Below are 59909 nucleotides of genomic sequence, written 5' to 3'. Positions count from 1 at the left end.
AATTTTCTCCATATTTTTAATTTATTTATCAGTTTCAATTTTTATGAATTTATTTTTAAACATATTTATAGGAATAATTAATCATTGTAAATATAATAATTAATTATTTCTAATTTTCTATAATTACAAAAAATATATAATTAAATATATTAGTTATTTTAATTTTTATTATATATGTAAGACTATAAATTAAAATAAAGTAATAAAAATATAATACTTTAAAGAGTGAAAAAGATTGTAAAGCCTCTATTCTTTGTAATCAAAGCCCAAAGATCTATTTATTATATGTATTACAAATATTTATTATATTTTATCTATTTATTTTTATATATATTTATAGTAATAATTCATAATTTTAAAATATCAATACAAAATAATTGATACATAATTTTTTTCACATGTTTTAAATAGTGGGTACATATTTTTTATTTTAATAATTAATATTAATTTTAAAAAGTAATTATATAATTTAAAATAAATATTTTATTAAATAATTTTTAAAAGTTGAAAAATAAAATAATATTTATTTAATATTACAAATAAAAAAATTAAATATGATGTACCTTAATAAATAATATCAGAATTTGTGCAAAATCTAGAAGAAAAAATGCCATTATCTTGTAAATGTAATGTATATTTTTATATAAAATAGATAGAAGAGTGAAAAAGATAGGAGAACTTATATTTTATAAAAGAGAGAATAGGAAATAAATAAATTTCTTTCAACCAACAATTCTATTTATTTTTCTCTTTAGAATTTGTTTTTAGACAAATTAAAAAGTCATTATTCTTGGCATCTCTAATAGTTTTTTTGTAGTACTAAAACTTAAATTAATTAGTTAATTGTTCTTACTATGGAGATGTCATCCTTTAAGTGGGATTTGAAGATGAGGACCAAAAGAGTTGACAGAATAACAGATGTTAATGGTGTTGCTGCTGATACCCAAAATAGTTTTGGTTTCTTAATGCTCTGTAAAATTATAAATGACCGAGATGTCTAATTAGGAAGGGATTAATGGTTAAGACTTATAATTTTCCTAGTAATTAGTAAAAGGCTAAGAAACTTAAACCCATAAGAATGGTTTCCCAAGACCACTGCATGTAAAAAAAATAAATAATTAATTTAAGATATTATATAGTTTGATTTACCTCTTTAGTGTGGTGAAAAACAGAGGACATAACAGGGACAATTTGTATTTGGTTAGTGAAATGGACAAATACCAAGCAAACCTTAAAAGTTGTTGAAGAGTAACAATCATTGCAGCTCCAACCATGAAACCTATTAGTGTCAATTATATAATTTTTTTTTAAAGAATAATGATAAGGAGAGCTATGTAATAAACATGGTTTTCATACCAAAAAAAAATCACTAACTTTTTAGATATGAAGGGAGTTGCTACATCCATCGTGGCTCTTCTATCAATACTCACTTTTTAAATTATTTTTGTTTTTTAATTTTTTTTTATTAATATATTTTGTAATTATTGTTTTTACCTAAATTGATTTTTCTTAATTATTTTATTATAAACTCAGTAAACAAAATTATAAACAAACACGTTTAAACTAAATATTTTCTCTACATCTCTCCTAATAATTAAATTTATAATTTTAATTTTTTTTATTTTTTTATCGCATTACTTACAAATATTTTATATTCATTTATTTTATTTATTCTCTTTCATTTATTTAATATCTTTCTAATTATTTTATTTATTTCGTCTCATCTAGGACTTCGGTCCTAAGGCCTCTTTGCTTCCAATTTTCATAGTTTGAAATTATTTTTATAATTTTGGGAAACCAAATCATTTTCTAAAAATTCTGAAAAATTAGAAAATTCATTTTTAATATTTTTGGGATATTTTCACAAAAATCTTTCAACAAAGGCTCTCGTTTGATGTTTATTTCTAAACCTTAATGACTTTAAAAATGATTGATATTCTTTAGGTATTTCTACCCTAGTTATCATCCGCAACATGTATCAGCATTTAAATATTATTGTTTCAATATTTTAAATAACCCTAAAATCTAGAAACATGACTAGGACCGGAAGAATAACTAGTTAAAACTCAAAACGTTATACAACCGATTTTCAAGAAGCCAAATTTATAGATAGTGACCGTTTTAAAACGGGTATGGATGACATAGCGCGAACGCCATTTCCCGTGTATCACAAAACTTCGTACCAAACGAAACACTAGGGAAAAATACATTTGTACACGTATACATTTTTATTGATTTTTCAAAAATTAATTTGTGACTCTGTTTTCAAATAAATAATATTTTCTTAAATTAATTATGTTTAATTAATTTAAATCGAATTTCATAAAAAAAATCAAATCGTTATTTGCTTATAGCAAATTCATATTAAAATTAATTATTTTTACCTAATTGATTTTAAAACTGTCCTGTACTATTAAAATCTTTAAAAAAAATATTTTATTTAAAAAAAGATGTCTGAAAACGCAAATCAATATTGAAATCATCCAAACTCGAGCCAATCCAGGTCCTTGCGCATGTGCCCTAACCATGCACGCAATGCCTATTGCAAGATTCCCGGGATTATAATGTTTTTTTTTTAATAAAGTTAATTTGAATAATTATTAATTTATATAACTATTTTTTTTGTTAAGTGACCCGACATAAGAAAAATAATAATATTTATTTATAGAAAAATGTTCGTTATGATAATAATATAAAAAAAAAGTTGGTCTTACGTTAAATAAAACAAGCCTAATTTAAATCAAGTTAAATTATTTTAAATTTTAAATAAGAATATAACTTTTTAAAACAAAAACAATACACTTTTAGTTATTTTTAAATATCATATTATTCAAACTAATATGTAAAATATTCAAAATATATTAAATTATATATAACAAACACAATTTATATATATCCACTCAAAATAAAAAAAAATCATGATTTGATTTAAAGTTGTATTTTTAATGAAACTTATGAAAAGTTATATGTATAAAAAGATGAGAAACAAAACAAAAAAAAAATAGAAAAGAGTAAACGAATAGAGGTTAGCATGTAAAAAGTTAATGAAAAAATAAATACTGGAATGAATTTTATTCGTCCAATTTCGAGGGATTGGATAATTTCAAAGGACAATGTATTTCGTTTTAACATCCATAACTTTATCGCTGGTTTGTGTTGTCCTTGTCCCGTTTTCCTGTTATCCTTCAATTCTTAGTAGTAATAAGTCAAAACTATTGAATCTCGTGTGAATTTTATTTGGGCGAGTGTTTTACTCTGTCAACTATATATGTATATGATTAATTATCATTTAGTTTGTCTTTTTTAACGTTTTTTTATCAACTCTTGATTAATAATAATTTTAACTTTCGTTTAAAATTTTTGATTTTACTAGTTTGTTCGATTTTTTATACTTTAACTTTCATTGTTTAACCACTAAAATTAACTCATATTTGAAGTGCCCCTCAACAAAATTATATGATCAATGAAATTTCTCCTATAAAAATTTTAGTTTTTGTAAATTGTTTATTGGTAAGGAGTGTTATTTTGTATTATTTATTTATTGAATTTTGTAAATATACCAAATGTTTAGTTATCTAACATGCTTTGAATATTTATAATTAATGTGTAGGAGATTGATATCTTGGTGGGCCATGGCCTTTGATAATGGCTCTTCCGAACCACACACCTTTTTTGAATATGGATTGAACGTACTCTTTTATCCTAGGAGTGTACTCACATTATTTAGATGGATGATTCTCTTTGGATTCAGCCCACTGCCCACCTATTCCGCTCTCTCTCCCAAACTTTTTGAATAATTGTATTTATTGTAAAATTTATTTAATTTTATAAAACTAATATATATATATATATAATTAAAATAAAAATTAACTTAAATATTATAAATTAAAATAAAATTTATTCAATCAAATTAGAATAGAAGGCAGGTAAAAATTCTTAAATAAAAAAGTCAAATAAAATATATATTTTATTTTAATAAGTTTGGCTAAGTTTAAATTTATCTTCTGGAATGTTTTTTTTAATGTCTATATAATATATTTTATTTAAATATATAATGTATTGTTTTAATAAAATATGTAATTATTTTAATAAACTTTATAATAAGTAATCCTTCAATTTTTTATTTGAAATGATTTAAGAACTTTCTACCTAATCCAATTAAATCAACTTATTCTAAATAAAAAAAAGCTCAAATTTAATTTTAAATTTTCTAATAATCGAATTTTTATTCTTGAGATTTAGTTCAGAACAACAAAGCCAAAAAGCTTCATAATCACTTCCAAATGATAATACGAATTTTTAACATCATTTCCATGGCTAATAAGACATGTTTACCTGAACTCAATATTTTAAAAATAAACTTCAAATTTTAGTTTTGAAAATGGATAAAATGTGCAGCCAATAACGATTTATTGATTGATTTTGGTTCTTATGAATCCAATGAAGCTATTGGTAAATCTAGGTTTCAAATCAGAACCTTAAAACAATTAAATCTTTCCAACTAAAAAAAATTAGTTTCATCAGACCTTTGTCTAGGTTATTACCGGTTAAATGAACATTCTAGAATTTTACATACTTAACAAGTTCTTAAACATAGAATTTTACATACCGGTTAAAAATTAGTTTCATCGTACCTTTGATTTATTGATTTATGTGGAATATTCTTAACAAGTTCGGTAATCATTAAAATTTTACATACTTAATTTATAAATTTTAAAATAATTATTTTCAATAAATAAAATTAAAATAATTAAAACTAAATCCAACATGATTAAAATAATTAATTAGGTTAATTATTATGATAATTAAATCCTAATTAATTAAAGATAATGGTCAAAATAAATAAATAAAATAATTTAAGATAAATATTATACTTATTTTATCTCAAATTAATTTTAAAAAAATTAAAAGGGATTAAAATAAATAATTTAGGATAAATATTATATCCATTTTATCCTAAATAAATTATTTATTAAACCCCAAAAATATACAAAAATTAAAATAAATTGGCAAAATAAATGTCATATTTATTAAAAATATTTTGTATATTTTATAGATAAAAAAAAGCCAAATGGATGAAAGAAAAATCAATTATATACAAACCATTAGGCGAAAAATGAAGCGTGATCTACTACAGTCGAAATCCAAAGTCCGAAGAATTCATTGTAACATATCTCGTAATCGTTGGATAAGCGCTGAATTTTTATCCAACGCCTAGAGGCCATCCGCGTAGCCCACTGCAATGGAAGAAGAAAGCTCATGTATCATAGGATCAATAAATAAACGCCTCTAACAACGTTAGTTGGGCGCGGATCGCACATCACCAACGGAGCGCTAACGGAACTCCCAACGTCCGCGCTTAGGATCAAATCGACACTGTTTCATCCTTTCCTCAGCGCTCAAACGCAGAAGAACTCAACGACATCGTTCTTGTCTAGTTTGACTTCTTCCTCGCGATAGCGAACTAGATAAGAACAGTTTTATCTTTGATTTTTCAAAGATGAAACTTTTTGTTTCTCCACCTTTTGACTTCGTTCAAAATGTGAAATGATCTCCCTACTCCGGTGATCATTTCCCTACGCATAGGTGCATCATCACGACCTATGCGGACAACTCGCTAGAGAACAACTAAAATGCCATCAATGAATGTTTGACTTGATCTAGTCCACTTGTTTGATGAACGACCTTAGGAGGCTATGCAATAAATCTACTCTCAGGCCCTCAATCAATATATGAAAACAATTAACCACTAAAGCTTCAAGCTTTTTCTAAAATTTTGGAATTTTTGTAAAAGGCCTTAAGGATTTTATTCAAACGTTCAAGAAGCTATTCTAAGAGCTAATGAGTGTTCTCCAATTCCAAGTAAACTTCCAATCACACCATAATTTGATATACCAGTTTGAATTGAAATTTTTATATTCTAATTTTGACAATTTCGTATATTATCTAGTTATTAAATTTCTTGATTGGAAAATGATCTTAAGATCATTTATAAGCTTTTATTGAAGCAATACTCAATCAATCAACCTAAATCAGAAACCCTAAGTTTGAATTTGAAATATTTTTAAATCGAATTTTCTGTTCTCGAGTTATTGCCCAAGAACGGAAACCCAGAGAGTATCAAAATATGTTTCTAATGATGTTAAGAATTTATTTGGACCAATTCCAATTCATCCCGATCATGTTTGATCAAAAACTATTTTTTTATAAAAAAATAAAAAATTACAGATCTTGAATTGGTCAAAACAAATAACCAGTGTTCATGATTTGATTTCATTCAACCATATGAAGCATAAGGAAGCTATTAACAAGCTCCTTACACTTCATTAAAGTCCAAAACCAAAAACAGGTTTTTGTACCAAAATTATTTGGTTTAAATGGAACTTGTTATCATCATTAAAGTCCAAAACCAAAAATAGGTTTTTGTACCAAAATTATTTGGTTTAAATGGAACTTCTTATCAATTGAATGATACATCAGGAAGATGTTATAAATGATCCTAGGAACTATTGGAAGCTTCCCATGCCCATGGATTAAAGGATCTGAGCCTCAAATTAAAACATCAAAACCGAAAGTTTTGATGTTCTTGAGGACCGAGAACCTAGCCTAGGTTTATCCAGGACTGAGTGTTCTGCGTACTTAGGACCGATAAAAGTTAGCTCAAGGCTAACTCAGGACCGAGTGTTCTTCGCATTAAGAGCTGACAAAAGTTAGCCCAAGATTAACCCATGACCGAGTGTTCTTTGCACTTAGGACCGATAAAAGTTAGCCTAATGCTAACATTTGATAGAGTGTTCTTCGCACTTAAAACCAACAAAAGTTAGCCCAAGTCTAACCCAAGACCGAGTGTTCTTCACACTTAGGACAAACAAAATTTAGCCTAAGACTAACCCTCGACCGAAAAACATCCGAACCCAACTGAGGATTCCCGCACCTCGACTAAGGTTACCCGCACCCGACCGAGGGATTTTCGCACCTCGACCGAGGATTCCCGCACCCAACCGAGGGATTTCTACATCCCGACCGAGGAACATCTACACCCGACCGAGGGACTTCAACACCCCGACCGACAATCCCCAAATCTCGATCGAGGGGATTTTGACCTAGGATGGAGGGTTTTAACCCCGACCGATGAAAATCGCACCTAAGACCACGAGCACTAGTCTTATAGTCTGATTAGTTCCATTTTTGGAATTTCAAATTTATTTTTGTAATTTTAGAACCCTATACCATTTTCAAAAAATCTAAAAAAATTAGAAAATGATTTAAAATATTTTTAAAATATTTCACAAATATATTTTGATAAGGGTTTGTTAAGGATTTATTTTCAAACTCTAATGCCTTTAAACATCATCATCAACTACAAGTACCAGCATTTAAATATTATTGTTTCAATATTAAATACACAAAAACATGTGCATATATAAGACTAAAAGAATAATTTGTTAAAATAAAATGTTATATAACAAATTTTTAAAAGACAATATTTTATAAAGTATAAACCTTTTTAACATGTACGGAGGATGTAGCGCGAAAGTTTTTTTCCCCGATTATCACCAAACCATGAACCAAATTTAAACATTGGTTAAAAATATGTTTGTATACATATACTTTTTTATTAATTTTAAACTGAAAATTCAATTGCCGACTATTTATCAAATAAATAGTCTTTTAAATTGATTATTTAAAATTAATTTAAGTAAAAAAAATTATTCAAATTTTTATTTGATTATTTTAAATATAAAAGATTAATTGAAATTTGATAAAAAAAAAAATTAATTATTATTATAATTAATATTAAAAGTCATGACATATTTTTTAAATCTTTTAAAATATTCTTTTATTTTAAAAAGATTCTTTTAACACGCAAATTGAGGTTGAAATTTCTCGAATCTCAGGTTTTTACTAGAGAAAAGGGTTTTCCGAAGGTTACAAGTTCCAAATGGGGAGACGAATCTCCCTATACCCTCAAAATCGCAAACAATTCCTTCTAGTCAAAAGTTTTGGTCTTGAGTGAAGGTTGAAGATGACTTCAACTAGGCCAAAACTCGGCCCCTCGCGTTCGAGTCATCCTTGTCTCGCCCGATCAATCCACATATACTCAACCCAATTTGAATAGAGACTGGACTGCATTAACTCCTTCCCAAATTGCATCTAATTCGGCCCAACACAATGTCGAATCGGCTTTCACGAATCGATGGTCACCCGGCGACCAATCCAATAAACTTAGAGGCCTATTTGATAACTTTTAATTTTAAATGTTTTTTTTTATATTTAATGGCTCCAAATAATTTTAAAATAATTTGAAAAAAAAAAAAGTAGAAAAGGACTGTTAAATATATTTAGAATCTTTATAAAAGAATAATTTTTAAAGGCCCGTTTGGATTTATTTTTAAATCTAAACGGTTTAAATTGATATTTTTTGGTAATGTTTCTTATAATTTTCGACATTAATATCAATTATTAACGTTTATTTAATATTTTAAAATACTAAATTTAAATATATGTCTAAATTGTTAAAAATAATTGAATAAATAAAATGTAAAAATTGAATTTTTCTAAATAAAGTTTAAATTTTGTTTAAAACAAATTGTTTTTAACGGGTATGGAAATATATGTCGTGAAAACTCTTTTCCGAGTATTAACAAACATGAAATCCATAAAAAAATATCTAATATAATAACTTGACGACTCTTTAAATTAAGAGGTTGGTTATTAATTTAATTAATAAATTAAATTTCATTATATCATATTTATCATTCAATTCTTAGTCTCTTTTGAGATTCGAAAAGAGAAAAGTTATGAATTTTGATGGCTAATCTAAAATTAATTATCAAATAATATTTAACCCAAACTCAAAAAAGTCAATGCCTATCCCAATAGTCTTCTTTTCAAATGCTTACAATTCTCTTGGCGACTCTACTAAATAAATAAATTGTTTAATTTGAAAAAAAATTGGCTATAAAGAAGATATGTTCTTACGATTTAAAACACTGATAATAGATACATCAGAAAGACATACCACTTAAATGATACTTAGGTTTCATCCTAATAAATGCTTAGACAAATACAAAGGGAACATAATAACCCTATTGTCTTCAAAAGTATACAAAATAAATCACGTGATGCTGTCCATATTTCTTTTAATTTAATGAATAGTTTGGCGATAATGAATAACAACTTCTTACAAATCAAGCGATGATGCAAGAGGTTTGACATATAAGGTAAGGAATCGATCATTCTCTTTGGCAATGAGTTGTCATTCGGGGTATATGCATTGTGAAGATGAGTAAAAATTATCAGTTAATTTGATACTTCCTAGTTTATTATCTTATGATTCACCATAGCAACAAAATCATGAATACATTATCCAGGCTCATTGTATGACATGCCCAAGAAACATTATAGTTTATTTATATAGTTTATTTATTTTGAAGAAGTTTTAAAAAAATGATAAGAGAAAAAGTGATATCTATTAATAACACTCTCTAGATTCATTAGAACTCTAATGTTTATTTTATTTGCTTTGAAATTTGGCATAATTATTCTTATGAAAGTCCATAAGCAAGGACGTATTTTATTTTCATTCATTGTTTTGTAAACCCAATTTAATAAATATAACTCGTCATGACAATCGATAAAGTCTTTTTTTTTTCAAGAAAAATTTCAAAAAATGCATATATAACCTAAAGTTATAGTATCTTCCTTCCTCGAGACCCAATATGAAACTGGACAAAAATCTGGAACACCTTTTTGGCATCAATTGGGTTCCTAATATCCACGACGTCATTTTCTTCTCAAAAGATGCATAGTTTCGTATAGTATTGGGTTACCGTTCTTTGATTCTTTTTTTTTAAAAGTCCCTTGTTGACTATGTAGCACGGATACAGCATGAATACGTTTTTGGATACGTTTTGGGTACATTTTTAAAAATAAAAATTTTAGGATCAATGTAAAGTAATTTTTTAAGAAGAGTGATGAGAGAAAATAACATGACATCACATTAATGGTTAGAAAAGGAAAAAATGTGAGAAAAAATATAAGAGAGAAAAATTATTTTATTTTTTCAGCCAATTGGATTGGGCCATGTCTTTCATTTCTCATTCACTCTTCTAAAACATTGCATATCTTTATTTATTTTAATATTAAATTTTTATAAATATTATATATATATATATATATATTTATTTTTATAATTTTTTTTAATAATTTATGTATCTTAGAATGTATCGTTTTCTATATTTTCAAAATTTGTCGTATCGCCGTATTCTTATCGTATTTGGTACGATAATCGTATCCGACAACATAACTTATTGAAGATTGAGAATGTTAGGTTAATCCTAATCTGAGAGTAGGTTCTCTTAGCGTTGTCCCATATATCTTTCAAAAAGAATTCCTTATGTTCCCCTCACCAGGAGGGACAAAACATTCATATTTAAATATATATATATATATATATAAATTTTGACTATTTTCCCCTCCATGTGAGGGGAACATAGGGAATCCTGTAACATAAAATCCATTATGTGTTTCATACCCGATGACATAAATCTTAGCCATCTTGAGAGTCGCGGAGTTAAAAATCCACAACATGATTAGACTATTGTTGAAAAAAATATAAATAGGTTGTCCAACAGATTATTGAGCTCGTAGATTCCCGAGAATGACGATTAACTAACTCCATGGTTTTCTGAAACGAATCTTAAAAACAACATAATAATAACATTATAAATGATACAAATCGGATGATTACAATCATTGAAGATTCGACGATTTCTTTCAAACCAGATAATCATCTAAACTAGATAGTTACCCAAACATGTAGGCCATCCATATTAGCTGTCTCGATCCAAACTTCTCAATAACTACTTAATTGCTTAAGGACTCGGGCATCACTTATTGAATTGTAGTAAGATTTCACAAAAGATTTTAATTATGAGTTACTTAAAATAATATAAAAGTATGTGAGTCATCAATTTCACCTCCTTATAACATATGTGACTTACAATAATATATTTTTATAATGTACATATCATTTGTAATAATTATAATATCATTTGTAATAATTATAATATGAATATCATTTCATCCAAATAAAGAGATATTAGATAGAATTTTTGACTCATTAATTTTTACTTTTATTTCAGGTTTATGTAATATATTTTATTTTTACGAAAGGAGCTTTTAAGCCCAACAAACAAGGCTTTAAATGAGTTAAAGTAGAGAGAGGCACTTATATAGATTATATAATGTATTTTATTTTAATTTATAATATTTAAATTATTATTTTTATTTTAATTATTTATGTATATATATATATGTATATGTATATGTATATGTATATGTATATGTATATGTATATGTATATATATATGTATATGTGTATATATATATGTATATATGTATATGTATATATATATGTATATGTATATATATATATATATATGTATATATATATATATATATATGTATATATATATATATGTATATGTATATATATGTATATGTATATATATATATGTATATGTATATATATATGTATATGTATATATGTATGTATATATGTATATGTATTTATGTATTTATGTATATATGTATATGTATTTATGTATTTATGTATATATGTATATGTATTTATGTATATATGTATATGTATTTATGTATATGTATATGTATATATATGTATATATGTATATATATATGTATATATGTATATATATATGTATATATGTATATATGTATATATATATGTATATATGTATATATGTATATATATGTATATATGTATATATATATATATGTATATATGTATATATATATATATATATGTATATATGTATATATATATATATATATGTATATATGTATATATATATATATATGTATATATATATATATGTATATATATATATATATATGTATATATATATATATATATATATATATATATATATATATATATATATATATATATATATATATATATATATATATATATATATATATATGAGGAGTGATAGAGAGAGGAAATTTGGTGAGGGAATGACTTGGCATTACCTTCGTTAATTGGAAAATGTAAAAGTGGAAGGAAAGAGAGAAAAGAGAGAAATTATTTGATTTTTTCAGCGAATAAGATTATGCCAAGTCATTCTTTTACCAAATTTCCTCACCTAATCATTTCTCTATATATATGTATATGTATATAGTGTATTTATAAAATTAAATAATTTAAAGAAAGAACTTGGATAATTTAAGAATTAGAAATGTGAATATAAAAATATTATCCCACCAAATTAGTCTAGTGGTAAGAGTTGACTTAAGAGATTAGAAAGTCACGGGTCAGTTTTAACTGAAGCGTTTTGAATGGAAGCAGGATGTTCGATTCTAACTAAAAACGTTTTGAATGGAAGTGGGGTTCATGACTTTGGAGTGCTATGTGCTTATGTTAGTTCTCTTTAATTCGAAAAAAATAATGAATGAATAAAAATATTGACTTCTCGGATTATCTATATTTAAAATTCTTAATAATTTAAAATAATATTTACATTTTGTTAAAATTTAATTTTTATAAAATTAAAATTAGTTTAAAGAAAGATTATAAGCATTTGATTAGAAAGGAACCTCTTACTGAATTTTGATAAATAAAATTTCCTTTTATTTTTCTTTTAATATCTCATTCAGATAAAATAAATGAAGTAGTGAAATACTTTCAACAAATATATGAATAACCAAATTTACATAAATGAGAAGCTGTTCTAAAAGTAGTGAAATAATTAAAAGAAACTCATTCATTGATATTATTTTATGCTTTTAAAAATAATAAAAACATTGAGTGTTTTTGTAGATTTTGATTGGATAAATTTATTAAACGGTAATAAATTACTAAATGGATATTGTGTTAAGCTGGAGATTCTTTGATATATTGTAAAACGAAAAAATAGAATATCATTTCAAGATAAGTGCAGAAATTAAATACAAAGTAGGGTACTGCATTTTTTAATTAAAATGGATACATTACATTTTTTAAGATCTTGGAGAAAATAATTCTCTCAATATGTAGTGTGATAATCAATCTGTTATACACATCATAAAAAATCCATTGTTTCAAGAAAAAACAAACATTGAGATTGTTTTTCATCTTGTGCGAGTTGAATTCAAGAAAGATTTTGTAATTCCTAAACTACACACCATCTTTTATTTGTGATAGTAGCATAAAATACCCTAAAATTGATTATAGAGAAATGTGACTTGAAAAAAAGAATAACTTGTAGCATGCATATAACACACTAGTAATAAGGGTGCATGTTCAAGTTGATGAAAGATAGGCAGATAATAAGGAGTGTATTTTGATAAAATAACAAGAAAATTTATATGAGAGTTCTTATTCTTGATAAAAAAAAGTAAAGTGAATGATCAAGGTTATACTTGTGTGTAACCATTATAAGTATAATGGATGCAATCAATCAAACTCCTTGTTGTTGCGAGGTTTGAATGGCCAACAATATTCATCCAACGATGCCCGAATTCCTGGTGATTTTGATGGATCAAAGTCAATGAATATTCATTGTCAATATCATTCCTAACTCGAACTCTAGTTACTAGTTCTTGGTATACAACTTGGGACAAAAACACAAATATTGACAACTAAAAATGCATTATATAATAGTGCGATTTCATATAAATTTGGAAGATAGTTTAAGTCAAATATAATAGAGATTATATCAAATGGAAACTCCTATTATTTTACATTTGTGATCACAAATTGGTGTCCATGTGATGTTAAAATTTATAGATTTTTCACTACTCCTATCTTGAAAACATTTTCAATAATGATATAATCTCACTATACAATAATATTAGTTTTTCTATATCATATAAAAAATGCAACGCAAGTAATTCTGAAATTTAAAAACATCTGTACTTACTTACAAAGTTATTCACATTGTGAACATGAGATTAAATAGTATTCATTTATAGAAGACTTCCCACAAAATTTACAAATGGAATAGGGGCATAATTAATTTTCTTCTAGAACAACTTGCTTAAATTCACAAGAAATTCACTATAAGTAAAACATGTTTTTTAAAGTATTAATAGACAAAAATAACCTTCTATTAAGTTGCCTTTGCACGAACACAACTTAATTAGGTGATAAGTAGAAACACAATTAACACAACACTAACAAATCCCCTTCATTTGTGCAGATAACACATGCCTCATTGTACTATCAATTGTTAATGATAGGTTGGAAAATGGTCGGTTCTGGCCTCCACAAACCCAAAGACGTAAAGATATGTATTTAGTTATAAGAATTGATTTAATATTGAAAGTATTATATTGAAGAAGTCATTGAGATGGAGGAAATTATAGACAATTAGTAAGAAACAATCAATTAGATCATCCCGATCATTAATTCTTTTGTAGATCGCATAGTTGAAAAATAATAGACGAGTTTTGAAGATAAAAAGTGTATCATATATAATATTTCAGAACTTGAACATCATATCAACTAAGAATCGCAATGATAACTCGATAATGGTGACAAATTGCATTGTAAAATTTGTTGAGTAATAAAGAATATTTGAGGAAGGTACAATTATATAATGTTGGTTGCATCAGATCTATTTACGTTTATATCCCAAATTATTGTAATGTGAAAATAAACCTTAGTTAGAAAATAAACTTGATATATAATCCATATATATTCATCTACTTTGTCAATCCTCGACTAGTTCCAACTAGTTTCATCAATTATGTCTTCGTGTCTTTAAAGATTTCTCATCTTCAACACTTCGATTTTAAACCAATCTTTCAATTGTATTCCAATTTAACTTTTTCGAAAACATGATACACTTAGATGGGTTTCACATTGCGAACATGAGATCAAATATTCTTTGTTTGTAGGCTTTCCCACAATACTTGCAAATGCAACAGGGGCATAACCAATTTCCTTCTAGAACATCCTGCTTAAAATTTACAAGTAATTCACAAGTAAACATGTGTTGTAATGTATTAATGACAAAAGAAAAAATATTACATTTTAATAAGTTACATTTACACCAACACAACCTAGGTGATAAGTAGAAGCACAATTGGCACAACGTACGTAACCGATCCCCTCCATTTGCATAGATAACACATGCAACATTTAATTCATACTCATCAATTGCTTTGTTTCTTTGCTGTATTTCTCTGTGCTCAAGACATTTAATTCATTTTTGTGTTATATACCAAACATCTTTCATGGAGTCCAACCATGAAATTCCAAGCTCATTAAAATGTTTACAGATGGTTGAGTTTGGCCTTCACAACTAGTGTGTGCTTGGAATTCTCTTACTGTTAGTATTTGAGAGGAACAATGGCATAAGGTGCCATGACTTTTGATTGTTCCCTTTTGTAGGGCTGGGTTGTTATTTTTTATATATTGAACAATTGTGTTCTCTTGAATTATTTTGTGATAAATCAACTAAGAAAGTATTGTAAAATTATCATTTTCTTTTAGAAACTCACAATGAAAAAAACCAGTGACTAGAAAAACAAAATTCGACTAACGAAAAACTTTCACTGAGTTAGTACTAACTCTACAATGATCACACCACCATGTTAGTGTTGTTTTTTGGCACAATTAGAATCCCACATCGGAAGATAATGAGAGTGAAAGAAGTTTTTTAGTATATAAAAGAAACTATATTCACAATTAGCATAAATCCCACATCGGAAGATGATGGGAGTTTGTGAAGTTTCTTAGTGTATAAAAGAAACTCTCCCCTCTTTGGTTTATTGCACCTAAATTTGTATCTCTTCCTTATTAATTGATAGCCTTAGTGCTCGGAGACGTAGGCAACATTTTGGCCGAACTCCGTTATCAAATTCTGTTAGTGTTCTTTTCAAGGTTTTTCCCAACAGTTAGCACAGTGGTAAGAGTTGGCTTAAGAGACCAAAAAGGTCACTAGTTCGATTCAATTTGGAAGCGCTTTGAGTTTAATCGGGGACCATGATTGTGGATGTCATGTTATTTCTTCTTTAAATTCAAAAAAAAACTCTACAAGGGACACCGACACGGTTGCCAATATTATAAGTTAACAAACTCTCACTAATATCGACAATTATTTGTTCACTACTTTAATAAGGAGAATGAGTTTAAAGATATTCTAAATCAGTAATAATATGATCTGATTCACTCAAATCGGCATACATATATAGTGGGGTCGGAGATGACCATTATTGATGTCATCAATTGCTATATGAGGATTAATAGACATAAATTTTTAATCAAATCGATGAAGTGCACACAATATTACATAATTGACATTGTATATGAGCAAGACAAATTATTAGAGGTATCTAATTTCGATTTCTGAAATTTTGACGATTTCAAGATAAATTATTTTATACATTTTAAAACTCATTATTGAACCTATTATTTTTCAGTCTATTAGCACCTAACCCATCAATGCCATCCACAAAAAGGGTTTTCCCATTAGTCCATACACACCCATTATAAGAGGAATTGTGAGAATTCCTGAAGGAGGATGAGAAACATTGTGACTACCTTTTAGAGTTTCATTTGTGACTATTTTCGTTGATAATAATATTTGCAGATTTTTTTGAGTCGTCAGATGAGAAAGTTTGAGATGTTGTTCTTGATTTAAAAGATGTTCGGTGAGATCTTCAATGCTCACCGATTCAACTCGTGTTGTTATAACCACAACAATAAAATCATATTCGGGGCTGAGACCACTGAGAATGTAAGTGAGGAGATCAAATGAGAGATTTTTTCACCGATAGATGTAAATGAATCGGCAATGGATTTCATAGATTGTAGATAAGCCGTCATGATTTTATTTTATTTTAAGTTTGAATAAGAAGCCATAACTGAACTAACCTCACCCTAGGTTGAGTTGAAAATGTTTTTTCTAGGGTTGACTAGAGACGGAATGAAGTTTTACAAGAATCACCAACAACTTGAGAAAGTATAAGTTTAGTGAGAGTGGAGATAAGTCAACTTATGATGTGTTAGTCATGTTCCTTGTTAGTCATGTTCCTCCTGTAATTCGAATACATGATTCACTATCATGGCTGCAACCGAAGTTCTTATTATTGGAGCAAGTAGAGTTGGGCTTGGGGGCAAGATTAATGGTTCCTTTGAGATAAGAAAAAAGATGATTATCTTTCAATAATAAATAATTTGAGATCACCAAAGTACAAAGTTTTGTTGATTCAATATCACATAAATAGACTGGACGAAAGAAAAAATTAATAAAGAGAAAATTTTGTTCCCAACCATTACTAGGATCGAAAAAGAAGCTATTCAGAAGCTCTAATACTAAACAAAGAAGATAAAATGATAGACAAAGAGAATATTAGAATAAAAATATTTGTATATTTTTATTGATAGACAATAAGTCTATATATACATAAAATGAGATAACGAAAAGTTTAAGAATATAAAAAGCCATGGAAATATGAAAACTTAAGAATATAAAATATTTAAAATATAAAATATAAAATAATCCACTTGTATAATTTAATTGTTTTGTTTAATACATCTTCTTATTTTATTTATTCTTTATTCTTGCAACTGAATTCTTAGTCTTGAGAATTTTAGGATATGAAATATCCCTTAACGCAAGAAAATTAGTATCAAATAATTGTGGAAACAGAAGCAAACAACTCAAGAACACAAACACGTGATTTATAGTGGTTCGGTCAAAACAAACATACATTCACTTTGTAAGAAAAAACTTCTAACCTTACTATTAAGAATGATACACAAGTATTACAATGATTCTCTCACACTTAAAGTTCACACACTACTAAAAAAAATGATACTCTCAAAACAAAGTTTTAACTTTGTGAAGTGTCTAGTTGTACATTTAAATAAGTCTCAATTAGACCAACATCAATATCTTGTCAAAAACTTTGCAATAGTCTCTAAAATATTGTCACCATATATTTTTATTGTATTACTATGACAAAATATTTATTTTTATTTTGTGTTAATCATATTTTATTGTATTTAAGATTATACACACAAAAAAAATATAGTTTTTTTAATTTATTTAATATTCTCTTTCTTTGTAATAAAGATGGTGTATCATTCCTTCTCAACAATTAAAATGTTAATTATTTGATGTATCTTGGTATATGTGGCATGTAATATAAATAATATTATATATAAAGTTAATTTATTTTATGATTATATTTTAGAATGAATTAATTTAAATATGATAACTAGTTCATTTATTCGCAATCGTCACTCGAAATTATATTCACATTGAGTCCATCATAATTTTTCTCGATTCTGCTATGTCAATTTCTAGTCGTTTCGATCTTACTATGGATCTCAAATCTCTATCTCTCCTTCATCTTAACTGTTTTATGTTAATCGTGTCTATGCTATAGAATTACATTATTGGTGGTCATAATCTATTACAATTAGTCTAATTCATTCTCCTCATCTCAACCGTTAAATATGTAGCAGGTCAAATTTCTTTTTAATTTGTCAACTCTCATGGCAAAGAAGAAGATTATATATGGAAACTCTTTCTAAAAACTTTGGAGTCAAAATTTGTGTGACTACGAGTTTATTTTCATGTTATTCATTATCATAAGAGTTGGTGTTTATAATGTTTTTGATGTTTTCTTAATGATATTTTAATAATCTGTTATAAATCATATTACAATTTATGTTGAATTATAATCATCACCACTATATATATATGAATAATGAAATAAATTGTATTCTTTCAAAATGAAGAAATTATAACAACAAAATGATACGATTTAAAAAAATATATAATATATATGAAGCATGACAACAACAAAAGTTAATAATCTTATATACTAAAATCATAATTAATTATTAAAGAATCAATATTACAAGTAAAGACACGACACGACAAAACATAACAATAAGAAAAACACCAAAACCCTATAATCAACTCACAATAATAACCAATAAGAAAATGAATGAATATGAATAATGATAACGAAAAAGTTAATAATCTTATAAACGACAAACAATAATCATTAGTGAATCACCCCATAACCCCAAATCAAGATAATAATATTCAACAAAGAAGATATAAAAAATGTCCACATACTTTATTCTCAACAAACAATTATACCAATAATTATACGTGGATTAGTATCAAATATTAAAAAACCCTTGAACAACAATCAACAAAGGTGGTGGAAAGTTTCCTTTCAAGAAAATAAGTTTTTTTTTTCTTCGAGAAGATATGCATGCTTATCTCTCATGCACAACTAGACATCTATTTCATTTTTTTTTTTTTGGTAAAACATCTATTTCATTTTATTGTCCCGTGATCAGTTAATAATATATTTGGTAAGTCAAAAATTCAATTAGAATAATTTGTATGACTATTAAATTCAACAATTTGCATCTTATATAAAATATTCTAATCATATCAAATAAAAAATTATAAAAAAAATAAAAAGTCTTTCTCCTAAGTTATTTAGACAATCTAAAGAAGATTTAGAAAATAAGAGTAATCCTACTTTTTCACTCGAAATAGATTATATAATCTTTGTATAATTCAATTTTTTAAAATAATGTTGGTTATTATACCTAATAAAAGAATTTATAAAACCAATAAAAAGAAAAATTAAGATTTAATATTTGAAATATTTTAAGCACTTATTTTTCAAATTAATATATACTCAAAATTGTAATAACCCAAAGGAATTAATTTCAACTAGAATTAATTAATTTTATAGATAAATATTATAGTAATTGTTAAAGAGTTTAGGGTGATATTGATTGAAGTATTTTGATATATGAAAAGGTGTATTATTGTCAACTACATGCATTATCTATATCAAATTAATAAATGTCTTTCTTTTTAAAAGTAAATGTCTTTCCTACCTGTAAAATTATAATATTATTTTCTTATCTTTCTTCATTTAAATGGGGTCAAACTTACCTTTTCTTTTATCTTTATTTTATTAGTTACAAAGATAATAACAATATATAAAGAGAACAGTGATTTTATCAAAACGTTTAAAATAAGAAAGAAGAATAGAAAAAAAAAAGATGAATTCAAACTCGATCGAAGGAGATGTTTCAGAATCTTTAAATAGCGGGAGAGAGTCTGACTTATTTCCGCACCGACCTCAATTTCGTCACACTCCATATCAGATTCAAATGCTTGAAATGTATGAATATTTATATCTCATATAACATAGTCTTTTAATTTATTTATTCAAAAAGAAACATATAATAATATTTTCTCTCCTAAATATGGTTAAACTTTTTTTAAAAGAGAACAAATTTGTCCTAAATTGAATTTATTTTGCTAGATCTAGAGCTCTCAATCTTTTATTTTAATAAAAACATTTTTTTAAGATTATCTATGATAGATCTTAGATTTATATATGTCTATACAATTTATATATTTATTTTTACAATTCATTTTAGAATCCTGAGACTTTTACGAGAATACGACAAATTCATCTTTATTGTTTTTTCCAAGTAAATGTATTTAATGAATACTTATTTTTCATGAGTTTTAAATGAAGGTATTTCAACCAATGTCCACATCCAAACGAATTGGATCGTTGCCGAATCGGGCAAGACCTTGGCCTGACACCAAATCAAGTGAGATTTTGGTATCAGAATAAGAGGACTAATCTCAAGGTACAATGAAATCAATTTTAAGTTATTATATATTTCACTAAATAGTAATAAATAGTAATTGGATCTTTTTCATTTTAGGAATAATGTTAATTGGTAGTTGGCACATCAATAAATTGTCACACTTTCTTCTATTTAATTTTCATAACTTCTATTAAAATCACAAAAAGAAAATATAAAAGTTCAAAACTTTAGATTGGCTGAGTTGAATCCAACATCAAACTTCTTCTCATTGTCTGTTTTGCAATAATAAGTAAATATTTTTATGCAGGGAAAAAATGAAAAGGAAGAAGGATATACTCTCCGAGAGGAGAACGACATATTAAAAGTTGAGAGTCATTCTTTGAAAGAATTGATTGATGTGTACACGTGCAATGCATGTAAGGTTTTTACTCCGGCTGAACTCGAGAAACTTGCCAGTGTAAGACAACTTCAAGCCCAAAACTTGCAATTGAGGCATCAGGTTGTGTTCAATTATTTATTTTCATTTACTATATCGTGTACCTTATTTGTTATAAAACCCTAACTTAGATTTTTCAAATGTATTCGTTTATGTAAATTTACAATTGGGCGGCTGAATCAGTACTATGATGAATGTAATTCTACTATGGCCATGGGAATACCTGTCCAGCTAATCCAAGACTTCCTACCACCAATGCAAGTTCCTTCGTTCAATCAATCCAATGGAGGATTTTTAGGAGAATCATCAATGGAACCAATCAATCCCAATTTCAATAGTATGAATACAGTTATGAATCCACAACAAGATTCTGAGACGTGGAGCATGATGCAAACAATTGGGTTGGCTAGGGAGGAAGTAGTGAACCTATTGAATGTAAACGAGCCATATTGGCTAAAAGATATGACTGATGGAAGGTACAACATTCATAGGGATACATATAACGCCAAATTCTTGAACACAAGTGTCCGAGAAAATCGCCATCAAAATGGATTCCATACTCGCATTGAATCGTCGAAAGATGAAGCAATCTTGACAATGAGTGCTTCGAGAGTGGCTGAAATGCTAATGGATTCGGTTAGCCCTATATATATATATATTTTTTTTCTTTATTTAAATCTTATAAAACTTCTATGTTTTACTCTTAGCTTATCTTTTGTTTTTTTTTCACAGAAAATGAGGGTAGACTATATTTTCCCTACTATCATAACAGAAGCTTTCACAATCAAAGAATATGGAAATCAAACCTCGCCTCGCCAAGTCGGGAGTATAAAACTGGTATAAATATCGGTTATTAATGAAAAAATCACAATATTGAAAAGAAATTGGCTAAAATGGATGTGTTTGCTTGCTTGCAGGTTTTTGAGCAGATGCATTTACTTACCCCATTTGTTACTCCAAGAGATTATTGCTTTGTTCGTTTTTGTGAAAAGGTCACTGAAGGAATGTGGCTAATAGTGGAGGTCTCTCATGACTTTAACGACAGTAGTTTACAACTGAATTCCCCCTCTCGTGCATGGAGGCTTCCTTCTGGCTGTCTAATCAAGGATGTTTCTCATGGAGTCTCTCAGGTAATTAATGTTGTTTAATTAATGAATGAATCCCAAACAAGATTATTTGAAAATTAAATGGTTCCCTTTAAATGTTGTTGGTAGGTGACATGGGTGGAACATGTAGAAGTTGAAGACAATGTCCCAATTCATCTGCTTTATAAAGATGTGATTTTTCGTGGATTGGCCTTCAGTGCAGATAGATGGGTTCAAACACTATCAACGTCCTGCCATAGAATGAATTGTCATGATAATATCTTGCAAAACCAATTTGATAGCCCCCTGCAGAAGATGGGAGGTAATATATTATCTCTATCACTTTTCTTTCTTTTTTGAAAAGAAAATAGAAAGAAATATGTTTACATGATATATCTGCATCTTTAGTGCTAGGCGCTATGACGCAAGAAGATAGGAAATGTATAATGAATATAACCAACAAGATGAGGAAGAGATTTTGCGGCAACATGAACATGATAGACAATCTTGAAATGGTTCGACTGAATGACAAGAGGTTTATCTCTCTTCATGCCGAGATCAACAAAATGTTATCCCATCCAGTGGCCTGATTGTGAACGTTGCTACCTCATTTTGGCTTGACGCTCCATGTCAAGTGGTTATCGATTTCTTAAAAAATGTTAACCTAAGAGCTCAGGTATTGGTCATGATTAGCTGTGTTTTGTTTCTACTTTGTAATTGAAATTTAAATCTGGTTATTATCATTAGTGGGATGCTGTTTGCAATGGAGGAGCCGCGGAAGAGATTGTTTGCATTAGGTTTGGAGATCAACTAGATAATTCTATCTCTATTATCAAGGTAAATGAATATGAGACTAATTAATTACTTTATATTTTCTTTGAATATGAGATGGACTAAACATTGATATTATATTATATATTACAGCCTCATATTGAATCCACAAATAATCTGCTTGTGATCCAAGAGACTCTAGTGGATCCTCTTGGTGCAGTTATAGCTTATGCTCCTATCGATCGTGAAGATTTTATTGAGGAATTATATGGTTCTTGGTCAAAGCCTTTGCTTGTATCTGGTTTTATTATTTCTAAAGACGGAAACCCTGAATGCATGCGGATCAATCATGGAGGAGCTTCGACTTCTAGAAATGTTGCGCCAGCTTTTCCCAATGGTTCTCTCATTACGACAGCTTTCCAAGTTATGTCTTATTCTAAGGACATAAATATGGAATTCATGAACATTGTCACTTCTATTATTTCCACAACCGTGGACCGCATCAAATTAGCTTTCAATTGCCCTAATCCTTCTGTGTGATCCCTGAGGGTGTGCTTTTATATTTATCTATTTTATATTATGTTTTTATAAACTTCTACATTGAGAACATGGATGTTTCATTTTCTATTTTTATTATTATACAAATTTGAACTTAAATACTTTAAGCATTTTACTTGATGAATTTATTTCATAATATATGCATATTTTAATCACTAGAATAGGATGCGTATTAATTGGGTTGAGTAACTCATTATAGCAAAATAGTATAGTCTAGCTCACATTAATGTCCTAGTCATGTTTCACTCTTCAAAACCACAGCAAGAACCGTCTTTTATTTCCTTTTTTCTCTATCTTAAATCCATCTTCTCTTTCTATTTATTCATAGTTGGTTGCTCAGAACTCCCTCCGTGAGTATTTAATCCGAAATTCAATCATATTATAATCCAAAATATTAATTCAAATTGAATATTTTGGATTAAATTTAAATCGGATCGGATTAAGTTAGGATCGAATTAAATTATGATTGGATCACGATTATCCAAATTATCTAAATAAATATATTTTTCAATTTATTTTTTTCTTTAAATTAAATTTCACTTCACTTATTTCTATGTAGTTTAGTCAACCAGATTTTTTTTAGCATTTGATGGACTAATGCGAACCGAATCCAAATTACAAAATTGAATTAACTATTTCGGTTATAATTAAATTCGGATTAAGTTTAATTTGAATTAGATTTGAATAATTCAATTTATTTAAAATAATTTAAATTAAAATTATAGTTTTTTCTTCCTACCTAAGATTTTTCTCTCCTCTAACCAATTTTTTTCACTTCAACTTATTTGTTTCTTCATATATATATATATATATGTTAGGATCGGGGACGCCCTTGGAGGACCGGGGTGTTTCCGGTTTCAGGAAGGGTGACCGCTTACACAACACACACAACACTTTGGTGATAGTCCGGTTAGAGACTATAACCGTTCTCAGCACTACACAAACTGTCACAGACTCTTGAACCAGGTTCAAGGGCGGAAATGTCTGTTTCAGGTTGAAGCAACGTATGCGACTTTAGATGATGTTTTTAGAAGGAGTCGGTTTTATGGATATGAGTGACCGGTTTTCGGAGTACGATTAATTTGGTTTGAGGTTAGGCTAAGTAAGTAAGTAATGAAAGCAAAAGAAAGACACGAGACAAGGATTTTTTTATGGATGTTCGGAGCAAACCCTCCTACGTCACCCCTTCTTCTCAGGTTATGAGAAGGATCTCCACTAACTTTTATAGTTACAACAACACTGCCGGTCGAGCCCAACTTCGCTACTCGCCGGTTACACCAACTCACACTTTGATGTAATACAACAACTCAACACAACACGATACAGAAAGCTTCCGGTTTTAGACACACCGGTTTTGGAATGTAGAAGTTTATCTCTCTAACTTAATGCTTTGATGATTTGTTTTTCGTAATCTGTAATTTCACAACTGCGTTCGTAACTTGCATTAAATGAAGACGTTTCGTCTTCCTTTTATAGCTGTGAAGAGCCAACGGTCACTTTTCTTCTCTCTCCTCCGGGTTGGTTGATCATTATCACGCCGGTGCAGAGAGGTAGCTTGCACGCTTCATCTTCCTCAACACCTGGCAGTCATGCATGCAGCTCTAAGCAGAAGATGACATAGTCGGTTTTCAGATTTGGACACGTGTTGGACATCCACCTCGGGTTGTCAACTTCGGATCAATAAAGCATCATTGCTTTCCTCGCATGCTTCCGATCGGATCTGATCTTCTTTTATTCTTTCAAGACACGTTTCTTTCGTCATGGTACGTCACTCTTGAAGTTTGAATCTTCCGGTTTTGTGTCTTGTGCAGTATGATCCGGCTGGTATGTAAGTTTTTGTCTTTGCGGACCGGTCGCTTGAGAAAGTAAAAACCGGTTCCTCTGATCTTTAACTTGATCACTTGAAGCTGGTTTCTTTGAAGTATAGCAGCAACCGGTTTTGATACGCCAACCGGTTCATACGGTTTTGATCTGTATCTGCACATGAAAATTAACAGTTGTTTAGTTCGTCTGGCCGGTTCCAAAAATTAACTTACTTAATTTTTCTATCAATTTCTCCCTTTTTGATTATTTAGAATAAATATTCAAAACTTGTAATGAGTGGCCGGTTCCAAAAATTAACTTACTTAATTTTTCTATCAATTTCTCCCTTCTTGATTATTTAGAATAAATATTCAAAACTTATAATGAGTGGCCGGTTCCAAAAATTAACTTACTTAATTTTTCTATCAATTTCTCCCCTTTTGATTATTTAGAATAAATATTCAAAACTTGTAATGAGTGGCCGGTTCCAAAAATTAACTTACTTAATTTTTCTATCAATTTCTCCCTTTTTGATTATTTAGAATAAATATTCAAAACTTGTAATGAGTGGCCGGTTCCAAAAATTAACTTACTTAATTTTTCTATCAATATAGTATGTATATGTATATACGTATACATATGTATGTATATGTATACGTATATATATTTATACATATGTATAGATACCTATATGTACATAGGTACATACCTATATCTACGTATATACATAGTATATATACATATGTATATATATAATATATATATTAATGTTTGAATTAAAAAAAATTAATTAAATTATAGCTCTATTATCTTTTATATATATATATATATAATATACTTAATTTACTTTTTCATTTTTTAATTAAATGCAAATAAAATAAATAAATAAATTATAAAAAATATTATTATAGAATAATTTGAAGTTCACATTACAAATATATAAATATTTTTTAGTTTGGATTGTCCAAACAATATTCAATTTAATCAATATCCAATCCTTATTAATTAATAAATGTTTAATTAAGAATTGAATAAATTTAGTTTGGATTTAATATGGATTGAATAAAACGGATCGGTTTTACATGTTTACTCACCCCTACTTCTCCCTCTGATACAACACATTTGACCTCTATTTCTTAAGATATTTCGAAGATACCCAAACTCCAGTTCCCTACCTGAAGTGCGTTTCATGATTTTAGAAATATTGATTCACATTCTTATATACTCAAAGCAACTTCACTTTTTTCTCATAGATTTCATTGCAGTTTTGGTTCCGTGAGTAAAAAAACCGAAAAATGATTCATTCTCTTGCCCATTTTACACAATTCTCTACTCTTTTCGTCCAAACTACCTCTTTACCGTTTTACAATTTCTCTTCCCACTTTTTTATTCCCAACAACTATAACAATGCATCAAGACAGTGTTCAAAATTGATTTAGAATATTATAATTATGATATGTTCATGGTACAAAATCTTGGTACACAAGTATATTAAATAAAAGGAAACTATATCTTTTGATTTATAATCTTGATATAAAAAATAAGATTAACATAAAAAATATTAAATATTTTATATTAGATATTTTATTGTGGTCATACAAATAGGAAAATATGGTGACAATATTTTGGAGGCTCTTAAAGAATTTTGGACAAAATATTGATGTTGACATAGTTGTGACTTATTTAAAGATGGAACCAAACACTTTATAAAGCCAATTTTTGTCTTGAGAGCACCGTTTTCCTATAAGTTGTGTGTGAATTTTGATTGAGATTGAATCATTATAACACTCTTTTAACATTCTTTATAATAAAAATTATAACTCTCTTATGTTTCGAAAGTGGATGTAGGCATGTTTTGGTCAAACCACTATAAATCTTGTGTTTGTGTTATTTATATTTATTTCGTTTCTGCAATTTTTTGGTGTTGTTGTTCTTAGATTATGAGATACTTCATCTCATGATATCCCAACAAGTGGTACTAAAGAGAGACTCTTTGAGAAAAGAGAAAGCTTAAGATCTTGGAGTATTCTTTAAAGATTATTGACAAGTTTTAGGGAGGTTTCCAAATTTGTCGAGCTGCAATTTTTGTTGGTATGAATGATTATCAAGTTTGAGGTAAAGAAGTACGAGGTACTTGATGTCCATGAAATAAATCAAGATGACATATTGTAGATAAGAATACAAAGATGAAAACATATTTATAAGAGGTAAACAATTTCATGAGAAAGAAGGTAAAACAATAAGAGTTTTAAGTCTATCTTAAAGACTAAGAAAAATGTGAAGTACTTTCGGTGTTAAGAGGAAGGATGCTTCAAAAGAGACCGTCTAAATCTAAAATAACATACTAGAAAAGGTTATTAAGCCAATGTTGAGAAGGGATGTGAATTTATAGGGGTGTTTTCTATCATAACTAATTTTTCCAAAGGTGAGTGTATAATGGATTCATGGTGTTCTTTCCACATGACACTTTATAAGGAGTGGCTCCATGGGTACTAGAAGGAGAATGGTGGAATGGTGGAATGGTGTTGATAGACAACAATCATGAATGTAATGTTGAAGGAATTGGAGTCGTCCATATCAAATGGATGAAAGTGTTACCCTTGTTCTTCATGAGGTAAGATATATCCCTAAACTAAAGAAGAATTTGATTTTTCTTGGCAAGTTGGATCAACAAGGTTATGCTTGGAAGGTAAGAGATGACCAATTACTAGTGAGCAAAGTTACTTTAGTTTTTATGGAATGAGTAAAGAAAATAATGTGTATTCTCTATAAGGTAACTCACAAGTTTGTTTAGCTATTATCTCTGAGGTCACTAAATCATCAAGATTTTGGCTTCTAAGGATTGACTAAAAGGCTTCAAGTATTAGGTAAGAACCAAGTTTTTGGTTCAAGACCTTTAATTGATTGTAATGTAAAGTATTTCATTCTATTAATCAATTACTTCTTGAGAAGATCATGGGCAATAAATCACAAGAGTGGAGAAATTCAAAAGTTCAAAGATTATAATAGTTTAATGGATAATCAAGTGATTAAGAGGTTTAATAAGGTGATGAACTACATTGGTTATGAGTACGTAAACTTGGAGTTCAAATAACTAGGCAGGGCTCTCGGAATTGCAATATATTTCTCAGTTAAGGGGAAGCTTCAACAAATGGTGGGGAGGAAATTTCCAAAGTTAGCTACTTGATCAATAGAAGCTCATTAATTGCTCTTAGCTTGAATACAACAATTGAGGTATAAATTGGTTCATCTATTTCATATTCTCATCCAAAAAACTTTTGATTGTGTTGCATATGTGCATGTGAATAAAGGAAAGCTAAAACTAATGACAAAGAAATATTTCTTTATTGGATTTCTAGATGATCTACAATGGTATAGAGTTTGGTTGGAATAAAGTGGAGATAATGTTATGCTAGGTCGAGATGTGAAGGTTGACAAAGTTGCAACACACACAATGTAGACACAAGTAGTAGTGATTCAAGATGAATCACAACTCGAGGTGGAGATATGTCATCAAAAAGGAACACCACCAAGGGAGAATAAACATATGATTATTGAGATTTCTTCTAATATTGGGGAAGAGGATGACCTTGGTGAAAAGGTGTCATTGGCCATGGATGGAGGAAAAAATGTTACACAATAAGTGTTATAAAAAAATGTGTTTACTGATGAAAACATTGTCGACACGTTGACAAGGTAATCTTTCGGACTATTTGGAAGATTGGATTAAGTTAATAAGTGATTAAGGATTGACAAATTGCTAGTTAACACAAAATATTAATGAAATATCAAAAAGTGGAAGACTAGTAAAAAACACTTACAAACTTAGATGTTGACATCTTGAGAGCAACTCTCAAACGAACCAATAAAAAATCACTACATTATCTTATAATGTGATAAGATAAATAAGTCCTTGAGTGAGATTCCTAGTCATAAAACATGACTAGATTGGAGACTTGATTAATTCAATGGTGAGGATTTGATTACTTCTTTTGTTTTATCTTAATTGTCCATGAATTATGGATCATAGTTTAAATGAATGAGAATATTGATTTGTCCTCTTATTAAGAAGAGGATTGAGACCTTGAATAAGATTCCTAGTTATGAAAAAGGGGCTAGATGAGAGGATCGGTCAATTCGAAGGCGAATGTGATCATTAAATTGTCATATATTGCGAGAAGATGAAAGAGACCTTGAATACAATTTTTAGTAATAAAAAAGGGGCTAGATGAGAAACTCGGTCAATTCAAATTCAAATGAGATCATTGAATTGTTATCTAATTTGAGAAGATGAATGAGACCTTGAATGAGATTCTTAGTAATGAAAAAAAGGGTAGATGAGAGGTTCAGTTAATTCGAAAGTAACAAGATCAATAAATTGTCATCTAATGTGTTAAGTTGAATGAGACCTTAAATGATATTCCTATTAATAAAAAATGGATATTTTATTTTACAAGAACTATAGATATTTTATTCTTATAAAATGACGGGCTAAATGAGAGGGCCGATCAATTGAATGAAAGGATATTCGTAATTTTTTTCGAATAAACTATGGATAATCATTTGAAGCACACAGTGAAAACAATTAAAGAGATTTGGTAAATCTTGAAATGATATTCTTTAATTGCTAGTTGTTATGATATTTTTCAAAAATTAGTAGATTGCAAGTTAATTTGTTCAATGAGAAATATGATGTTTAAGTTGGTTGAGTGTGCAAAGTTCAAGGAAAGGTGGGTGATAAATGTTTTGCTAGATCTTAATCTTGAGTAAATAGATGTCAAGAGATACCTAATTATTTGGTACGAAGTAAACGATAAAAGTTCATCTTAGGTATTCTCGTCTTTTGATCAGTATTTTATTTTGAGCATGTAGACGATGAAAGTTCGTCTTGGGTGTCTTCAATTTTTAATAGATATGTGATTTTTAAAAAAATTAACAGTGTATGTTTTCTTGGAATCTTTACATCGGTGCCTTAAGCAATGACATTAAATGTTTGATACTTATTGATGAATCATTCATTTACAAGAACTAAGTATGACAATAATGTCTATTTAAAGGAGGTTTGTGCATCTTCCATTATTTATTTGTTATTATTTGATAATGACATGGCGAATGCTTGTATGGATATAAATGATATCATGGAATTAAAACATTATTGGGAAAGGAGTTTGAGATAAAAATTTTGGGTCATTCCTAAAAGTTTTAGGGTATGATATTCAATGGAATATGGAGATGAGATAAATTCACATTTTTCAAAGTGGATACATTGAGAAATTGTTTCCAAATTCCTTGTGGATCGCGCTAAGGGTGTTGGTGCTCATTTTGATATCTCATTTTAAAGTTTCTAGTGGAAACTTTTCAAAAATAAAAGAGAAAGAAAAGTATATTAAAAGTTCTCCTTATGCCAATGCCAATTTGAGTATATTGTATGAAATGGTTTATTTGTACAATGGGAGAACTAAGCACATAGATGTTGGGTTGTACTATGAGAGAGGCATAGTCAATGAAGAGAAATTGTTATCAATAGACAACAATGTTGTTGATATGCTGACAATTCTTTGATTTGGGAGTTGTGGAGACTTTTCTTGTTGGAAGAGTGGAATACAAGTGGAGATAGTTTGTAAATCAAGGTGGAGTGTTGATAATGGATTTATAATATTGAAATTATGGTATGTTCATGGTACACAATCTTAGTTCAAGGAAAGAGTATATTAAATAAAATTAAACTATATATTTTTGTTGTGTATAATCTTGATAGAAGGAAATAAGATTAACACAAAAATAAATTATATATTTTATAATGGTAATATAACTAAGAAAATATAGTTAAAATATTTTGGAGGCTCTTGGAGAGTTTTAGACAATATATTGATGTTGTCGTAGTTGTGACTTATTTAAAGGGAAAGAAGAATGGTTTATCAAAATCTATGAAAATTAAAACTAGAGAATAGTTTTACCTAAAAATGTCTTGTTTGAGAATATCAATGCAGATGTCAAAGACGGTGTCTTGTATATTACTTTACCAAAATCACCTCAACTATCCAAAATGATTGAGGTTAATGTTAAATAATTCTATTAAAAAGACTTTGTTTTAATATAGATGGATTTGTCATATATATATATATATACAATCATCTTGTTGAGGTGTTCATTGTCATTAGGTCAGGTTTTATCTTCTAAGTAAACGGGTCAGGCTTTTCTGTTATGAAAACGGGTTAGGGTATAAATAATTTTTTTTTGGTATTTTTCTCTTAACATAGGAAGTCTGAAAGAGAATGAACAGATCTAAGGTTTTCTGATTCCTTCTTTGTTCTTTGGCTGATCCAAAGAGAGAGGTTGAGAGTGAGATTTTGATTGTGGAGTATTCCAATCATTCATAGTGTAATCATTTATTTCATTAGAGAGCAGGGTTTGATTTCTAAGAAGATTCGTAGTTTTGTTATTGTAAAACTCAACAGTGGTATTAGAGTAGTATTGATTGGTTACCTGTTTTAATATTGGAGCAGAGTGCATTACTGGTTACCCGATGAAATTCAAAGAGGAGATCAACTAGTTTCTTTGTTGGGGTTTTCGTCAGTTGTGAAGACAATAATAATGGGGAAATCTAGACCTAATATGGTGAGTCTGAATGGTACCAACTACAGGAAATGTAAACTGATGATTAGTGATCTATTAGTTTCAAATGATTTGAATGAAGCAAATGAAAATGAGGGTGTTAGACCTGAGAGTATAAAAGAGGCTGACTGGAAAAAACAGATAAAAAAGCATGTAGCTTTATTCGTTCCTAGGTTAGTGTAAATGTTGTGATCTATGTTGAGAACGAGACTAGGTCGTATGGTGTGTGGAGAAAACTTGAAGCTCTCTACACTGGGAGGTCAGTAGGGAATAAAGCAGCACTGGTACGAACACTAGTGAATCTGAAGTACATTGATAATAAATCAATTTGCTGAGCACTTGACTGAATTTTAAAATATTTTGAATTAACTGAGTAGTATAAAGATAAACTTTAATGATGAGGTGCAAGAACTTTTAGTCTTTAGATCTTTGCCTAAAAGTTGGGAGACACTTATTATCACTCTCAACAACTCAACACCAAATGGTAAAGTCAACATAAAATTTGTCACCAGTTCCTTACTTGATGAGGAGAATCAAAAGGGGGATGAACCCTCTAAGTCTGATATGTTGGTGACTGATAGAAGAAGATCAAAGGATAATAGAAGTGGTTCGAGTATGGGTAAATCTAAAAGTAAGTCTAGAGCTCCGAAGAAGGATGATGCTTGCCATTAATGTGGCAAAATGGTTCATTGGAAAAATGAGTACTGGAAATTTAAAAATGATAAAGCAAAGGGTACGGTGAAGCCCAGAGAAAAGAAAGACCGGAGTGCATATACATCTACTTGTGCTTTAGATGGTGAACTAACATATGCTTATAAATGTCAAGACTCCTGTCTTAGCACGTCTTCAAATGAAACAACATGGATTGTTGACACAAGTTCATTATTACCTATTACTTCACACAAATGTTACTTCTAGTCCTATAAAGTTGGTGATTACGGTGATGTTCACATGGGAAACAATGGTGTGTCCAAGATAGTTGGTCTTGGTGATATTAGAATCGAGATAAATATGGGATATTTCCTGATTTTAAGAGATGTAAGACATGTTCCTAACTTGAGAATGAATTTAATTTCTGTAGGTAAGCTCAATGATGGAGGCTACCATAATATTTTCAAATGTGGAACATGAAAGATATGAAAGGGCTCCTTGGTTGTTGCACGAGGTAAGAAATGTTGTTCTTTATACAAGACAAATTTGAAAATTGTTTATGATGTAGCATATTCTGTTGTGATGGAGTCATCCTGTGAGTTATGGTACAAGAGACTATGTCACATTAGTGAAAAGGGATGAATGTTTTGATCAAGAGGAATGAGATGTCGAATCTCAAGGATGCTCATCTTGAAAGGTGTGAGTATTACTTGATGGGTAACCAGAACATAGTCTCTTTAACTAAGTTGATAGTAGAATTGAAAAAGAATGTTATTGAACTGGTCCATACAAATATCTATGGTCCTATGAAGATTAAATCCATAAGTGATGCTTCTTAATTTGTAACCTTCATAGATTATGTATCTAGGAAGGTTTGAGCCTATGCTATAAACCCAAGAATGATGTTGCAACAAGATTCAAGGTCTTTCACAAGTTGGTTGAAAGAGAGACAAGCATAAAATGATGAGGGTGCGGTCAAATAATGGGGATAGTACATATGCTCATTTGATGATTATTGTAAAGATCAGGGTATTCGACATGAATAGACTGTGCCCAAGACTCCACAACAAAATGGAGTGACCGAGAGGATGAACAGAACAATGTTGGAACGAATGAGGAGTATGTTCTCACATGTCAGGTTGGCTAAACATTTCTAGGCTGAAGCCATGAGCACTATAGTGTATGTAATCAACCATTCTCCCTCCAAGTCATTGCATAATAAGTGTGCATAAAGCATCTGGTAAGGTAAAGATGTTAATAATAACTATTTACGTGTTTTTAGTTGTAGAGTCTTTGTGCATGTTCCAAAAGATGAGTGGTCAAAAATAGATGCAAAAACGAGATAATGCATATTTTTGGGTTATGGTCATAAAAGTTGCGGATACAAGTGTTATGACCTAGTGGACAAAAAGGTTTTGATAAGTCAAGATGTAGTATTCCTTGAAGATTGGACTATTGAGAATTTTGAATCATACGTGATCTTCTTGGTCTTGAGATGACTCATGATGTTGAGAAGACAAGGTCAGATGTAGCTTCAGACTCGGATAGTGATGATGATGTTTCTTAGGGTCAATCTATAGGCCATGGAAATGATACAGAAGCTGATCTTGGTGATAATATCGAGGCTGAATTTGAAGTTCAACAAGAAGATGGAAATCAAAAAAATCAATAAATAGAGGTACTTAGAAGGTCTACTAGGAAGAAACGATCAAGTTCTAATTATCCAACTATATAATATGACCTTTTAACTAATTGTGGGGATCTTGTATACTATAAGGAGGCTCACAAGGAAGAATGGCTAGCTGCCATGGATGAAGAGATGAAGTCATTGCTAAAAATGACACATATGAACTGGTAGAAAGACCAAAGAACAAAAAGGTATTATAAAATAAATGAGTGTACAAGATCAAGCAAGAGGGTGATGATAGAAAGTTAAGATACAAGGCTAGGCTGGTTGTCAAAGGTTTTGGCCAGAGGCATGGAATCGATTATGATGAGATCTTCTCAACGATAATGAAGATGAATTCTATCTAGGTGATGTTAAGTCTAACTATTTGTATGGATCTTGAGGTTGAACAGCTTGATGTCAAGATTGCACTTCTCCACGATGATTTGGATGAAGATGTTTATATGGAGAACACTGAAGGTTACAATAAGAATTGTGAGGAAAGAAAGGTGTGCAAACTTGTCAAAAGTCGGTACGGTTTGAAGCAAACACCAAGACAATGATATCTTAAGTTTGAGTCATTCATGATCATCCATGGGTACATGAAGACGTCTACAGATCACCGTGTCTTTGTGCAAAAGTTTGTTTCTAATGATTTTATTATACTTCTTCTATATGTTGATGACATGATAATTGTAGGGAGTGACAATCTCAAGATTGCCAAATTGAAAAAGGATTTGACCAAGTCTTTTGAGATGAAAGACTTGGGTCCAACAAGAAAATTTTTTGGAATACATTTCATTCGTGATCGGGTGAAAAAAAGGCTATGGTTGTCTCAAGAGAGATATATTGAGAAGATTCTAAAAAGGTTTTGTATGGACAAGGCAAAGCTAGTTGCTTTTCCATTGGCTATACACTTGAAAATAAACAAGACAATGTCTCTTAAGAATGAAGATGAAATACAAGAAATGTGCAAGGTTCCATATATTTCAGCAATAGGTAGTGTGATGTATGCAATGGTCTACACAAGACTGAATATAAATCATGCGGTTGGAGTAGTTAGTCGTTTCTTTTCAAATCTCAGTAAGATACATTAGGAAACGGTTAAGTGGCTAATGAGATATCTTCGAGGGACCTCCGAATATGCTTTGTGTTATGAACTGGATCACCACATATTGAAGGGTTTTCTGATTCAGATATGAGTGGTGAAATTTTGACCTAAAAACGGTTTTGAGAAATTGATCTTTGCAGAGATCGATTGATCGTGATTATGGTTAGGGCTTTTATTCCCTACAATTATGAGTTGATTGCAACTTATAGATCACGATTTCATTATCTGTATCAAAAGACACAAGACCTACTATTCTTGACCAATTCGAGAACACTTGGTTCCCAACAACCGAGTCATATAGAATCGGGACCGAGAACATGACCGAGAATAAGGATCGATGTTCTTCAGTTAGGACCAAGATCGTGGACCAGTGTTCTTGAGAAATGACTGAGGAATCCGGTTGAGGTTTCTAACCTCAGACCGAGAGGTCTGACCTTGGACCGAGCCTCCTAGGTCCACGACCAAGAAACCTAGACCTAAAACTGAGCCTCCTAGACTTAGGACTGAACAACCCAGGTTCATTACGAGCCTCTAGAACCCCAAGACCGAGCCCTTCGGTCCATCGACCGAATAGTCCGACTTCGAGACCAAGCCTCCCGAACCCAGGACCGAGCCCTCCAGATCCATGGACTCCGGTCCTAAGGCCTATTTGGTTCCACTTTTCAAAATCCAAAATTATTTTTGTAATTTTGAAACTTCAATCCATTTTTAAATAATCCCGAAAGGGTTTTTTACTTAGTTTTATATTAACGCAATAACATGTTCTCTCTTTTAAATAAATTTGTATAATTATTTACGTAATCTAAACATATTCTTGTTTAGGACACCAGACTACTAATTAAAATTAATAAATGTTATATATAAATCTAATAGCCAGACACTGTTTTAATAAAATAAAACCGTTATTTGAAGGGCGCGGAGGACATAGTGCGAAAGTCTTTTCTCGAGTGTAACAAAAAACGAACTCCTTATAGAGACTCTGGTATAAAATACGTTTATACAAGTACTTTTTTTTGATGATTTTCTTAAAAATCATTTGGCAACTCTATTTTCAAATAAATATTATTTTAAATTAGTTATATTTTATTAATTTAAACCGACTTTTAACCAAATTGTTATTTGGTCCTTAGATTATTAAAATTTTAATAAAATTAATTATTTTTACATTATTAATTTTAAAAGCTTTCAGATATTTTCAAAATTTTTTAAAATAATGTGTTCTTTTAAAAGACACCGAATACGCAAACAAATGTTGAAACGCTTCGAACATCAAGCCACTCTGCGATTTCCCGTATTATCACATGTCATCTAAACACATGCTAAGCTACGGAAAAGAAATATCTTGTGGATTACAATGTAATTCTTTTATTTCAAATATATTTACTTATCTATTTCAATTTTTAATAAAAATAATATATATATGATTTTTAGGTTTTAGTTTGATTCAAATCAAGAATTTATTAATTTATTTTATAAAATATTTTATAATATTGAACAAAATAATATTTGAAATACAACTTTATTTAAATTCAAATAATTTTAAGTGAACAATTTTTTTGTTTATATAATTTTTTTATAAATTTATTTTGACAAAATAAATAATTTATTTATGACCTATTGTTGAAAAGAAAGAAAAATATATATATATTAAAGGTAAATAGGTGGGAGACTAATTCACCAAATTTGTAATATTATATAGTCATATACGTTTGTATGAACTTTTTATAATTTATAGGATTAAATGAGCCAGTAAATATTTCAAGGGACATTAGCTTTCCAAAAACAAATATAATATTATTAGTTATATAATTCATTAATAAATATATATTATAAATAAGTAATATACGATTCTCTCAATCATATTAATATTTTTTAAATTTTAATTTTCAATAGGATTTTATATTTAAACTTATAAATAAATTTTTATATTATTAAATATTATTATTTAATAATGGTTGGAGATTATTCACTTATATATGTAGTATAAATTAAATTGTTAACAATTATTAATTTATTTATTTTTAATTTGAATAAAATATTAAATACTTTAAATTAGTCTAATATGTTGGAAGTATTAAGTTATTAATATTTAATTAACTAAATATGTTAACGGTGAAATTTTTTTTATTTTTTATTATTTTAAATTAATGTTATTTTATTAATATATTTTTTTAATGATATTTATTAATTTAACACTTTAAAAATATATTATTTATTATAATTATAAATATATATTATTATATAATTAAATTTAAATTATTATCATATATTTATTATTTAATGTATTAATAATAATTTAAATTATAAAATATTTTAAAAATAAGTAAGTAAATTAATAAAAATTATAGGTGAAAGAATTATTATGAGTCACATTTTTATTCATATAATTTATTTTTTTATATTATTTTTTTATTTTAATTTATATTATTTAATTTAATATTTTATTTTTTATTTTAATTTAGTATATTTAATTCTAATTATATATATTACATTTATAAAATTAAATAATTTATTAATTAAATGAGAATCTAAATAAATTTAGAAAGGTGGGGTAGTTTAAGAATGTTGAATAACTTTGGTAAAAAAAAATAGAGATCCTAGTAAATTTAATGGATTTGTAGTTGACATATTTATAAATATATTATTATATTATAATTTCATAGAAAGGTAAAAGTGAGTAGAAATTATAAATATATATTATTATATTATTAAATTTAAAATTATTATTATATATTTATTATTTAATGTATTAATAATAATTGAAATTAATATAAAATAATTAAAAAAATTTAAAATAAATAAGAAAAATAATAAAAAATAATAATATCGAAGAAAATTATTAAAAGACTCACCATTTTAAATAATTTATTATTTTATATTGTTTAAGTTAATGTTTTAATATATTGTCAAGAATATTGAATATAGATCCTCAATTGAAAACACAAACAATCCTTCATCACATATATCACTCAAAATACTTATCATGTTCTTATTCATCTTCATCATTCCAGTCAAACTGAGGCAAACATGAATATCATTTAAAGCATCCCATTCACATTCAACAAATTCAAGCCTTTAAAACATGTTTTCATGATATCATTTTCAACTATTCACCAAGATATGAAAGCATGTGATCATTCAAAATAGTCTAGCATTGGTATCATTCAAAGTGAATTATCAATTCAATTAGTCATTTTTTTCCAATTTGAATCATCAAGCATTCTCCCTTAAAAATCTTTAAAAATAAAATCAATTTAATAAATTTAGAAAGAATTTATAAATATTAATTCGAAAAGAGGAAGAGTGGTTAATTAAATATTTACCTTCAGCAATTGTTTCTCTCTCTCGATAAACTTAACGATTCTCCATTAAACGTCATCTTCAACACAACAATATGCCCAAAGCTTTAGAAATTTTATAAACCCTTTCTCTTCATCAACTCTTTATAGTGCAAGTTCTTAATAGAATAATTAGGCTTATGAACATCTGAAGATAAGATGTAGATATCCCTAGCATCCATGAAGTATTGGGTTCGAGAGCCCGTTCCGCGACAAGTTCTATCCTCCTTGTTAAATTGGTTGAATGTGTTTGCAAATTATGTTCTTAACCCGATATTAGTTGCAATCTGAATGAGAAACTTAACCAAATCCCTCTCTCTCACAAGGTGCTACCCTAGTCATTCAGTTTATCCGTAGATTAATTATTCGTTCCAATTACATATGAATGTATTGGGTGCTTTCTTGCCAGCATTCCTTCCTCTTATAATTCGATCTAGAATTACCCACTAAGGTTGAAAAGAATTTGGACAATGTCGAACTAACACTATCACAATGTAAATGGTCTCTCTCAAATGTAGAGAGGCCAAAACCTACTACCTTCTAGCGTGACAAGACATGCACTTTAATCAGCTTGCATATATATTTTTATTATGATATCTCCGCTCATTATGTATACAAATACTAGTGTTGAGAATATGGTATTTTTATGGTACACAATCTTGATATAAAGAAAGATTATATTCAACCAAAGAAAACTATACATTTTGGTTAAGTATAATCTTGATATTAGGAAATAAGATTAAGACAAAAAGAAATTTGATATTTTGTTATGAAAATACAATTAGGAAAATATGGTAAGAATATTTTGAAAGCTCTATGAGAGTTTGAAAAGATATTGATATTGATCTAATTGTGGCTTATTTAAAGGTACAGTTGGACACTTTAGAAAGCCAAGTATTTTCCTTGGGTGTATCGCCTCCTTGTGAGTTGTGTGTTAGCTCTAATTGTGAGAGAATCATTGTAACACTCCTCTAACATTTTTGATAATATAGTTGAGAGTCTCTTTTGCTTTGAAAGTGGATATAGGTTTGTTTTGGCAGAACAACTATAAATCTTGTGTCTGTGTTCTTAAGTGGTTATATTCCATTTCCACAATTGTTCATTGTTGTTGTTATTTTGCATTAAAGGATACTTCATCTCCCGATATCCCAACAAGTGATATCAGAACAAGGTTTTTCGAGAGGAGAGGAAGTTGAAGAGCTTGAAGGATCATTGAAGGTTTCTTGACAAATTTTATGGAGGTTTCCGAAAATGTCAAAGTTATAGTTCTTGTTGGTATGATTGTCTGCCAAGTTTAAGGTGGAAGAAGTACGAGGTACTTGATGTCCCAGGAAAAATAGTGAATTGTAGACAAGAAGAAAATGAGGAAGACATATCTGTAAGAGGTAAACAACATCATGAGAATGAAGAAAATGTAGTAAGAAATCTAAGTCTATGTTGAAAACTACAGAAAATGTGAAGTGATTCCGATGTTAAGATGAAGGATACTTTAGAAGAAATTTCCTACAACTAAAGAAGCATACTAGAAAATGTTGGGTTTAGAAGGCAAGAAATGGTTCATTGCTAGTGAGCACAATTACTTTAGTTGTTATGGAAGCAGTAAAGAAAACAATGTGTATTCACTACAAGGTAACTCACAAGTATGTTTAACTATTATCTCCGAGATCAATAAATATACATCAAGGTTTTTACATTTGAGGTTTGTCCTCAAAGACTTGCAAGATTTGAGTAAGAAAGGAGTTCTTGGTGCAAGAAATTTAACTCATTTTAATGTAAGGTATTTTATTTTATTCATTAATGAGCTTTTGAGGAGGTCATGGGCAATGAAGCACACGAGTGGAGCAAATTCAAAAGTTCAAATATTAGAAGATTTTGGAGGAGAATCAAGTATATAAGACAAATAAGAAGACGAGTACTTGCAATGATTATGAGTACATAAATTTGGAGTTCAAAGAATTAGGCAAAGCTGCCGAAATTGTAAAACACTTCTTGGTTAAGTAAACGCCTCTACAAAATGGTAGGGAATAAATTTCCAAAGTTAACTACTAGATCAATAGAAGTTCATCAATTTCTCTTTGTTTGAAGACACCAATTGAGGTATAGAATGGTTCATTTAATTCATATGCTTATTCAAAATTCTATGATTGTGTTGCATATGTGAATGTGAATGAAGGGAAACCGAAACCAAAGGTAAACAAAATTATCTTATTGGATTTCCAATAATGTCAAAGGTTATAGAGTTTGGCTAGAAAAATGTAGAGATAAGGTTATGCTAAATTGAGATGTGAAGTTTGACAAAACTAGAGCACATGGAGACACAAGTAGTGATTAAGAGGAATCACAACTCTATGTGGAGATATGTAATAATGAGACTATTGAGATTTCTTCTAATGATGGGGAGGAGGATGACATTGGTAAGAGGTATCATTAGCCATGAATGGAGGGAAAAATGGTACACAACAAGTGTTATCAAAATGTGTTTACTAATCATAACATTGTCGACATGTTGATAAGGCAATCCTTCGGGCTAAATTGCAAGATTGCATTGAGTTGGCAAGTGATTAAGTATTACTATATTGCTAGTTAACACACAATACGAATGAAAGACCAAGAAGAGTTAGACTAATGAAAGAAACTTATAAGTTTAGGTGGAGATATCTTGAAATCAACTCTCAAAAAAATCAAGAAAAATAATTATATTATCTTCTAATGTTAGAGGATGAATAAGACTTTGAGTGAGATTTCTAGTCATAAAAATGGGCTAGATGAGAGGCTCGATCAATTCAAAATTGGTGATTTGGGTACTTCTTTTGTTCTATCTTTTATTGTCATGGATTATAGTTAAGTTGAATGGGCTAGATGAGAGGCTCATCAATTCGAATGTGAATGAGAACATTGAATTGTCATCTAATACGAGAAGATGAATTAGACCTTGAATGTAATTTCTAGTCATAAAAAAAGGCTAGATGAGAGGCTCGATCAATTCAAATGGAAGAACATTCACGATTGCTTACGAAGAACTATGAAGCATGGTGAAAAGAATTGAAGATAGTTAGAAAATGTTGAAAAGATAATCTTGAATTACTATTGTTTTGACATTATTCAAAATTAGTAGTCTTGCAATTTGTTTAAGGAGAATTGTGCGGTTTAAGATGCTTGAGTGTGCAAAGTTGAAGGTAAGATGGGTGACAATTATTTTTCTAGATCTTGAGCTTGAATAAAATGATGTTAATATCACCCAAAATAAAGCAAGTTTTAAAATTTAGACGAGTCATTCCAACATATCACAAAGGAAGTGGATTCAAAGGTTTTCTCATTGAGATTTAAAAGAACTAAAATTGACAAGTTTTGAAACTTTTATGTGATAATTCATCGAAATTTAAAATAGAATTCAAAATGGATAAGAAATTAATGATTTAAGGATACAAAATGTGACAACTTTGACCTTTAACATCTATTTTCCAAGAATATTTTGGTCTTAATCTATGTGATTAATGCCATTATTTATTGCAATAGGTATGATTCTACATTTCTTAGAATTGCAACAATGGTAAAGGGAATTATAATTTCCCAATTATCTTATAGGAAAAAATAGTAACAAATAGATGGTAAAAGAAACAATTGAGTTGCTATTCATTTTTTGGTTCTACAAGAGCCAACTAAAAATTATTTGATTAATAATTAAAAACAAATGAGGAAATATTCTATTAAATGTAATTATTTGATTATTAATTTGTAAGCATGCATTTTCCCATGAATGCATATAGTCATATTAGTAATAGAGTGGATTTGAGTAAAGATTGGATTAGGTTGGCAATTTCACTACTCATGCTAGATCTAAGATAAGTTTTATTTCTTACTAACATGAACAAATAATTTAGAGCATTAGAAAAAATTATATATAAATTTATATATAACCTTTATTGGATTTATGCCCAAAGTAGTATCATACAATTAAAATAATATGTATGCATAAGAATCAATCCCACCCCAATTTCACCTTATGCCAAAAAAGTCTATATATATTACATTTTGAAACCAAACTATAGTTATTCAACAACACAATGTAGAGATGAATCTCAATTATCTATAACTAACATCATATAATAGAAGATAAAAGAAAATGATAACTATAAACTCATTTTTGCACGCTTACAAGTATTCATAAGCTCCACCGAGGTTTTTGCATCGCATTTCATCAACCAACCTATATCTATTGATTCATCTTTGTTTCTAATTTCAGGTCTATAATCTTCGGATAAGGTAAATTTTGTTCAACTTGGAAAAAAAACACCAATGAGGGATACCCTTGCCTCATGCATATGAGAAACATTTTCAATTACAATCCTTGCTCTTCCAAATAATGTGATAAGTGAACTTTTACTTTCGGGAGACAATTTAATCTGTAGCTTCTGAGTAAGTTTCTAGTTCTCTTCTATCCTTGAGTAATAAATACTCATTTAAAGGATATCTAATAAAAGATTGGTGCTCCATTTTAGATATTTCAAAGGTTGTTCAACTATCATCGATGTATTTCTTCCTCAATGTGTTTAGTTGCCTTGTCGTCGTTAACACCATTACCATATCCTTAATTAGTGTCTCACTCATTATTAAAATTCATGTCAAGTGGAGTTGCACCCAGGGACGAACCCAGAATTTCGAATTGGGGTGGACTTGAAAAAAAAATTAGGTTGGGCTTAAAATAATAACGAATTTTTTTTGAAAAAAACAAGTATATAAAAGTAAAGTTTTACCATTTTTTTAATAGTTAGATAAAAAAAACAATGAATTATATTAATTTTTTTTAAGAAATTAAGGGTAATATCATATTTCTACCGTAAAAAAAAAATAAATAAAAAATATTTCGGGGTGGGCTGAGTCCCTACATAGATTCGTCCCTAGTTTCACCTAAACTTACGGGATTTCAGTAGAGGAACTAGTTTTTTCAACCTTGTCATTATCACCTGTAATGGTCTTTTAGAAATACAACATCTCTACTTATCACAATCTTTTTCATCATCGAATCCCATAACTTGTACCCAAACTCTTTGTGACCATACCCCATGAAGACAAATCATTTTTCTTTATTGTCAAACTTTAATCTTTCATCTTTTTGGGATATGAACGAACACACTACTATCAAAGACTCTCAAATTCTTGTAGGAGACATTTTTTCCTATCCAAATCATCTTCAAAACGTTATTATTCAATGATGATGCATGAGAATTCAATATTTTCTAATAGTCATCACTCATCGTGTATGTCTTTTTCATTGCTTGTAGAGGCCTAAATAAACTCTACACATCAAGGTATCAAGCATTTTGAATTTCCACACCGAAAAAAATGTCGTTGTTAGCTTAATCATCCCCAATTGAACTTTTCTCCTTCATTTGGCACACAAAAATTTGATCAATCCAACCAAATGAGTTGATAACAATTATAAGATTATGATTTCTCTATATATATTATAGGATTATGATTTCTCTCTATATATATATATGAGCTGGACCCAACAATTTTAACATTTACAAATTAAATTATTAAGAATTCATTATGAAAAAGAAAGAATCACGGATATAATTGATAAAATTATTAAAAAGTGTAGATAAAGAAAGAAAAACAATTTCAAAATACTAAAATGGAGACACTATGCCCGATTCTAAGAAATAGTAGAGGTTGCTGGTAACCTGTGTTAGAATTATTTATAATATTTGAGTACATATATTATTTAATAATTATATATTAGTTATTATCGTAATAAATATTAAAGTTCAATCAAAGTGATCTATTAAAGTATAAATGTAATGAGATTATTTAGACATTTATAATAAATATGTCGATAAATATTAAAGTTCAATCAAAGTGATCTATTAAAGTATAAATGTAATGAGATTTTTAGACATTTATAATAAATATGAGGACATATTTGTGTAAAAATATAAATATCATTTACTATTTTGTTGATTGATCGAAAAATAATTGGCATATTAGGGCTAGGCAGGGACTGATGTACCCACCCTTAATTTTCTTTTTTTAATATATTCTTTTCAGTTTTCTTTTCCTTTCAAATGCAAGTATATATATATTTAGAAATTTCTAGTCATTATCTTCACTTTTGTTTTCAATTTTTTTTTCTTTTGAATGCAAATGTATATATATATCCTTTTCAATTTTATTTTTCTTTCAAATGCAAGTATATATATAATTAAAAATTATTCCTAGGCATTAGCTTCACTTTTCTTTCTAATTTTCTTTTCCTTTCAAATGCAACTATATATATATAATTCTAAAATATTTTTAACAATTATTTCCTTCTCACAATTTCATGTTTATTTCACTAATTTATATTCTCGTACTTTTCTATTATCTAATTATTTTCATTTAAATTTTAATATTTATTTTCTATTTCTCAAAAGAGGTAGAATTTAATCTTCTTTAAATTATTTTTTCTAATTTTCTTCCCTAATTTCTATCTCTTAAATGATGTATTTGTTAACTTAATCATATATATAAATGATATATTTGTTAACTTAATCATGTATATGATATTTATAATTGATTTTATTATGTTTGATTGAATATTATAACTTTGAAAATTTATCATGTTAGACACACTTTTTTTTCATCTATTTTTTTTATAATTGAACTCTAATTGTTCGATAAAATGTTTACTTAGTTTTAACATTACATTTTACCGCTATAATAGAGCAAATATTTTCAGCAATGAAAGAGGTGAAAACAAAATTTCGCAATAAAATGGGAGGGTGATTTTTTAGTCGATTGTTTGACACTCTATATTGAATTAAATTTATATTTTATTATAAATGAATTATATGTTTTTAAAATCCGGTATAACTCAACTTATTTAAATATTATATAATATAATGTACTTGACTAAATTTAAGCCCACCCAGTGTTAATTCCTGGGTCCGCCCCTAGGCTAGGTCCCCAAGCTATATAAATAGCGTGGATTGAAAGACTTAATCTCGCTCACATTAGTCATTTCGATCTAGATCTAGAATTAGGAAATTCAAAATCGAAAGAATCTTCGAAAAATTACGAAAAATAATTTAATGAACCGTTATTCATTAAAGATTCAGGTATATTTCTGCAACTAAAATTTATCTTAATTTATTGACATTTAGTATTAAGATTATTGATTTAAAGAATTTATTTGCTCTGCTTCAACATTGGAACTCGAAATTGACCTCTAACCCTCTTCATGTGGGGATTTTAATATTTTATGGAATTGTATTTGTTATTATATTTTATTTTACATGTTTCATGCATTATTATTAATTATGAAAATATAGTCATAACTTAAATTTGACTTTGGTAATTATATTTATGTTTACCTTGACTTATGTGGCATTAATGTTTACTTAGGAATAAGGAAAATAGTTTTATCCTTGCAAAGAATTATAACAGATTTTTGTGAGAGAACAATTTTTTGTGAGAGTTTCTTTTCCTTCATTGGTTACAATTATGGTCAAAATAAATAATCATAAATAAATGAGAGCGCATATATAGAACTTGGGGTGTAATTAAGTGCTTCAATTTAGTTGTTTAAAAATATTCATCCAATCCATTTGCATCGGTGTTTCAAGATTTTTAAATTGGCGGTTAAACGACAATTCAATTTGGATGGGTAAAAGGTTGACTAGTTTAGTCGATTTTCCAGTTTGAATAGTTGTAGCTTTGAAGTTAGCTCTACCAAACTAAGAAAAATCTTATATATATGATGTTTAATAATGTGTTGAGATGATATTATTTTATGATGGTGTATGAAAATGAAATATAAATTATTTTAACAACAAAATATAAGACTATAAAAGTATAAATCCACATAAATGTTCATTAATACTGTTATTATTCATAACAAATGTGCCACATTATTGGAAAGGAATTTGTGACCATTCATTTTTTAGCATTTGATATTACAAAAGCAATATGTGTGCAAAATAAATTACACATCAACCTCGCTAACAAGAATAGAAGTGATGTAATCTTTAGCTTTGGTTTTAGAATTTGTGTATCCATCTTCTTCCTTATACATCATGTCCATGTAACGAGCCATATTCATCACCCGACTAAGTATATTCATTGGGACCTTTGTTGGACGAATACACTCAAAGTTGATATCTTTCCAAGCATCAGTTATTTGTTTCCGCAGATTAATTGTCGCCAGCTCCTCCAACACGTCGTGTTGGTTCATATAGCACTCTACTGCAGATGCAACATGCTCTCTTTGTTGTTCAAACTGTAAACATTTAGCAAATATAAGTTAAACTTATTTTCTAAAATGAAAAACAATTCAACTATTGATATAATAATTATTTCCAAACTTAAATCCTAATATCTATAATATATATTGTTGTCTACCTTGAAACCAGCAACATCATCAACTAGTCTAACAATGACACTTGTAGCTTGGATGATGAGTGGGTCACTAAGCATCCATTCAAAACCTTCTTTGGTAGCTAAATTAGAGTGCATTCCTAACAAGAAAGCGATGGACATAACTTTGACAGCAGAAGTTATCTTTGCCACATTCATATATTCCTCTAGGGTGGGAATATAACTTTTGTGAAGCCATGTTGCTTCGTCCATATAGCCGTTGGCCAAAACCTTTATCTGTTATATATAGAGAGTCTATCCATTATCATTCATACAAATTGTTTTTACAATAATATAAGAAATAAACAAGGAAAATACATTTCCTTATATGGAAATGATGAAATGAATGATATATAAGATACTGTTAAAGTTTGCAAAACTCGATTTCAACACTTGCAGAAATTGTACCAAAGAAATTATTTGATTCAATTATGTTTAGTGTGGAGCACATAATAAAGAATTCATTATAAGTTGTAGTATTAGTATTTCTGTTAAAGGGTTGTTTGACATTATACACACCAATATTGATAAAAACATACCCATTAAATCAAATCATAAATACACAACTTTTTTTCACCCATCCGGCCATCCCTACCCATAAAAAAACATTAAGCATGCTAGCCAATACTCTTTAACATATTAATATCTTTTTTTGTGAAAATAAAAGTAGTGTGATGAGAGAACTTCCCAAGAATACTTGTTTCAATTACATCAAATGATAAACTTCAGTTCATTTTATTAATAACTCAATAAAGATTACCGAGTGTTTGATATGTTTGACGCCATGCAAGATACCTCGATGGACACTCTCCTTCTCCAACCATTTATAAAAATCATCAAGTATTTGGTAAAAATATTTCATGTATTCCGGTAATTGATATAAGTAATTTGACAATCCATCGAATTCATTTCTCTCCCAACTGAAAAGATGTGTTAGCTCATTATAAACAAATGTCATCTAATATTTCATGTAATGATGCTGAATAATATATACCTATTCATTGTGTTGGTGAAGAGCACGAGTTCTTCCCAAGTACCATAAGCATCATATATATCATCCATAACAGATAAAAGGGTAATTACCATAGTTATTATTGTCCTTCCATATGCATATTGAGGCTCAAAATAAATTCCGATACTCCATAAGTAACATTCCACCAATCTGTCCCTTGCGAAGGGGAATTTATTTGTTAAGTCTAAATCTTTCCACCATCTACAAAATAAAAGTTAATTAGTTAAGAGCACATTTATTATATTTGTTAATAATGACACAAGTATCATGTATTCGAACCTAGTGAGTTCACCAAGCTCTCTTTGGTGCAATTTCTGCAAGATGTTGAAATCGAGTTTTGCAAACTTTAACAGTGTCTTATCATGCATTTCATCATTTTCGTATAAGGAAATGTATTTCCTCGCCTCTATCCTTATCAATCCCTTATGGAATGACTGGTTGAGAGCATGTTTTACTTGTTCAACAAGACATGATTTGGTTATGAGATCATTATGCAACATAGCCTCAAATTGACTTGTGGTAAAGATTAGGGCTTTCTCCAACAAGTCTTCACCTCGTAGTCTGAAATGTGTCGCCTCATACAAGCTTAACATCCCCTTTATATCACTTGTTATGGTGGTATTGAATTCACCTTTGTGATTAATGAATTTCTTGAATATATCCTCTATGATAAAATTAATCAGATGAAAATAAACACTAAACTTTTATATAGAAAGAATAAATAAGAAAAATGTTGAAAGCAAAAATCACCTGAAATTTTATATCCATGTTCTCTAAGTAACCGAAAACGTAGAGAACATGTATGGAGATCACTGTCTACATAATCACGACATGAAATCAAATCCAAGTATTGAATTACATCTTTGATCTCGTTTTCAAATTGGTATCCTATTCCTAACCGTTGGATAGCATCAATTAAGTTTAACTTATCTGAATTCGTCACACCATTTGAGAATATAAACTTTTTCTTTAATTTTTCTCTAAGGTCACGATGAATCGTGTGCTCCATTCCAACCACGGTTTCATTTCCTACACAATAAAATATTTTGCAAGAGAAAGGAAAATTATGTTCCTTGTTTATTTCTTATGAATCCATTTGAAAATATGCATATATATATATATATATATATATTAAATTTAAAATAGTTGAATTTCAATGTAGGTGATACTTTTTTTTCATAAAATCTAGTTTGGTGATACTGCAATTCATCTTTAGACAAATCTTATAGTATTCTTAGACATTATTTATTTTCATGTGCGGCATTGTTTGTATTTGAATTATTTAAATAATTTTATCTTATATATACTATAAAAAGTTGGATTATTGGGTGAAAATATTTAAATAGTATTAATATTTAGAAAACAAAATATAAAATATATTTTAATTAATAAATTGATTAATTAATGGATAAGTATAAGGTCTCTAGATCATTTAAATAATTCTTAAATATTTATTTAGTATGAATTTATTTCAAAATAAATATTTTTAAATAATGTATTTTTATAATATTAAATAGTATTTAACCCAAATAAATTAACTAAACTGACCAAAACTCTTATTTACATCATTCTTTAATTTAAATGTGTCTTTTATAAAAGAAAATCTGAGATATAATAATTAGTTAGAGCTAGTTAATCTCGGATTATTTTTGTTTATTTTATGGATTTTACCCAATTTTTTATAAGTTTTATTCCAATCTTATTACTCTGTTCTAACCAATAAATTACTCATCGTTTGAATTATCAAATTACTAATTTCATCACTCAAAATTTTAAAATAACCTATTTTTTATCGAACAATTATTATTTATTTATTTATTAAATCCTAATAAAAACCCAAATTGTGACCTGCCCTCATAGATAAAAGAAAGCAATTGATAGAAGATAAATGAAATTGTTTGTTACCGATATTGTTGAAGCATATTTAAGAAAATAATCTCCCCAAACTGATGCATGAAAGTTTGCAATTGGACGATCAATTAGAACAACTTTAGACGTCATCTTTTCCTTCTCTAAATCAATTTAGTGTCTATCTACTTTCAAGCCTAATTACGTATATATATATATATATATATATATATATATATATATATATATATATATATATATATATATATATATATATATATATATATATATATATATATATATATATATATATATATATATATATAGGCCTCATTAGGCCAAAATACAAATTGATCTCTGAATTTGCATTCGATATTCATTCAAACCCATATTAATTTCAGTCATTTAACTTCATTTTTATTAATTTAATTATTTTTTATGATTTGATTCAATTTCAGTTTTCTTAATTATTAATTTTTTATTTTCAATTTTAAATTTTTTTCCATATTTTTAATTTATTTATCAGTTTCAATTTTTATGAATTTATTTTTATACATATTTATATGAATAATTAATCATTGTAAATATAATAATTGATTATTTCTAATTTTCTATAATTACAAAAAATATAAAATTAAATATATTAGTTATTTTAAATTTTATTATATATTTAAGACTATAAATTAAAATAAAGTAATAAAAATATAATACTTTCAAACTCAGGTTTTATTTGTAAAGCCTCTATTCCTTGTTGAAAAGAGGGTCAGGTTTGTCCGCATCAAGTTTAAGGATGATATTATGTACCAGCGCTCACCCCTACAGTAGAAGATAAGGTCATAAGTAGCATCTTTAGTTTAAGAATTTGAGTTAAGACTCCCTTAGTGGCCCTATACATTGACCGGCTTGGCCCTGTTATTGGAAAGGGGGTCTCTGCCTCTGCCTCTGCCAACGGAATTTCACGAACTCAGTGACTTGTATAATTATCTCGCATTCACCCTTCAAATAAAGGAATTCTTTATCGTAAAGGATGAAACCATTAGAAATGCACTTCCTTTTTGGATGAAACATTTTTTTTAGTGGGAATACTCCTTGTCTCCAACTCACTATAGGCTCGAAAAATAAAGAGAAGAGACATTTTCGTTGCGGTAATGAAAGCCCAAAGATCTATTTATTATATATATTACAAATATTTATTATATTTTATCTATTTATTTATATTTTATCTATTTATAGTAATAATTCATAATTTTAAAATATCAATACAAAATAATTGATACATAATTTTTTGACATGTTTTAAATAGTGGGTACATATTTTTATTTTAATAATTAATATTAATTTTGAAAAGTAATTATATAATTTAAAATAAATATTTTATTAAATAATTTTTAAAGGTTGAAAAATAAAATAATATTTATTTAATATTACAAATAACAAAATTAAATATGATGTGCCTTAATAAATAATATCAGAATTTGTGCAAAATCTAGAAGAAAAAATGCCATTATCTTGTAAATGTAATGTATATTTTTATATAAAAAAAGTTAAAAGAGTGAAAAAGATAGGAGAACTTATATTTTATATAAGAGAGAATTTCTACCAATTCTATTTATTTTTCTCTTTAGAATTTGTTTTTAGACAAATTAAAAAGTCATTATTCTTGGCATCTCTAATAGTTTTTTTTGTAGTACTAAAATTTAAATTAATCAGTTAATTGTTCTTACTATAGAGATGTCATCCTTTAAGTGGGATTTGAAGATGAGGACCAAAAGAGTTGACAGAATAACAGATGTTAATGCTCAAAATAGTTTTGGTTTCTTAATGCTCTGTAAAATTATAAATGACCGAGATCTCTAATTAGGAAGGGATTAATGGTTAAGACTTATAATTTTCCTAGTAATTAGTAAAAGGCTAAGAAACTTAAACCCATAAGACATGTAAAAAAAAACTAGTTAATTTAAGATATTATAATATAGTTTGATTTACCTCTTTAGTGTGGTGAAAAACAGAGGACATCCCCTCTTCTAGCCTAGTGGCAATAAGAGGTGGATATCCCCCAGGCCTCCGTGAGATCATGGGTTCGAGCCCGTCAGGCGGCAAGTTCTGCGCCTGGTTAATTGGTTAAGTATGTTAGCGGGCTATGTACTTAACCCGCGGGGATTAGTCGCACTCCATAGGAGCAGCGGAACTCAGCATTCTAAAAGAAAAAAAAAACAGAGGAGGGACAATTTGTATTTGGTTAGTGAAATGGACAAATACCAAACCTTAAAAGCTGTTGAAGGGTAACAATCATGGCAGCTCCAGCCTTGAAACCTATTAGTGTCGCCTATCAAAGGAAATCAATTATATGATTTTTTTTTAAAGAATAATGATAAGGAGAGCTATGTACTAAACATGGTTTTCATAAATAAAAAAATTCACTAACTTTTTAGATATGAAAGGAGTTGCTACCTACATCGTGGCTCTTCTATCAATACTCATTTTTTAATTTATTTTTGTTATTTAATATTTTTTTATTAATATAATTTTGTAATTATTGATTTTACCTAAATTGATTCAATTTCAGTTTTCTTAATTATTTTATTATAAACTCAGTAAAGAAAATTATAAGCTAGCATGCTTAAACTAAATATTCTCACTACCTCTTTCCTAATAATTAAATTTATAATTTCAAAATTTTTTATTTTTTTTATCGCATTACTTACAAATATTTTATATTCATTTATTTTTATTTTTTTCATATTTTTTTAATTATTTTATTTATTTTCTTTCATTTATTAAATCTTTCTAATTATTTTATTTATTCTGTCTCATCTATTTAATCTCTTTCTAATTATTTAATCCCGACCCACAAAAATGAACCTTAGCCTTAGGACTTCGGTTCCAATTTTCATAGTCTAAAATTATTTTTATAATTTTGAGAAACCAAATCATTTTCTAAAAATCTTGAAAAATTAGAAAATTCATTTTTAATATTTTTGGGATATTTCCACAAAAATCTTTCAACAAATGCTCGTTTGATGTTTATTTCTAAACCCTAATGACTTTAAAAATGATTGATATTTTTTAGGTATTTCCACCCTAGTTATCATCTGCAACATGTATCAGCATTTAAATATTGTTGTTTCAATATTTTAAATAACGCTAAAATCTAAAAACATGACTAGGACCGGAAGAATAACTAGTTAAAACTCAAAACGTTATACAACCGATTTTCAAAAAGCCAAATTTATAGATAGAGACCGTTTTAAAACGGGTATGGAGGACATAGCGCGAACGCCATTTCCCGTGTATCACAAAACTTCGTACCAAACGAAACTCTAGGGCAAAATACATTTCTACACGTATACATTTTTATTGATTTTTCTAAAATCAATTTGCGACTCTATTTTCAAATAAATAATATTTTCTTAAATTAATTATGTTTAGTTAATTTAAATCGAATTTCATGAAAAAAAAATCAAATCGTTATTTGTTTATAGCAAATTCATATTAAAATTAATTATTTTTACCTAATTGATTTTAAAACTGTCATGTACTATTAAAATCTTTTAAAAAATATATTTTATTTAAAAAAAGATGTTTGAAAACGCAAATCAATATTGAAATCATCAAAAACTCGAGCCAATCCAGGTCCGCATGCGCAGGTGCGCTAACCATGCACGCAATGCCTATTGCAAGATTCCCGGGATTATAGTGTTTTTTTAATAAAGTTAATTTGAATAATTATTAATTTATATAACTATATATTTTGTTAAGTGACCAGACATAAGAAAAATAATAATATTTATTTATAGAAAAATGTTCGTTATGATAATAATATAAAAAAAAAGTTGGTCTTACTTTAAATAAAACAAGCCTAATTTAAATCAAGTTAAATTATTTTAAATTTTAAATAAGAATATAACTTTTTAAAACAAAAACAACACTTTTAGTTATTTTTAAATATCATATTATTCAAACTAACATGTAAAATATTCAAAATATATAAAATTATATACAACAAACACAATTTATATATATCCACTCAAATAAAAAAAATCATGATTTAATTTAAAGTTGTATTTTTAATGAAACTTATGAAAAGTTATATGTATAAAAAGATGAGAAACAAAAAAAAAAATAGAAAAGAGTAAACGAATAAAGGTCAGCATGTAAAAGTTAATGGAAAAATACATACTAGAATGAATTTTATTCGTCCAATTTGGAGGGATTGGATAAATTCAAAGGACAATGTATTTCGTTTTAACAACCATAACTTTATCGCTGGTTTGTGTTGTCTTTGTCCCGTTTCCTTGTTGTCCGTCAATTCTTAGTAGTAATAAGTCAAAACTATTGAATCTCGTGTGAATTTTGTTTACAGTTATCCTCCGGTTATTTTTATTTGGGCGAGTGTTTTACTCTGTCAACTATATATGTATATGATCAATTATCATTTAGTTTGTCTTTTTCGAACGTTTTTTTATCAACTCTTGATTAATAATAATTTTAACTTTCATTCAAAAATTTTGATTTTACTAGTTTGTTCAATTTTTTATACTTTAACATTTATTGTTTAACCACTCAAATTAACTCATATTTGAGTGTCTCTCAACAAAATTATATGATCAATGAATTTTCTACGATAAAAATTTTAGTTTTTGTAAATTGTTTATTGGTAAGGAGTGTTATTTTGTATTATTTATTTATCATTTATATATATATATATATATATATATATATATATATATTTATTGAATTTTGTAAATATACCAAATGTTTAGTTATCTAACATGCTTTGAATATTTATAATTAATTTGTAGGAGATTGATATCACAACATGTTGGTGTAGAGGACCATGGGCCATGGCCATTGATAATGGCTCTTCCGAACCACACACCTTTTTTGAATGGATTAACCTACTCTTTTGTCCTAAGAGTGTACTCACATTATTAGAGGAGTGTACTCACATTATTTAGATGGATGATTCTCTTTGGATTTAGCCCACCTATTCCTCTCTCCCTCCCAAACTACTAAATTAAAAATTAATTAAAATACTATATATTAAAATAAAAGACATTAAATAAAATTAAAATAAAATATTATATGATATAAATCAAAATGATTTTATATTCAAAATAGATAATAGTATTTATGGTAAAATTTATAAAATTTATAATTTATTTAATTTTTAAATATAATATATATAATTAAAATAAAAAATTAACTTAAATATTATAAATTAAATTAAAAAATTTTCAATAAAATTATAATAGAATGTAGGGAAAACTTATTAAATAAAAAAAAGTCAAATAAAATATATTTTTTATTTTAATAAGTTAATTTAATTTATTTTATTTTAATTTTTATACAATATATTTTATTTAAATATATAATGTATTGTTTTGATAAAATATATATTTATTTTAATAAACTTAATGACACGCTTAGATTTATTTTGTAATACATTCTATTTTAATTAGTATTTAATATATTTTAATTTAATATTTAATATAATATTTTTTGTTTTAGTGTATTTTATTTTAATACAAATATTTAAGTTAACTTTTATTTAATTATGTATAAATATATATTATATTTATAAAAATAAATAATTTATGAATTTAATAAGTTTAAAATATAGTTTTTGAATGATTTATTTTAAATATTAATAACCTTGATTTCTATTGTAATATATTTAATTTGATTTAATATATAATGTATAATTTTTAAATTAATTTTTAATTTATTTTAACTGCTTAGAGATAATATGGGACAGTGAAAGAAAAAGTTAGATAGATGGAGAAAATGAATGAAAAAAAGTGGGTAAGAACTCCCTTCTCTTCAGATTTTTCTTTCAATTTTTTACATTTTATCTTATAATGTAAAATACATTATATTCTAAAATAGTTTCTATATTCGTAAATGTGAAAGAAGTACACATATAAGATATTATAAAATTTTAAATTATATAGACATTAAAATTCAACTCTCCCAATTTATAAAATTTAAAATAATTATTTTTAATAAATATTATATTCATAAATTTACAATAATTAAAATAAAAGCTATAATAAAATAATTGTTTGGGATAAAATTTTGAATTCACTAATCACATATTATTTTAAAAAGTTAGGCCGAAATAAATTAAATAATTATTTAAAATAAAAGGTGTAACCATTAATTTCAAAAGAGTTAAATAAAACCCCAAATATATCCAAATAAATAAATAAATAGGTCAAAAATAAAAGAAAATTTGAATTCAAACTAGTCCTTAAAACTAAAAATAGACTATGATCTAGTGCAGCTAAAACCAATAAAAAAAGCTAGAGAAACGACACCTCGACGGATTGCTGAAAGAACGCCAAACGCGCGTAAAATGACGTTTATTTGGCCTTTGATCGTCCTCCTAATCGCGACGCCGCGAGAATAAGGATGAAGATCCGTCTTTGATTTTCCAACTTGTAACTCACCCGATAATTCATATTTTTAGCTAATTCAAAAGATGAAATGATCACCCTACTCCAGTGATCATTTCTACTACTTCCATAGGGATGGTTCATCCTTATATCTTCAAGTGGGATCAAGAACAGCCAAAACGTCATTAAGAGATTTTGGTTGATTCAATCCATTTGAAGCCTCCACCGACTAAGGAATGCTATAAATACATCCCCTGAGTCATTCTGAACCCAAAGAATTCACTCTCCACCTTCAAATCGATGAAAATAAATTTGTCATGAAAGCTTAAAGCATTCAATTTTTTGAATTTTTTCTTTGAAGCCTTAAAGTTTGGATCTGAGCATCCTAAAAGTTTCCCTAAGGATCAAGGAATGTTCTCCAATATTTGGTAAGGTTCAATCACCCTCTAATTCATATTTACAATTTGAAATTTTGATATTTCAAATTGCATAAGCTTGTATGATTGCTGTTTATAGTGTTTTATAGTTGGATATTGATCTTATGATCATTTACGAACTTTCTGGATATGTTAAAAATAATCAATAAACCTAAGAAATTAAATAAGTTGAATTTTCAAAATCAAAAAAATGTATTTATTGTTAGTTTCCCAACATCATTACAATCATGTTAGGAATTTTTTGGATTGTGATTCGATTGAATTAACCCAAGAACAACAAAACCGTTTTTTTGATTTTTGAAATTCAAATTTGGGTTTTTGTTATTTAGATCGATTGATCGATTCTATCATATTCATATAGTTTATAAATCATATAGGGATGAATTCTCAACCATAAAACATCATAAATAGAAAGCATACAAAATTATGCAATTTGAAATATAAAAATTTCAAATTCAAACGGTAAATATGAATTAGAGGTTGATTGAAACCTTACCAATAATTGGAGAACACTCCTTGATCCTTAGGGAACCTTTCTAGATGCACAGATCTAAGCTTGAAGGCCTTAAATAGAAAATTGGAAAAATCCGAAGCTTTGAAGCTTTAATGGCGGAATTCGATTTTCTTCAATTTGAGACTTCTATGTTGGTAGGTTACCTTATGAATGAGTTGAAGAGAGTATTTAAACTCATCATAGGTCAGTTGGGGAAGCCTAATGGCCTGAATCATCCAAAAACCATTAATGACTTTTGATTATTCTTGGTTGGCAATCACTAGAGTAGGGTGATTCATCCCTATTTTCGTAGTGGAGAATGATCACCATTGTAGGGTGATCATTCTGGATTTTTAACGGGTCAAAACCATCGACATGGTCGAGTTCCAAAAAGAGAATATCAACACGACTATTCATCCTTATCTTCGTGGCGTCGCGTTGAAGTAGAAGACCAGACCTAGAAACGTCATCATATAGTACCTATTTTGGCATTTCGTCCACGTTTCATCTAGCGCTGTTGGCGTTTGGGTGTTTTTGGCTAACGGGGTTGACGTCCCATTAGTTGATTCGATGCTCCACGACGCACACTTCCTTCTACTACAGCGGGCTACGCGGAGCGCTTTGTCGCATTGGATTGGATTTGAGCGTCCATCCATTGGACGCGGTTCCTACTACATTGAATTCATCTATTTTCGGCTACTCCCGATTATAGATTTATTTATTTTATTAAAACTTTAAGGTTTTGTTTGAAATTGAGTTTTCTTTCACCTTTTTGGCTTAATTGTGATATTTTCAAGTACACAAAATATTAAAATAAATATGGAAAATATTTTACCAATTTTTTTTTATTTTTTTTATATTTTTAAGATTTAGATAAATAATTCCCTTTTAGATGAAATGGATACTACAATTCACCAAAATTATTTATTTTTGTCCTTCAATTTTTCTAAAATTATTTTGAAATATTATGGTACAACATTTATTATTTATCCCAAATAATTTATTTTTTAATTTGACTTTAACCCTTAATTAATTTGATTAATTAATACATTAATTAATTCTAATTAATTATTTTAAATAGGTGTTTGGCCACGGGGTTAATTATTTTGATCTTATTCATTTAAAAATAATTCAAAATAATTATTTCATTATTATAAATTAAAGTGTAGATTTTTAGTTCTTAAAGACCCAAACCCATAAAAATAGACTAAGGCATAGGACTCCGGTCCTAAGGACTGTTTGGTTATACTTTTAAAAATTCAAAATTATTTTTGTAATTTTGGAACTCTAAACCATTTCTAAAAATCCCGAAAAATTAGAAAATGATTTCAAAATATTTTTGGGAAATTTCTACAAAAACATATTTTGACTAAGGCTTGTTTGGTGTTTATTTCTAAACCTTAACACATTTAAAAATGATTGATGTTCTTCATGTATAATCCTCCCTAGTTATCATCAACAACAAGTATCAGCATTTAAATATTGTTGTTTCAATATTTTAAATAATGCTAAAATCTAGAAGCATGACTAAGACGAGAAAAATAATTTGTTAAAACTCAAACATTATAAAACTAATTTTAAAATGGATATAGAGGATGAAGCGCGAAAGCTCTTTTCCGAGTATCACCAAAGTACGAATTAAAAGAAAACTTTAGTCAATACGTTTGTACACGTATGCTAACTAAAGGCAATTGACGACTCTGTTTCAAAATAAATAATTTTTTTAATTAATTATGTTTAATTATATAAAACTAAAGATTTCTAAAAAATTAAATTGTGATTTGATTATCATAAATCCCCGGATTATTTAAAATTGAACTCCTTCATTAATTATTTTTATTTAATTTTAAAAGCAGTAAAGAATCATTTAAAAAAAATTTAAATAATATTTTAGTTTAAAAGAAAATTTATGACACGCATACCGTTTTTAAAATTCTTCGTCTTATATTTTTCAAAAAAACCTGAATACAAAGTTTTTTTATTGGTTACAAATATCAAGCATTCCCTAACTGTATGACTTAAGTGAATTGTTGAATTACCAAATAATATTGATGATGTTTGGATCAAATAATGAAAACGGAATTATAATGTGATTGATATACGTAAGGAATGATAATGGAAATGATTGATAGAAGATTGTTATTTGGTTAGAACAGTGTAATAATATTGATAGAGGAATTATTATTTATATTATTTATTTGTACATTAATTAATTTTTATATTTAATTTATAAATATTTATATATTAATATATTTATATATTTTATTAATTTTGTTTATTTTGTTCCTATTATTACTCAATTAAAAAAATATATAAATTAATTAATTAATCTAATATATCTATATATATTAAAAAATAAATAAATAAAAGAAATAATTAGTTCCAAGTAAAAAAAATATTAATAAGTTTTATATTTAATTTTGATTCTCTTTATATATAATGTTAATTATTATTATAGTTTGGATTTGTGTATATTATAAATTATAACGTGGGTAAACCTTACAAATTTACATTCTAATTTATAATATTAAAATAATTATTTTAAATTATTTTTAAATAAATAAAATTAAAATAAGTAATTTTATAGTTAAAAACCTATTTAAAACAGTTAATTAGGAATGATTATTGTACTAATTAATTAAGGGTTATGGCCAAAATATAGAATAA

At 27.9% G+C, this 59909-nt stretch overlaps 2 protein-coding genes across 2 annotated transcripts; one reads left to right on the top strand and one right to left on the bottom strand.

The window, feature by feature from the left end:
* Positions 1–20556: 20556 nt before the first annotated feature.
* On the top strand, positions 20557–23455 carry LOC124934759 (homeobox-leucine zipper protein HDG12-like). Its single transcript, XM_047475266.1, has 10 exons — positions 20557–20634; positions 20931–21122; positions 21243–21695; positions 21792–21896; positions 21977–22189; positions 22274–22466; positions 22553–22679; positions 22727–22820; positions 22892–22981; positions 23069–23455. Exons 1-10 carry the CDS (start codon positions 20557–20559, stop codon positions 23453–23455), a joined length of 1932 nt encoding a protein of 643 aa, XP_047331222.1.
* A 23150-nt stretch (positions 23456–46605) lies between these two features.
* LOC124934758 (sesquiterpene synthase 2-like) lies at positions 46606–57898 on the bottom strand. The gene is made up of 11 exons (XM_047475265.1): positions 57786–57898; positions 57570–57699; positions 57407–57469; positions 52174–52240; positions 50719–50856; positions 48817–49095; positions 48346–48730; positions 48049–48267; positions 47815–47974; positions 47040–47291; positions 46606–46917 (listed from the first exon to the last, which is right to left on the bottom strand). Exons 1-11 carry the CDS (start codon positions 57896–57898, stop codon positions 46624–46626), a joined length of 2100 nt encoding a protein of 699 aa, XP_047331221.1. The 3' UTR covers positions 46606–46623.
* Positions 57899–59909: the final 2011 nt, after the last annotated feature.

This window comes from Impatiens glandulifera, chromosome 4 (assembly GCF_907164915.1).
Source record: "Impatiens glandulifera chromosome 4, dImpGla2.1, whole genome shotgun sequence".
In the NCBI taxonomy this organism is placed as follows: domain Eukaryota; kingdom Viridiplantae; phylum Streptophyta; class Magnoliopsida; order Ericales; family Balsaminaceae; genus Impatiens; species Impatiens glandulifera.
This window is presented reverse-complemented; position numbering and strand designations above follow the sequence as displayed.

What these genes read in the sequence shown, in the direction of transcription:
- LOC124934758 (XM_047475265.1), bottom strand. Translation starts at nt 57,898, where the DNA reads ATGGATGGACGCTCAAATCCAATCCAATGCGACAAAGCGCTCCGCGTA. An exon ending in TTCACCAACACAATGAATAG is followed by an intron (nt 47,975 to 48,048) that starts GTATATATTATT and finishes ACATCTTTTCAG; the next exon opens with TTGGGAGAGAAATGAATTCG. An exon ending in TCAAACATATCAAACACTCG is followed by an intron (nt 47,292 to 47,814) that starts GTAATCTTTATT and finishes TATATATAACAG; the next exon opens with ATAAAGGTTTTGGCCAACGG.
- LOC124934759 (XM_047475266.1), top strand. Translation starts at nt 20,557, where the DNA reads ATGTCCACATCCAAACGAATTGGATCGTTGCCGAATCGGGCAAGACCT. An exon ending in CTGAAATGCTAATGGATTCG is followed by an intron (nt 21,696 to 21,791) that starts GTTAGCCCTATA and finishes TTTTTTTCACAG; the next exon opens with AAAATGAGGGTAGACTATAT. An exon ending in GTTCGACTGAATGACAAGAG is followed by an intron (nt 22,680 to 22,726) that starts GTTTATCTCTCT and finishes TATCCCATCCAG; the next exon opens with TGGCCTGATTGTGAACGTTG.